Here is a 60,948-nt window from a genome sequence, read left to right as displayed (position 1 = left end):
TGGACCTCTATTCTGTGTCTTGTTTTAAAGCTATTTTTAACTGTAACTCTTTTGAAAAAAGTAGAACTGTTTGAATGAACTGATTTACTGAAATGATTCAGATGTAAGTTACATACAGGACTGTTTAGGACAAACAGATTCTATAGAATGAAGTGAACTTCTTTATAGACACATATTTGTTATAGTTTATTATTTGCATAATTTCCTATCAGTGTTTCGCAGAACTGTGCAATGTTCAGAAATACAGCTTGAAGTAAATGTCACAAAAAGTCTGAAAAGTCAAAAAGCCCGGTGGTGTCTCTAGCATTGACTGTGATGTTCTCGCTGCTCATGATCTACAAACTTCATCCAGCTTCTGATCATGAAAAAACTTCCTCTCTCTCCACCTCAGCCTCCCAAAATCACATGTTAGTGAAATACTGGACTAGACTTTAGAAGCTGCATCGCTGCAACACAGAGATGACAGATGAGCAGACATCTTGTGTGATGTGAGCAGCAGTGATTCATGTAGTCAGAGAGTTGTGTAGTGAAGACAAGACTCAATCTGGACTTTGAGACCATTCCCTAAACTTTAATGATGGAAAAGTGTCCTGATGCAACTTATGAATGGAAATGTTTGGTTTCTGCTAATAGATCATTTAATTTTCTGCATTGAAATGTAATGATCTACAGACAAGAGTGACTGAGATGATTCACATCCATCAGCAGCTGCAGTATCTCTCAGCTGTATCAGTGCAGTCACTGTGACTCTGACTGACGGAGGTTTTTGTACGACTCTTTATCACTGTGTGAACACCCAGCTACCACTAATAGAGTGTAAACTCTGACAGTAATAATCTCCTGTATCTTCAGTCTGGACTCCACTGATGGTCAGAGTGAAATCACTGTTAGATCCACTGCCACTGAATCTAGATGGAGTTCCAGTGAAACGGGTTGATGCAAGATATATGAGGAGTTTAGGAGCTTCTCCAGGTTTCTGTAAATACCAGGCCATACGTGACCCATAACTATCACTGTAGACATTACTGCTGGTTTTACAGTTTATTCTGACTTCTTGTCCTGGTTGAGCTGCTGTTTTTGATGGACTCTGAGTTACAGTGATCTGTCCTCTACTCTCTGAAAGAAAGGAACAAAGGATAATAATATGATGTATATTTCACATTTTAAAATAATGAATTATCTCTATGAAAGTTTTACCACAAACCTTGAGCAAACAGTGTGAGAGTCCAGATGAGGATGATGATGTTGTTCATTGTTGTTGTTGTGTCTTGTGTGATGATGAAGATTGTGTTCTGTTCTGCTCTCAGTCATGAAGTGTTAAACTCACAGCACTATAAACTCTCTCAGAGCACTGAAGCATGTGCTGATGATGCAAAGAAGTGGGCAGGATTCACAACAGATCGAGCTGCTACAACTAATACTGTAATATTTTACTCTCTTTGTATCTCTTTTATCTCATGTACACTGCATAATGGAAGACGAACGCTGTGCGAACAGCCAGTGTGCATTTTTTGATAAATTGTAGCATTTATAGAGATGAGTTTAGTATGTTCAGAATAATGATGTATCATCCAATCTATCATTAGAGCAAATAAACTAAAACTGTTGAATACCAAATTTATTTTGTATCTTTTTTCATGAATGTATAATCATCAAAATTATTTCATATGAGTTTAAAATGAAGCTGCATTTCCCCCCCTAGCATCATAATGACTGAGCTGTATACGAAATATAATTATAAAAAAGCACCATCATAAAAGAGGTGAAAGGTCACCTCAGATCAGCTTTGAGGGCAGAAATAAGTGTACTGTTTCAATACTATTTGGTAATAAATTGGCCCACTTTCTAGAATATAAAAGTATACTTTTACGTATACTTTGAGTATAACAGTAGCAAACTTTGAGTAAACAACCAGTATATCTCTATGTTTGTAGTTTGTACTGCAATTATACTAAAAGTGAACTTATATTCATACTGATAGTTTACTAATTAAATACTCTGCACACTTTGAAGTATAGTCTCAGTAAACTACTAGTCTAGTAGATTTATACTGCAAGTATACTCATAAGTTTTCTTTAAGTGAACTTTACATCATACTTTAAGTATACTACTACTGTATGTCCCTATTAAGGTTTTAATGTGTATAAATTTTGATATATGAATATCTGAACATACAAAACATCAAAAGAAAGAACAGAGTATCTGATGGTAAACAAAAACATTTAATTCTAGCTTCATGCATTTTTTAAACACTTTAATGTGGGTAAGTTTCATAAAAAATAAAGAAATAACATTTTGAACAAAAAGTTGTAAAAAGATTGATAATCAAATCGTAGATGCAGTCGATCAACACCCCAAAGCTTGACTGTGATTATTACTGTTTCTGTACAGAAGATGTGTAATAGCACCCTCTACCATATAACAATGAAAACATAGATTCTAGGAGCACAAGTATAGATCAAATATATTGATAACTTTTTTTAAAGTATAGGTCAAGTATACTTAAATGTCATTTTAAGTGTATTTCTGAGAAGTAGATAATTCCCATAAAAAGCATACTTTCCTATTTTTTGTTTAAAAGAATATATATATATATATATATTGTGGTGAGCCAGCTAACGAGGGATTAGCGTCGCCCGGGAAACAGCGCTCACACTGCAATCACTGGGGAGAGCATGGTGATCAAAGACACCTGAACCTCATCAGCAGAACAGCTTTTAAGGAGAGGAAAAGGAGAGGTAGTTGAGCTTCGACTCCAGAACTAGACTAACACTGTGTTCTGGCTCTCTTTCAGATTCAGGTGTCTGAGGAACAGCACGTCACGCCGCACCTACTGATACTTTGTGCTGCACAACCAAGACTCCTACACCAGAGCACGCCAGCACTGCACAGTCTACTTTCACCCACTGCTCAATAAATTGCCCCTCTGGGGACTTCACTGCATTACTGTCGTCCGTGTGATCACTCTCCCCGCCACAATATATATATATATATATATATATATATATATATATATATATAGATAATCAATAAGAAAACAGTATTAATTTTTTTTCCCTAAAATAACTAATATCAAAATAAAATAAAAAATACCAGTAAACTGCTTACAAATATCAAATGTTCAGAATGTGTAGTCTTCTAGTTCATAAGAAAATACATGGGCATAAAATATAATTGTTCCAAAATGTGTAACTATCCAAAATGTATAGCACTTTTCATGATACATATCATTTCAAACCAGCTTTACAGAAAATAAAATGAAGATTCATGTGTTTTCAGAGGTGACTGTGTCAAAGTAATGTACATATATCAGGAATGTTTTCAGATAATACAAATCATACAGTATACATCACATATTTCTAGTTTTGTTCTCATCCCCTGCTGTCAGTCAGTGTGGTCATATAAATGATAAATGAATTAAAGTTAAGTATCTTTCAAACCCGAACTAAGCAAGTCAGAAGGCGGCAGTGACAGGAAAACTAAACTCCATCAGATGACTGAAGTGAAGAAAAAAAAGATAAAACCTTGGGAGAAACCAGACTTGATTTGGGAACCAGTTCTTCTCTGGCCTATGCAAACACACATGGTCTCATAGTTGCTGCATGAGAAAATCACATATTTTCCTACTATATAGTAGGAAGGAAGCAGTAGGTGAATAATAAGTATGTCAAATTCCTTAGTATTCATAATAGAGTAGCTGAGAATTACCTGCGTAGATATTCAGACATACGTATACTTAAATTGCATCCAAATTTGCCTACTTACTATATACAGTAGAAGGAGAAAACAGTACCTGAAGAGAGCAGTATGTTCAAAACCTCAGTATTCATAAAAGAGTAGATGAGAAACCCCTACTGCTTCAGCCCAGATTCTGATGTGAGCATCGATGGACACTTTTCTATCCCAGGAGGCCACAGGAGAGGATACGTCATCACCGACATGATGGAGAACAGTTACGAGGGTGTTTTCAAATGTGAGTATTAGAAACCAAAAACACCGTTCCTTGTGTTAAAATCACATTTGTTGAGCTTCATTATATAGTATATCTGTGATCGTGCTATAAAAACACGTTTTATTATGTATAGCAAACAGCAGAGCTCCATTAAGCACACATACATCGTCAAAGTGAATTTACATAAACCATATACATGTCAAGTCAAGTCAAGTCATCTTTATTTATATAGCGCTTTAAACAAAATACATTGCGTCAAACAACTGAACAACCTTCATTAGGAAAACAGCGTGTCAATAATGCAAAATGATAGTTAAAGGCAGTTCATCATTGAATTCAGTTTTGTCATCTCTGTTCAGTTTAAATATTGTCTGTGCATTTATTTGTAATCAAGTCAACAATATCGCTGTAGATGAAGTGACCCCAACTAAGAAAGCCAGAGGCGACAGCGGCAAGGAACCGAAACTCCATCGGTGACAGAATGGAGAAAAAAACCTTGGGAGAAACCAGGCTCAGTTGGGGGGCCAGTTCTCCTCTGACCAGACGAAACCAGTAGTTCAATTCCAGGCTGCAGCAAAGTCAGATTGTGCAGAAGAATCATCTGTTTCCTGTGGTCTTGTCCTGGTGCTCCTCTGAGACAAGGTCTTTACAGGGGATCTGTATCTGGGGCTCTAGTTGTCCTGGTCTCCGCTGTCTTTCAGGGCAGTAGAGGTCCTTTCTAGGTGCTGATCCACCATCTGGTCTGGATACGTACTGGATCCGGGTGACTGCAGTGACCTCCTGATCTGGACACAGACTGGATCCGGGTGACTGCAGTGACCTCCTGATCTGGACACAGACTGGATCCGGGTGACTGCAGTGACCTCGGAACAAGAGAGAAACAGACAAATATTAGCGTAGATGCCATTCTTCTAATGATGTAGCAAGTACATCGGGTGTTATGGGAAGTGTTTCCGGTTCCGGTTTACCTAATTAATGCAGCCTAAAAATCCTTTAACGGATTTGGATATTAAAAGCATATTAGTATGTTATGTGTAAGCCAGGTTATAGAGATGGGTCTTTAATCTAGATTTAAACTGCAAGAGTGTGAATCTTAATGATATACATCATTAAGATGCGTACTAAATGTCTTTTTAACATCAATTTTTGATAAGTATTGCAGATGAGCACAACTAACAGACATGAAATAGACATTGAGTGATTAAATGATTTATGTGTGCTATTCTGTAGAATTATTTGTTGTCAACACTGCTTATATTAAATAGAGGAGTGCTTGATGCACGGGGTTCTGTAAGGCTCTCTGATTGGCTGATGGGGCAGAGGGACAGCCTCAATGTCCTTTTTCCATTCATGACCAGATTCCAGTCTGCAGCAATGAGGTACATGATGGACAGCAAATACAGGCGAAGGTGTTCACAGAGGTCAGCTTCATCAGAATAAAACCAGAGAATTGACAGCTGTCAGATGGCAGCAGGATGTCGGGTTCACCGACTGTAAATATGTGATAGTTTATTTGAACAATGAATTTTTATAAAGCTTGTTTACTTAAAGTTTTTTTTTTTTTTTTTATTGTGATGGTTACTTTTATTCATTCATTTACTCATTTTATCCATGTTTCCCATCATTGTCTGTAAATAAAATATAATTATTATATTAATTTATTCATTAATACATTAAATATACTACTAAAATGTATAATTTTCACTAAGAAAATATGTAATGTAGTTAAGTTTTGGTCAGTATTTAATATTATTATTATTGTTGGGGTGGGCTAGCAATCCAGTACATTCTGGGGTATTTGTTACGGATCACTCAAACAGAGGAGTAACAGATGAGTAAGATGTTTATTTAAAGACACAAGCAGAGGAGCAGGTAGTGAGGAGTGGATGAGGGATTGGGATCCGTGCCGGGATGGAGGTGAACGCACACACACGCACCGTGAGGTTCTTGGAGGAGTCTTCGGGAGCAATCCTTAGAGAGAAGAAGAAGGAGGAGGAGGAGGAGTAGACTTCGGAGAATATCCTTGGAGAGAAGGTAAAGAGGAGTTAGTCCTAATAGTTAGCGCAGATGAGTAATCTTGTCGTGACCGTGACCGGACAATGACTGTGTGCGTGTGTGTGGCTTTTATGGTGCTGTGGTGGATGACTGGTGATGAGGATCAGGTGGTGATGGTTCAGTACTCAGGTGAGGGTGTGCGCTGTGATTGTGTGGAGGTGGAACCTGGCATGTTTGTAACAGTATTTATTTACTTTTTTTTTTGAATAAAATCTTTTCCAAAGGTGAGATCTTCGAGGAGCTGCCTGACGTCTTGATTGTGAAGACATTGCAAATATTGAAAATGCTATACTAGGTAAGAAAACCGTACTAGTGTACTACTACAACTACTAGACAGTTGAGATAGACTAATGCTATGAGACTAATGCACATAGACATTAGTAGACTAATGCTATGAGATGTTAGTGCACATGTCACTCTTTTTTTATTATTATTGCAGAACTTATAATTACATAAAAGATCAGGGAAAGATTATGTGGACAAAAAAAAAAAAAAAAAAAATCATGGGTTTGCATAATGGAACTAGATTATATAGAAGCACAATGACAAGTTTAAATATTATGAGTAATTCATCATAATGGATCCAAAAAAAAAATGCCTTTGCAATATAAGCCTGAGGGATGAAACTATATATATATATATATATAAGGGAGGAAACCACAAAGGAGATTTAAGGCCCATTTGTTTGTGGATTGAAAATTTTTCACATACAATAAAGAAATTAACACATATTCAAGAGATGACAATTTTGGGATTTTGTAATAAAAGTGAATATCTTTAAGGATAAACTTGTGGATGACATTAGTAGGGTTAAAACCATGAAAACTTAAATTGACCCAAAATACATTGGTTATACCAATATCAGAAAATACATAGAGAGCTTTTTCAAATTTCTTCAATATCAAGATATTTACAGATAGATGGAAATGAACCAGTCGCTCACATCTTCTGCTTTTAAGTTGTTGCGATTGTTATTACGTCGTAGGTCACATGATAACGTCAAAATAGCGGATGATGTCTGGACTGTATTCATAGTTAATGCATTCAGGCTATAGAGTATGCACTCTTTTAGCGCTTGCTAAGTAAACACTTTTTAAGTACCTACTCAGTGGGTTTGTAGTTTCAAACGCAGCCTCTGTGATACACGACTGACACATTTTGAAAAAACAAATCATTATTTAATTATATTTTAGCATAAGCACACATTGATAGACAGGTAGTGAACATAATCTAGCTAAAATTTATAATTAACGGAGCCTCATTACTGGTTTGGCCTGTCAGGTCTTGATGTATTTCTCCACAGATTCACTGAAGGAAGGTAAATCATGACCTGCACACACTTCTTCTGACCTTCTGAAATTCAACAGATCATACTCTGTTATAAACTCTCATGTCAAGACATTTTCAGTGACTTCTTCCTCATTATGTGAAAACTTTCTTAAGCTCTTTTTAGACAAAGAAGCCCAGTTATCTACTCTCCCTTATGAAACAAAAATAAGGGAATATGCTGAAAATGTAATGCAGTATGTCACATAATACATTTCTACATATGGGAAACTAGCACTTATATTTTTCAATATGCTGCAATATATGCATTGGCCATGTTTTACTATATATTGATACAAATAAAAATATTTAGAAATGAGGACAAATTATTAATATTATTACAGTAATATCAATATTATTACAGATAATATTTATTTATATGATCTCAGTCCCATATCAGTAGAACAGACCAAAAATAAAGATCTCAAATCTGGGGAATATACTGTTCTGCTCATGTGAGTCAAGCCTCTGATAAGGTCTTCAACAGATGTTGTTTTTCCACCCCAGGGTAAATATGGCTTTTAGTCATCTCAACTCCCAGCAAAAGTTTTGTGAAGTTTTTATTATCTTGAATTTATGAGGAATTTGTTTTGTTCTGACGTGATTATTTAAAGAGAATTGGCGAAACATCTGCAAATACAACTTCCCACACACCTGCTGTGTGTCTCTCTATTTGCCAGGTATATAACTCTTTGAAATTATTTGGTGCTGTTTTTCTATTTCTGTGCTGATCATTTGTGTAACAAATTTAAATGTATTATTTTTTAATTGATGTATTCTCTTTATTGATCGATTGAAAATTATTCTTCATGATTGATTTTTTTTTTTTTATTGTTCTAAGCAAAATAGACATTAATTCTTGATTTATTTTAGGCTCTGCTGAAATCACTATAACCAGTAGATCATGTGGAGGCTGATGTTTCCTCAAATCTGTGTCAGGAGAGAACAGACTAAAGATCTTTTTTATTCTGTCTATCACTGATTCAGCAAGTTGTATTGAAGTGACTTAACAAACTACACTTTTTGTTCTGAGCGACATAATTGATATTTGTGATAAGTTCTTAATTAGAAATAGTCTAAATTTAATGATAACTTGAAAACTGCAGTCAGATTAAACAAAGCTAGACTAAAATTGAAACTTAATCCTGATAAATTTTAAGCACACTTTGCAGGAACACAAGTAAAAGATCTGCACACATTATTTTTTCACCCTCGCCATTGGATTTCTTCGTCGGGGTGTTCCTTATATACTGAATATTTCATTACGTATAATATATTGTCACAATTTTTTTAAATATATGAAAGGCAGCAGTTCCTTATGTATTATTCAATATATTGTAATATAGTAACACAATATATTATTCTCAATATTTTCAATATACCATTAAACATTTAATATATTGATCATTCATATATAAGGAAATTTTCTTTGCATATGGGAATATATTGATTCATAAATATGTGGAAATATATTTTGTTTCATAAGAGCTGTGCTGGAGCTCACTCAATGAAGTGAATTTGAGTTTGCTACAGTTTCATGTTAGATATTCCTCTCTTATGTTTTCTTTTGTTTACACTCAGTTTTAAAGTGAAATTGAGTGACTGCAGCCCAGATCAAGTTTAAAGTATATTGAAATGAGCTGATATACAAACTACAAAATCACTAAATACACTTTAATGAAATTACCAAAAGCTAATATGAGTTTAAAAAACACTTTTACTGAAGCAACAATCACATTTAACCTTGCTTCTGTGTCAAATGCCATTATCCAATGTGGTTTAATCAGCCGTTTTTCTATAGGGTCTAATATGATTTCATGCTGGGCTGTTGAGGTTTAATGGGTTCTGAAGTGGTCTAATGTTCAGAGTTGAGTTATGTTGAGTTTTTGAAGACCTTCCTGACTTTTTGCTGTCTGTGTGACAAGAAAACCTTTAAACTTAAAGAAGTTACACATTCAATCGGGGCTTCATCAAGTCAACGTCAAAGTTTATCACAATAAACTCCACCATCTGTTTTTATTGTGTTATTAGTGTTTGTTATCTTTTCAGCATTGCGTTTATTTATGTTTATATGAGCAGCTGCAGTATCTCTCAGCTGTATCAGTGCAGTCACTGTGACTCTGACTGATGGAGGTTTTTGTACGACTCTTTATCACTGTGTTAACACCCAGCTACCACTAATAGAGTGAAAACTCTGACAGTAATAATCTCCTGTATCTTCGGTCTGGACTCCACTGATGGTCAGAGTGAAATCACTGTTAGATCCACTGCCACTGAATCTAGATGGAGTTCCAGTGTTACGGGTTGTTGCAAAATATATGAGGAGTTTAGGAGCTTCTCCAGGTTTCTGTAAATACCAGGCCATACGTGACCCATAATAACTATCACTGTAGACATTACTGCTGGTTTTACAGTTTATTCTGACTTCTTGTCCTGGTTGAGCTGCTGTTATTGATGGACTCTGAGTTACAGTGATCTGTCCTCTACTCTCTGAAAGAAAGAAAGAAAGAATAAAAAATATATACATATATATATATATATATATATATATATATATATATATATATATATATATATATATATATATATATATATGTGTGTGTGTGTGTGTTATGAAATTGTTTATGATTAATACTTTACACATCAAAGAATTAAAGAATAAATAACAAAATGAAATAATACACATTTTACTTCACAAACCTTGAGCAAACAGTGTGAGAGTCCAGATGAGGATGATGATGTTGTTCATTGTTGTTGTTGTGTCTTGTGTGATGATGAAGATTGTGTTCTGTTCTGCTCTCAGTCATGAAGTGTTAAACTCACAGCACTATAAACTCTCTCAGAGCACTGAAGCATGTGCTGATGATGCAAAGAAGTGGGCAGGATTCACAACAGCTTAAGCTGCTACAACTAATACTGTAATATTTTTCTTTCACAATAATATATTTGAATCATTTACTCATAATTCCATTGATTAATGTAAATGTAATATAAAATATTAATTTTGTTCATGTGTAGTTGCACTGGCTGGTGTGACACTATTCTTAGTCTTTATATTGTCATGCAACATTTTCAGTTTCTAGTGTCACTGTAATAACATATTCATCTGTTCTAGTCATTCATGATTCATTTATTTATTAAGTGAAAGTATCTGATAATAGATGTGTTATCAAGAATAAGTCAATAGTATTCAGTTGTATTTAGACCAAAAGAGTAAAAGTCCATTATGGTCTTTTTAATGTTGAAGTGTTGTCTTTTTTTTTTCTACTCGTATAAATATCAGGACTCATAATTGTGTAAAATTAGACTTTTTTTTATTTCTTTCTGTGAATCATAATTATCGAGCTTCATATGAATTTCAAAAGCATCATTATTAGAAACTCCATAGCATCATTCATGAAAGAAAAGTTCAAAGGCCATCAACTTAATTTCCGTAAAAAAGTGTTATTGGCACACAAGGAAAGAATGAATGAGAAATATTGGACATGAAGTCAAACTGAATCAGGACTACAGTGAATGAGAATAAACTCTTCAACTGATAATGAAAAGAAAGACATTGTGAGCAGCTGAGGTGTTCGTGCTCTCAGTGTGTTGAAGTGTTGTTTCTCTCTCTCTGCTGGAGTTTGTGTTCACTCGAGTGGAATAGAGGTTTTTGTTCGAGTGTTTCATTTGATTGTATCACTGTGGTACACATTCGGTGGAGGAACTAAACTTGTGCTCGGTAAGTCTGGCTCTTTTAAATCTCCGGTAAAAACATACAAATTAAATTTTATAAAATGTTTTTAAAATTAAAACAACAAAATCTGTATTTGCTGGTAATAATAATAATAATAATAATAATAATAAAATAGTTTGACACTAAATATTTTATTTAAAATATTCTCACGTGACACTCAGAAGAACTGAATTACTCACTTTTGTCTCATCGTGACTTTTATCAGTTTATCAAGTTTTTCTTTCATTTAATTTCTATAATGCGTCCACATATACATCATCTTTTATTGTAGATATCATCTACAAAAGAGATCTGGCATTAAAATATAAATGTAGCTTCATTCTGTAGATCAGTCAATGATTCTGAATCTCTTTTGTTTATAATTTATTGCATATTTATTCATTTATTTATTGTCACACAATCTCTATTTGAAAACGAGTTACACTTTGAGTTAAATATCTCATATAACAAAAAAATGTAAAGAATATTTAGAGTTATATAAAAAAGTCCTGGAATTAAAGCTGGTAAATATCTTATTATGTTTCGTTATATTTGTAAGGCTTTATGGGAATGTATGTAGCAATAGTTTGTATAGCAGCTCATTTAATATGTTGATTTGGTTGTTTTCTAATCAGCAATATACTTTTCACTTGATCTGAGCTGCAGTCATAAAATGTAAGCTTGAAATCGAGTGAAAATTTTAGACATATATTACAAAAGAAAATGAGATGAAAATCTAACAATTTAAAAATTATGTCACGATGCAAAAACTACAGAAATGAAAGCAGTCAGTATCTTTGTAAGTTTGTTTAATTTCTGAGGTTTGATTTAGATGTATATAGTGATTGTGTAGTTTGTATATTGTGTATATATCAGCTGTAGTGATGATGAATAAGATGAATGATGAGATTGTTGTGATTTTTACTGCATCTCACACGTCTGCTGCTGAAAGTCCTGCTGAAATGATGTAAATGCTGCAGGGCAGAAGAGTGCTGGAGCTGCAGTGTGTTTTCTCTGTGTTTGTGAATGTGTTGTGTTTGTCTCCTGCAGCTGGTCCCACAGTGAAGCCCTCAGTGTCTCTGCTGCCGCCCTCTTCTCTGCAGATCTCTGGAGACTCAGCCGCACTGCTCTGTCTGCTCAGCTCTTACTCTCCACAGGGGGCGCTGGTGAGCTGGACACTGGACGGCTCAGAGGTCACCGAGGGGGTTGTGACCAGCGCAGAGAGCGAGCAGGACGGCCGCTACAGCCGCAGTAGTGTCCTGACCCTCAGCAAAGCACGCTGGGAAGAGGGAGAGCTGTACGTCTGCAGAGTAACACATGATGGAGCTCCTCATGAGGCCTCGTTCCACAAGAGTCGCTGTTAGTCGCTCGCAGTGCTGATGTTTCTCCAGTGAGCGCTGCTCTCTCCTGAAGATGAGTGTATCTGAGTGTCCTGTGTCAGGCAGGATTCACATGAGTCTAGTGCTGCAGCTGTAGTCATTTACAACTCAATACTGAAAGAGAGCTCTAGTGTCAAAGCACTGGCTGATCTTTCAATCTGCTGTGTTTGCTGCAACATTCAATAAAGCTTCTCAACAAACTCCATTTGTGTCTGACAACATCATTCAACTAACAGATGAAGATGCATGTAGTGTTTGTCCAGGTGTTTTTCAGAAGCTCGATCAGTAGCAGTAAATCTAGTCAAATAAAGCTCTTGGGGTTTGAACATGGTCTCTGGAGACAGAGCTGCTCTATTCTGAGAGGATCACAATCACTCCACACTCACAATGTAAATGAGATTTTCAGTCCACACTCCCAGTGTCTCTGTTTGATTGGTTACATGATCTGAACTGAAACAGACCAGTTTCACTTCTGCTGTAGTCAAGCAGCACACAGACAGACTCACCATGAGAGGGTGAAAATATATAAACACTTTTATACAAGTAATAATAACCATACATCAAGAATGAATCATTTTGACTGCAACTATGTAAGATTGTAAATCTTTCTGTGGTTCAAATGGAAAGCATCACGTCCAGACAAGAGAAGTGACTGAATGCAGTCTGTTCAGTTTGATTGACTGTATTAATATATTACACATGAAACATGATGATTATATTAAAACACTGACTCATTCTCTTCAGAAATAAAAGATTAATGTTGATTGTGATGATACTGTGTTATTAGTGTTTGTGTTGATCAGTGTTGTGTGTGATTGTGTTCATTAGCAGCTGCAGTGTCTCTCAGCTGTATCAGTGCAGTCACTGTGACTCTGACTGACGGAGGTTTTTGTACAACTCTTTATCACTGTGTGAACACATATTTACTGTTTGGATAGTGAAAACTCTGACAGTAATAATCTCCTGTATCTTCAGTCTGGACTCCACTGATGGTCAGAGTGAAATCACTGTTAGATCCACTGCCACTGAATCTAGATGGAGTTCCAGTGTAACGGGTTGTTGCAAGATATATGAGGAGTTTAGGAGCTTCTCCAGGTTTCTGTAAATACCAGCTCATCCATAAGCCATTACTATCACTGTACACATTACTGCTGGTTTTACAGTTTATTCTGACTTCTTGTCCTGGTTGAGCTGCTGTTATTGATGGACTCTGAGTTACAGTGTACTGTCCTCTACTCTCTGAAAGAAAGAACAAGAATAACATTAAGAAACAACTGTAAATTATCAATATTTTACACTTCAAAGAACATATAATCATAATTAAAACTGTATTACACAAACCTTGAGCAAACAGTGCGAGAGTCCAGATGAGGATGATGATGTTGTTCATTGTTGTTGTTGTGTCTTGTGTGATGATGAAGATTGTGTTCTGTTCTGCTCTCAGTCATGAAGTGTTAAACTCACAGCACTATAAACTCTCTCATGCAAAGTGTCTCTATGTAAATGATCTTCACACACAGAACAGACAGCTGTCAGTCTCAGACCTCAGATTGATTTCTTCATGCATGTTCATGTTCTACAAAACATTAGAAACTTAGTGCTTTCTTTAATACTTAGTGATGAATGTAAACTACAGAAATCAGACACTTTCTACAATGAATGATTATTTTACTGGGACGATAATAAACCTAATTATATTAAATATCACTAACATGCAGTGGCGGCCCTAATGTGTGGCTGTTCACACTACACAACTGAGAATGCATGTCACATGACCATTCTTGCAGGTACAACGATGTGCAAGATGTTATTGTTTACACGGTCGTCAGGGATACGCAGAGAGAATATGGGCAGCATTTTTGTCCGTTTTAGTGATGGGTCGTTCTTGAACGATCTGTTCATTTTGAATAAATCTTTGATAATGATGAGTTGTCTGAGCGAGGGATTCGATTTATTTCGAGTTGACCGTGGATGCGCAACATCCAATGGGATCTATAGAAATTATTAGTTCATCTCTCGAGTCTTACAAACTTTCTGTATGATGGGGGAAATCACTTTGATAATTCCTAAATATAACACAACGTTACAAGATACTGATTCGGGAATCTGTCACATGACAAAAGAGCAAACGACTTTAACCCGTAGACTCGAGAGGTGAACTAATCAATTCTCTTTCTGTGAAGACTGCATATCCTCTGGTCTATGGAGCTGTCACGTGATGAACGAACGACTCAAGCCTGAAGACTCGAGATGTGTTTCTTATAATTATGTCTTGGTTGCGTTATAATTTATATGACACAATCAATGTTTGAGTAAAAAGATGTGTTGGGGAATTTGGATATAATGATCTGAACTTCTCATCACTAGTATATTTAAGGTCAAAAACACCAGAGTAGTGTGAACAACAGGCGTAACCATGACAAAAGTTATGTGTTTTAAAAAGAAAACACTAGTGTAAATGTATCAGTCTGAAGTTCAGGATGGAGAGGAGTCACACAGAGTAGCGATTCTTTAAAAAATACACTGTAAAAAATGATCTGATGATGTCATTAAATCAAACATAAAAAATGTGTTTTGAAATTTCAACTCAATTGTTTGAGTTTTCAATCTTCCAATATAGGTTCATAAGTTACTTCAATGAATCACAAATTCCAGGTGCTTGAATGAACTTGCCATTTTAAACTGAGTGGGAGTGTTGCAGATTGAGTGGAGGACAGCTCTTTGCGCATGTGCGGGGAACTAACGTACCAATGAAGCCAGGCCTCGAGACGAACAAGTTTACGCGCCAGCAAGCAATCAATCAAACTTAAGTCGGCCAGGTGCCTTATTTTTTCGTCAGACAAGACAAGTCGGGATTGCGTGAACAAGTTCGCTATTGGTAAGTGTTCGTGTTTTGTAGATTTTAATGTGCGCTGTCGTTACCTTTTGATATGTGCAACAACTGTGATGTCATTTAAACGAGGCACATTTCAGCGACTGTTAACGTTAGCTAGAACACGTTTGCTAGCAGTTCAGTTTTTTAGTTCAGTCAGAGACGGTTGATAAAGCTTTATCTGAGACAATACCAGTTTTCATTGTAACGTTAGAAAACACAATTTCTGATAGACCGTATGTCAAGGCCAAATACAATAACGTTACCATTCAAAAGTTTGGGTTCAGTCAGATTTTTTATATTTTTAAAAGAAATATCTCCTCACCAAGGCTGCGTTTATTTGATTAAAAATACAAACCAGGTGCTTGAATGAACTTGCCATTTTAAATTGAGTGGAGTACAAGTCTTTGGCGTGTTGCAGATTGTGCGGGGAACGACCAACGAAGCCAGGCCTCGAGACGAACAAGATTACGCGCCAGCAAGCAATCAGTCGGCCGGGTGCCTAATTTTTCCGTCAGACAAGACGAGTCGGTTTGGCGTGCACAAGTTCGCTATTGGTAAGTGTTCGTGTTTTGTAGATTTTAAGAATGTGCGTGATTAAGCCAACAACGTGATTAACGTTAGCCATCGTTACCCTTTGATATGTGCAACAACTGTGATGTCATTTAAACGAGGCACATTTCAGCGACCATTAACGTCAGCTAGAACACGTTTGCTAGCAGTTCAGTCAGAGACGGTTGATAAAGCTTTATCTGAGACGATACCAGTTTTCATTGTAGAAAACACCATTTCTGATAGACCATATGTCAAGGCCCAATACCGTTCAAAAGTTTGGGTTCAGTCAGATTTTTTGTTTTTAAAAGTAATAACGTTATCTCCTGCTCACAAAGGCTGCATTTATTTGATTAAAAATACAAACAAAAACAGTAATATTGTGAAATTATTCCAATTTAAAACAGCTGTTTTCTATTTTAATATATTTTAAACTGTAATTTATTTCTGTGATGCTCCGCTGTATTTTCAGCATCATTCCTCCAGTCTTCAGTGTCACATGATCTTCAGAAATCAGAATAATATGATGATTTACTGCTCAAGAAACATTTCTGATTATTATCAATGTTTAAAACAGTTGTGTGTTTGATGAATTGAAAGTTCAAAAGAACAGCATTTATCTGAAATCTAAAGCTTTTGTAACATTAAACACTACTGTTTAAAAGTTTTGGGTCAGTAAGAATGTTTATTTTATTTTTGGGGGAAATAAAATAAAGCAATACTTCTATTAATTTAGTTAAACTGATCAAAAGTTACAGTAAAGTCATTTTATAATGTTAGAAAATATTCTTTTTTAAATAAATGCTGTTCTTTCTACTCAAAGAATTTTGAGAAAAAAAAATGTACACAACTGTTTTCAACATTGATAATAATCAGAAATGTTTCTTGAGCATCAAATCCTCATTAGAATGATTTCTGAAGATCATGTGACAATGAAAACTGGAGGAATGATGCTAAAAATTCAGCTTTGATCACAGGAGTTAATTACAGTTTAAAATTAAAATAGAAAACAGCTGTTTTAAATTGGAATAATATTTCACAATATTACTTTCTTTTTTTCTTTTTTGTATTTTTAATCAAATAAATGTAGCCTTGGTGAGCAGAAGATACTACTTTTAAAAACATTAAAATTCTTACTGACCCCTAACTTTTGAACAGTAGTGTATGTTAATGGCCAGGGCTGCAAAATAATTTTGGAGAACCACGGAGGCTGTTGTTCTTGATGGGGTACGCTTGAGTGCGAGCCGAGTAACGTTAGCTGCCTGTCGATCATGGCGGCGATAATAACCCAGCAGGCACCGGACGTCAATATAACGTCATACTGACATTGGATCCCAACGTTGGTCAGACGTTGAAATTTGGTTGAAAATGAAAATCGGGTTGACGACAAAATCCAATGTCAGACTGACGTCAATCTCCGACGTTGGTCAGACGTTGCATTTTGGATGGAAATGAAAATCTAGTTGACGTCAGAACCCAACATCAGACTGACGTCAATCTCCAACGTTGGTCAGACGTTGCATTTTGGATGAAAATGAAAATCTGGTTGACGTCAGAACCAAACGTCAGACTAACGTCCATCTCCAACGTTGGCAATAAATTGCATTTTGGTTGAAATTGAAAATCTGGTTGACGTCATAACCAAACGTCAGATTGACGTCAATCTCCAACGTTGGCAATACGTTGCGTTTTGGTTGAAATTGAAAATCTGGTTGACGTCATAACCAAACGTCATACTGATGTCAATCTCCAACGTTGGCAATACGTTGTATTTTGGTTGAAATTGAAAATCTGGTTGACGTCATAACCAAACGTCAGGTGGATGTCAATCTCCAACGTTGGCAATACGTTGAATTTTGGTTGAAATTGAAAATCTGGTTGACGTCATAACCAAACGTCAGATTGACGTCAATCTCCAACGTTGGCAATACATTGCATTTTGGTTGAAATTGAAAATCTGGTTGACGTCATAACCAAACGTCATACTGACGTCAATCTCCAACGTTGGCAATACGTTGAATTTTGGTTGAAATTGAAAATCTGGTTGACGTCATAACCAAACGTCATACTGACGTCAATCTCCAACGTTGGCAATACGTTGCATTTTAGTTGAAATTGAAAATCTGGTTGACGTCATAACCAAACGTCAGATTGACGTCAATCTCCAACGTTGGCAATACGTTGCATTTTAGTTGAAATTGAAAATCTGGTTGACGTCATAACCAAACGTCAGATTGACGTCAATCTCCAACGTTGGCAATACGTTGAATTTTGGTTGAAATTGAAAATCTGGTTGACGTCATAACCAAACGTCAGATTGACGTCAATCTCCAACGTTGGCAATACGTTGAATTTTGGTTGAAATTGAAAATCTGGTTGACGTCATAACCAAACGTCAGATTGACGTCAATCTCCAACGTTGGCAATACGTTGCATTTTAGTTGAAATTGAAAATCTGGTTGACGTCATAACCAAACGTCAGATTGACGTCAATCTCCAAACGTTGGCAATACGTTGCATTTTGGTTGAAATTGAAAATCTGGTTGACGTCATAACCAAACGTCAGATTGACGTCAATCTCCAACGTTGGCAATACGTTGCATTTTGGTTGAAATTGAAAATCTGGTTGACGTCATAACCAAACGTCATACTGACGTCAGTATCCAAACGTTGGCAATACGTTGCATTTTGGTTGAAATTGAAAATCTGGCTGACGTCATAACCAAACGTCAGATTGACGTCAATCTCCAACGTTGGCAATACGTTGCATTTTGGTTGAAATTGAAAATCTGGTTGACGTCATAACCAAACGTCAGATTGACGTCAATCTCCAACGTTGGCAATACGTTGAATTTTTGTTGAAATTGAAAATCTGGTTGACGTCATAACCAAACATCAGATTGACGTCAAATCTCCAACTTTGGCAATACGTTGAATTTTGGTTGAAATTGAAAATCTGGTTGACGTCATAACCAAACGTCATACTGACGTCAATCTCCAACATTGGCAATACCTCGCATTTTGATTGAAATTGAAAATCTGATTAAAGTCAGTACCCAACGTCAAACTGATGTCAATCTCCACCGTTGGTAAGACGTTGCATTTTGGTGGAAAATGTCAATTTGGTTAACGTCAATCTGCTACGTCTGACATATGTTGCATTTTGGTTGAAAATTTAAATTGGATCGATGTCAGAACCCAGCGTCAGACTGACATCAATCTCCCACATCTGAGACATTGCGCTTTGATAGAAAATAAAATTAAAATCAGTATCTGTCAAAAACCAAGAACAAATTGTCAAGCTGGCAAATTCCAACTTTAAATATATGGTTAGTATGATTTTTATTGGCATGACATCAAACCTTTAATTTTGTTGTAAAATAAAAATCAACACAGAAAACAAAAAACAAAAAAACAAGACACTGCAAAAATAAGATCAGAGAGAGATCAAGATCCAGTGTGAGACAACACCAAATTATTAAATTTTAAGACATTAGCAAAAATAATAGTTTAACTAAATCTGAAAATGGAATTTACAAATATTTGGTGGTTTTATCAGAAAAAATGACAAAGAGATGAACTGGATTATAACAGATAGGATTTATTTATTTGTTTTATTAACATAATTGGAACAGAACATTTTCAAAAAAAATTTTTTTAACAGAAACCTTATTGGAACTGAATATTTTTCAAAACATATTAACATCAGTTTTATTCACAGCTTTTTTTCCTGCCACCTCCACCCACCCTGTCTGGGGCATATTTTAAACAAAAGGCGATGGCTGCTGCAATATATGCCTCTGTCTCCTTGGATGTTTTCTGGACACTCTCTGTAAGAAATATTTTAAAATGAAAATTTATAAGAAATATAGGATATGATGCACTACAGTAAACATTGAATTTCAAACAGAAAGGTAGGCTGGCAACAGGAATGACCTACCAACTAACAAAAAGTGTATATATGAACTTTTGTGTGATTTCAGGGCGACAAATGAGTAACTCTGAAAATTAGTTTTGACAAGCCCGCAGAGTTACCACAGTTTCACAAGAAAACAATAAAAACAGTACGCTAAAACAGTGCAGTGTCGATCACAGCTGATTACAATATGTGGTTACTGGTTTTTACTAAACCACCAAAATAGAAACTAAACAACCCTGAATTTCACAGTGATGCGACACTAATATTTTCAGTATATATTTATTTATTTTTACCTGAGACAACAGTGTAAAGATTGAGCTTGGTAAAAGCAAGCTTCCCCTTGCCCCCCTTCATATTGAAACGGGCCATGACCTCATTTGTCATCAACCTGCGGATACAAGAGCCCAAACAATTAATTATACATGAGACATTATGAGGCAGTTGTTATTATTTGTGTTAGGTTCATCAAATCTAGTATACTGCAGGTATCACATAGGTCCTCCGTTTGGTGCTAGATCAAAAGTCATGGGCTCACCAAAACTGGCAGGTTTTTACCTTATTGCAGAACAAGCAACCTAAATCACGTTCTGTATTAAATCAATAATCCAAATTATTGCCTTTTAAAACTGGTAAGTTATTTTTTTAATTAACTTGAGCTTAAAATCATTTAATTTGTATCAGCTTTGCATATTTGACAAATGTGCTCAAAATTGCAGATTAGGAAAACAAGTAGGGAAAAAATAAATGTTATGGGTGTTGCTATTTAACCTGGTAGAGAGATGGTCATGGTGGGTAGGTTTAATAGATTCGACAAATAATCAAATTTGAATCAACACCAATGGATAATATGGATGGATTATTTAATAAATGTTTATCTGAGCAGATGATCATCTCACATAAAGTATTGTAGTTTATTTTACACTTGCAGCATGCAGAACAGTATCCTGACAAGTAGAGGTGAGCGGTATGACCAAAATTCTTTTTCACAGTATGAGTAATTCTATTTCATGGTAACAATATACATCACAGTATAGTTATTAAGTAACTTTTTTTAAAATTTTTACATAATGTGGAGATAAGTTAATTGGAAATTTATCTGAGAAATAACCCCAAAATAAAATGTAATGCAATTATAGTGTTACATGAGAAAATCACCAAACATACATTACAAAAAGTAGTTATATATGTTATAGTTTGATTACCATCATTCTTCAATATATATATATATATATATATATATATATATATATATATATATATATATATATATATATATATATATATATATATTATATATATATAAAATTGATGTGCGGGTCAATGTATAAACAACCCGAGAAGAAAATATTGTACCCGACCCACATTTTTTACAAGTAGTAAATGCATTGCCCCTTTATAATAATGTAATTACTTAAATAGGCTATAGCCTACAGGATAATAAGTGTTATAACCACACACATAAAGCTTTCCACAAAGAACCGGTAATGATTATTAATGTGTCTAAATTAGCAAGGAGACATTTCATTGTTTAGTAATAAACTGGTGTTTTCTGTGTCGCTGCTAAGATGAAGTTGACGTTGCGGACTCGATATGAACGCCAGAGAGAAATGCACATTTCATATGGATTACATAACCAGAGAGTAGCCTATTTATTTTTGTCTGAATATTTTCATTTAAAGAAATTAGACATTTCAAGCTTTCTGTTATATATTTAATAGGCCTACTGTCACTTTCAGACCTGCACGCATCTAATATACAGGCATTTATATATTTTTAACCTTGTGTGTTTTGATGGCATTAGCGCAAAAGATAACTTAGTTCAATGATCAGATGCTGTTTGACAGGCTTTAGCACTCATGTTTCGGGTGTGTGCAGCGCTTAGAAAAAAAAAAAACTAGAGTGTGAATGAAACATTTAAAAGCACATGCAAATAATGAGAGATTAACTCTACCGCTGTGTTAACACTCCTGTGAATGCATGTGGCGTTGTACAGTATATGACGGAGGCTCCATAACTGCAGCTGATAAAATGTGCACTTTAGCGCAATACTATGATATTTCTTCAAAAGCAGAACTTGGAGAAATTTTTATCATCCACGATAAAAAATCATCATATAGCACACCCCTAATAGATAGATCGATAGAAAGAAAGAAAAAAAAACTGTCAAGCAATGTTTCCTCCATAACACTTGATAAAAGATAGTTAACTTCAGCTTGTCTGATAATATCAAGTGGCAGATGTAATAAGACATGATTCTGCTGAGGACTGCTAATATAACAACTTACTTCTCCATGACCCTCTTGACATTGTCCTTCAGGTGTATCCCTCCAACTTTGGACAAGCTATCAGTCTGAAATCATAGGTAAAGTATTTGTTTAACCACAAAAAATGTTAACAGTGTTCAGTACTGTATGTGTTAACACATCACATTATAAAAATTATGGTATGCAGATAATGTCATGGTTTCCTTCTGTGGCAAAACAAGGAACAAGGAGATGAGGGTCAAACTCAAAGAGAGTCTTTTATCTTCTCAAATGGGGTAACACAAGCAGAATTGCCAACTGCTTTCAATTGAAAGTAGCTAAAACTGGTAGCTAAATGTCACTAGATGACATCATAATGGCAAATTCACTGATCTATATAAATATGAATATAGATTAGTGGGCAAGATAAAAACTAAACAAGGTTATTAATCAAACACCGGTGGAACTGAATTAACCAAATGGAGACTTAACAGGAACAGGAAAACCCAATATGTGTATAAGGGAGCACGAGGGAGAACAAAGATAGAAAACAAACACAGACAGTCCTAAGGCATGACAAATATGAATAGGTATTATCTTACCAGTCTCAGCTTCTCATCCAAGCAGTTGAGGGATTTATCAAGGACATTAAGTTCCTCAACAGTTGAGGACTGGGCAGGAATCGTTGAGACAGTATGCATTTCTGCACCACCCACACTGTTCTTTAATGAGCGGATGTCTTCGCGGATTTCTACAAGCATCTCCATTACTTTTCTCTGGAATTCTAAGGCACAGAAGCCAATAAAAATCATAATAAGAAACATTATCAATGCACAATTTCACCACTACAATAAAAACAATCTACAAATTTAGTTCACCTTTTCCTTTAAGTCTGAAATACAATAATTATCTGGATGTGACATAGGTGTCTGTGCTGATGGCCTAAAAAGGCTAGTTTACTGTGATAATTTTATTCCATACTCGGTGAACAAATCTAAGCATTCAGCAAATAAGCCTACTAACAACAGAATTAGTACCTTATACATCTGGCATGTTGCATGAGGGCTGGGCACTGTATCGAATATTGGCATTAATATTGGAATCATTTTTATTATGTATATATAAACCGCAGACAGTTGACAGACTTGTGTTCTTAGCTAAAAAACTTGTCAAAAAATTATAATCAAATCTTATCCCAGTTTAGATAGTTAGTTGTATAGTTTAAATTGTGAATTGCATGCACTAAAAAATGTTGACAGAATGTACTTTCTGTACTTGTTTTGCACTACTTCGGTTGACAATAACAAGATATTTTTTGAGGGAGTGGGGTGAAGGAGATTTCCCCCAAAACAAATTGTGCTTTTCCACTGCATAGTACAACTCAGCTCGGCTTGTGTTTCCACGCAGTCATTATGGTTTGCCGCCTCTACTGCCCTGACTCCTGAAAAACGTTTTCATTCCGTGTTGTTCTATCAACCTCTAGGTGGATCTGCTCCTTTGCTTTCAAAGAGAGGACAGTCTGTACTTCCTCAACAGACCATGAAATAGCATTTTTTGGTTGTTTAAAAAAAGGTGTGCTCATACAAAACATTTGCGTTCGATCTGGCTGGCAAATCAGTGATCAGCAGAGTTAAAATGGTCATGTTTTGGTAAAGGTATGGAAAACCCCCCAAAATGGAACCGTACCATGCAGTGGAAAAGCACCAAAAGAGTCTATTTCAGCTTGGCTATTTTAAGAGTTGAAATTCTCAGGAGCCATGATGGAAACAATTCATTAAGTGGTATCTACTAGGGCCCTATGAAATCTATGATGTGGATAATGAAACATTAAGCTGAAAACCTTGTTTTCACCTGTATTTAGCGTTGACCGATTGTGATCTGATGTGTTGATTCAAATCCTGTCCCAGAGACCGATGTATGCACATTAGTGATGCGCAGGTCATCTCATAGCCCACGGACCCTGCGGGTCGGGTCGGGGCAGTTAAAGAAATTGGCACTTTATTTGTGGGGCGGTTTGGGTCGGGCCATTAAAAACAAAACAAAAACAAAAAATATATATATGTTGCGTGCAATTCCTTATAGCCTATTTTGAATATATATTTTCATATTTTATTCGTTTTTTTTATAAAGTTACAATACGAAGCTCTACGTAGCAACGTAACATGTGATGTTCCCGATGTGAGGGTGGGTGGGGCGGTTGCTTAATTGCCAAACATTTCTAATGTGCGATCATACTAAGACGTTTGTCTGTGAGATCTGCGTGAACTCTCATGCAAAGAAATGTTAATTCTGTTCTCAACACACACAAAACAAAGTACCGGTAAGAATACCGTTAAAGTACCGGACCATTAAGCAGTATCAGTAAGAGTAGTAATACCGTTAAAACCTTAACGATACCCATCCCTACGTAAAATATGGTAATTAAGGAAAAAAAATAAAACATATTTCAAAGGGCCAAAATTGACCATCAACATTTTTGTCTAGCAGCAGAAGAGCAGCACCATGCCTGTATACTAGCCGGTATAAACTGAAAAAGTATTTGATCAAAATGTCCTTTACTGATTTTAATTTTGAAATGGATCATAATCGTACACTTGTGTAATGTCTTACACTTCTTGTCAGAGGAGTAACTAAAATGTGTTTACTGAAAATTAAATTGTACCTCTTACATTATCATATCGACAACATGCCCTTAAGTAAATATAATACTTACTTGCTTCTTGCATTGGGTATGGGGAGCGTTTTCCATCTTGTTTGGAGCTGCTGGACTGTTGATCAACAGGTGACCCAGATTGCCTGCTTTCTTGTGATGAATTAGTTTTCACAGGTGCTGCAAGAATCAGAAAGTTTACATGTTAAGACAAATGATTCAGGTAAATTTCAGGTAAAATTATTTGGATTAATAATTTATCTAAACGATTAATAATAATTATTTATTATGAGTTTCTTCAAGTCTTTACTTCAACAAGAATTATGGTGGTGTTCTTTTTTAAAATTAAGTAAATATAGACCCGCAAACAACAACGTCTTGGAGAACACACAGCTTTTTCTCATCAATGGGTGAGAAAAGCTGATGGGTCAAAATTACTCAATACACGATATTTCACTATGGGTAAGAACCTATCACTTTCAGACAAAATATTAACTTAGGACTTAAATAAGGACCTGAAGATGGTCTAAGATTTGACTAAGGTTGGAAGTAAGAGGATTTCCAACCCTGTGCTTTTGAAGTCTGTTTTTCAAGTGGCAATGGAGAGCCAGAGCTTGATCCCCTGGACGAAACAGAAGATGTTGAGCTTGCATTGGACACCTTCCTTGGAGCAACAGGAAGTTCTAGCTCTGTTGACAAAATATTTTAATGCTTATTTAATGTAATGTAATACACTTTTAAAGCAAAGATAATGCATAAGAAAGATAAAAAGCTAATCTTTTTTTACTTCTTTTTTTTTTTTTTTTTGCTGCCCCCCGTACTCTATTGACAAGTAGTTTCCCTGTTACATGTATTAAAAAAAATATATATACTAACCTTCATTAGTGTTTGGAAGCTGACGATTTCCTAGGTTATCTTCTTCTTCGAATTGTGGATCAGTGTCACAACTAGGATCTGATTCAAAAGACAGATATAAACAGAAAATGTGTTCAAGCAAGAAAAAAACAAACATTTTAAATGATTGTGACTGCTAACATGGTGTGTGATAGGAAGGAAAGTTGCTGGAATTGTATAGTTATGTAAGCATCCTTTCTCCTGCTAAATTTCCATTATCCCTTACTTTCCTACCAGAAAGAACATTGGAGGAAGCGAGTGGTGGAAAAGTATTAAAGTTAATAACAGAATAAAGAGAGAAAATAAAGCAGAAATACTCCACTCAGATATGCAGGGACATGTGGAGCACTTTAAATTAAACTGATAATTTTAAATAGACAAATTGAAACCATATCAGCTTTTGCAAGAGTTGTAAACAAGAGATCTGAACTTTACATGCTTATGACCATCTTTCCACTTTAAGTATACAAGGACCACAAAAGATGTGGTAAATTATTTTGAGGCGCACAACGGTATACTATATATATTCACATCACTGCCTTTCATTTACATTAACTGCAATGTAAACCTACAGAGCCTGAACATTTGAGATTAAGGATCATGGGGATCATTCTCAGTCTCCAACTTTCAGGCTTTCAAGCAGAAAAAAAATCAACCAGCAATACAGCATAATCTTTATTTCAAATGAAGATGAAAATGAAATGAAAAGACTGATAACTGCAAAGTAAAAGGCATACCTGTCAAACAGTCTTCAAATTTCTTCGATATTTTTCTTCTTTTTACTTCCAGTGATCCTTCTTCAGCTTCTGTACTACTTGTGAGTTCACAGTTGTCACACTCTTTAAAGTAATCTATAAATCAAAAATAATAGGAAAGAATGGCAAAGCAAAAATGTTGTCAATGTATAACATTCATATGGCAGGTCAATTATCAACATGTACATAATAGATGTAACATGTAAAATTACCTACCAGATCTCATCTTCTCTTTCACAAGTGGAAACTTTCTCCAGCTATCAGATGGTGGCCGTCGTTCCTTCAAATATTTTGTTGCATTTGCAACATTTGGCCAGTACAATAACATGTTGTTTGGGTCCACCCAGGTGTCCGGCACCGTCCCTTCCTCTTGCCTTTTCTTCTCTTGCCACACTGCCCTTACCCAAGCCATCCTGAAACAAATAATACTGACATCAATTAAAAATGAATTAAAAAATAAATATAGATAAATATATAGAAAAAATATAATTAATTAATTAAAAATGAAAAATTAATTAATATCAAAATTAATGTCAAGTTATAATATCAAGGCACCTGTAAAGTAAAACAGTAACTTTATACATTTTAAATAACAGCTATATAAATTAGGGATGTGCACAAGAAGTCAAACCTTTCTGTTATTTATCACAGTTGAAACAAATGTTATATATTTCACAATAATTTTATTGCATAAGGAAAACTAATGTAAATTCAAAATTCATTTTATACAATGATTATTAATTCACACTATATAGTAATTACCCTTTTTTAGTCTTTTCGCTCCATGCTGTGCAATAAAGGCATAAGTACATAGCCTGTTTTGAAGGGTAGACAAGCCACTTTACGGTGAATTTCATCAACATCAAGAAGCCTGCGACGTTTCTGGACTCTCTCCAAGTTTCTAACATATACAATGTTAATAAGCTTGGAGTCACAAGGCGCAGTAAAAAAGCTTTCCATGTTTTTTTGGGAAATGACATCACATAACAAATTGCCATCATCACGTTTTTCTTTAACAAAGGCAAAGTCTTCATTGTGCAAGAGGAAGCAACCATTTCTCTTCTTTTCCGATACAAAATGCCAGCTTTTGTTTGACACCTTGCTTCTGTGGCTTTCTGCCCTCTCTTGTTCAGAAAGTCTCTTCGCGACTTGACTGATGGGATTTTTGGCATTTCTCACTAGTTTCTTCAGAATTTGCAGATGATTTTCAAAAGGAAATGCAGATATGTCATTGAGAGAACACATGAAATGTCTAGAGTCATCTGACAGATGTTTCAAGTTATGAACATTATACACCAAAAAAAGTGGTGTGTAAATGTGCTTAGATTTTTCTACAAAATAATCTAAAAGTTCTTTAGCATAGTCCATGTAAGCAGAACGCTTTGTGTCACAGGTGTCCAGAAGGATTGATACAGCTACTGTTAGGCAGAGAAAGTGTTCATAAACATTCCTGTGCAACACTTTTTTCAGAACTACAGGTCCAGTGTACAGAAGGAATTGCCGTAGCTCTGTGGCTTTCCACCGATCTAAATCTGTTAAGGGTCTTGGTTGGCGAGCAAATTCACTAGGTAGCTTCCCAGATAAAGACACAAGAAGAGTTGAAATCTCTCCCAATTCTCTATGTGACAGTCTACATTCAGGTGGTCCTTTTCTCAGAAAGCATAGCAGTCTTCTTACAACTCCAAGACATACCAAATGCATATAGTCAAGAGGAAAACCTGTTACACATCTTATTCCCACATTAAGTAAAGGGGATACTCCAACATGATGATTAACATAAAGTCCATTAGAGAAATCTCTATCAGTTCTTAATGGGTAGTCTCCCAGGAGCAAGACTCATTTGTTCTTATACTCTCCCTTAATTGTGCATCTTTCACAACAATCATATCCAGTGTGTCCTTTTATACATTTTAAGAATGCTCGAGCTGGAGCATCACATACAAAGGCTTTGATGTGCACATGGATTTCTTGGCCATTCAAAGTGATATGCTTTCTCTGTAGTTCTCTGTATTCAGCTAAAAAGTCTTCAAGATAATCATCAACAGAGTTAGGTTTATGTTCACCACAAAAAATGGCAACTATGAATGGTTCAAAGTCGCTGAAACGACAGATGATTGGCCATAACTGGGAATTAGATGACTTGAAAAGAGGAATTCCATCTATGTTCACTAACAGGTCCACAGAGTTTGATATTTCCAAATACTTGATGTTCCGATCAAGAATTTTGACAACAGAGCATTCAATGCCAAAGTAGGCATACTGTCCACCACACCTGTCTTCTATCTGGATTTGACGAGGTGTTTTCAATAATGTCCTAGAATCCTTTGGTACTTCTAAACCTTCATCCTTCAAAATACCAAGCAATTCATTAATTTGGCTCCTTCCACATTTACTTCTTGTAGCCCAGGAAGCAAGCTTTTCTTGAAAGGTTACTTCATCTTCTTTTGCAGATTCTACACCTTGTTCAGAATCAGTTGACACATAATCTTTGTATCCAAAATCTGAATCTGTATCACCAAGCTCATCTGATTCCTGTAAAGTACTGTTTTCCTCTGCTGCAAAATTTTCACTACCTTTTATATCACACTGATTTGGATTATCCAAATTGTCATGGATATCATCTTCGCTAGTACATTCCAGTGCAATTTTAGCAGCTTCTGAGCGAATTTTTCTCCAACGTTTGAGATAAGACATGCAATGTTCTGCACAAAAAGATGAGCCCAATGTCAAATGTCACCAGGCTACATTATATGTTAATTTAATTCATTTCTGCTAGCTAACAACTGCAAAGTGCAAAATGATAGGATAACAGAAGAGCATGCTAGAAAACCCACTATGAGTGATAAGGTTACAGAAGAATCAGATTAACTACCTTCAGTCTAGTAATATTTTAATCTAATTAATGTTATATGAAAACAGTGTAACAAAAAAAAACATACCTTACAACAATATGGCTTCTTCAGAACATGGCAAGGAGATAAATGCAAAACAAAGCAAAAACAAAACAAATGTTATAACCTCATATTTCATAGCTCAACAACATCTGAAATGACACAATATTAAATACTAATAATAGATCTCAGCGATGAACTTGAACCCTAAATATGAAACTAGAACTAAGCTGTTTTTGCTTTAAATGAATAATAAAAAATAAGGATCCTCTTTACATTCTGTGTAGAAATCTGACAGCTATAACGGAGATCGCTTAAAAATGAATCCAATATTTGATTGGAAGTGGATGTCTTGGATTAAACGATTTATACAGCAGAATATTACATCTGCATAACTAACGCGCTTGAAAAAAAAAATAGAAAGAAAAAAGAATCAAATCGAACGAATTTCATGATTAAAAGACGAAAGACAATGTTAAACAAATATAATAATAAAAAACATACTTTTTAAGTTTAAACTTTATTTGAACTGGGGCTAACGTTAGATGGCTTTAATGGCTTAATGTTCATTTTTATTTCTGGAATATTTTCTAATTAATTGGCTTTACCTTTACAGCTAAACACGTCGATGTATTATTTCAATAATGTTGATGTATTACATGTAATATCATTAGGGTGTAATAAACACTTTTACATCATTCATAATCAAATTTCCAGATATACTCACCACAGTCGAAGCTGGCTAAGTGTGCGCTCACTGCAGGCCTTGTGATAAACTTATTCTCCCCTTAAAAAGACCGCCAAGAGTCGCAAAATGGCGCAATAGCGCGGTATCAACGCATTTGCATGATGGTTAGGGCATGGGGTCATGGGGGTTTGCAATTAAAAAAAAAAAAAATGTAACATTTCATTAATTTAAATTTGAATATGTGGTTATCCACAAAATCCATACACTGCAAATTTAAAACATCACATATATATATATATATATATATATATATATATATATATATATATATATATATATATATATATATATGTGATGGTGTTTCAAATCATATATATATATATATATTTCTAATTATTATTTTTTTTTGTACTTTAAATAAAATAATAAACAAATCCCAGTCAGAAGCAACAATCAATCTGGTCAGCGCTATTATATATATATATATATATATATATATATATATATATATATATATATATATAAAACAGACCAAATTAAAGAGCAAAATAATTAGTTATACATTACAAAACTGTACAATAAACAGTAGCAATGTCTGCATTGTGTTCATGCACTTACTTTACTTTCCAACACAAATATCAACAAGTTTATGTTGTTATAAGCAATAGACTAATCAATAATAACTGTTTTGATCATCTTGTTTTAACTGGTTTGGGAAGTGTTTGAATTGCATTATATTGTAAACAAGATTGCATATCAATTAATAATAAACATTGGTCATGAATGGGTCATGGGTCAAAATAAAGTCATAAAACTTATTTGCATAGTACCTTTTAAATATTCTGTTGAAAATAAGTAACATTGCACTTACATGTTAACTAATTTTCATTACAGTATGTCTGCTTAATTTCTAACTCTTTATTATGATGGTTTCCAAAAAGATTTTTTACTGACTAAGTAACTTAACACTCTGAGAGCCGGTATGCAACATTACTACAATGAATAAACTGCGGTATTTTTGAATTTCTGGGCCTATTTCTGCTAGAGATCCTGGACATCTTGTTTAGATACATGACATCATGGATTCTAGCAAATACCAACAGATAAAAAATCAGTAAGTGACTGTTAGAAATCTTATAATGGGCCATGTTTGGATCTTTCAACCGTACAATAATCCAAACACAAACCTCAAAAACAACACAAGAATGGGTCACTGAGCTCAAAACCAAGCTTCTGCTATAACCATTCCAGTCCTCTGACCTGAACCCTATAGAAAATGAGAAAAGTGAACTGAAGAGAAGAAGCACCAACATGGAGATGGGAATCTAAAGGTTCTGGAATGATTCTGGATGAGGAATGGTCTCTGATCTCTTGTCAGGTGTTCTCTAACCTCATCAGGCATTATAGGAAAAAAAATTAGACCTGTTAATCTGGCAATGGAGGTTTCAAAAAGTATTGAATAAAAGGGTGCCAGTAATTGTGGCCAATGTGTATTAGAGAAAAACATTTATTTCATAATGATATTTCCCCCCGTTTTAAATTCTTATTATCCAATGAAAGGATACATTTTTTGTTAATTTTTTAAATAAAAGTTCAAAAGGATTAACAATGCAGATGAATTTTCACAGCCTTCTTTGATCATATACCAAGGGTGCTGATATTTTTGGCCATGTCTATAGGTGCAACAATGCAATAACATACATTTCAAAAGGGACCATCAAATAAAGTGAAACCACTTTATTAAATAATAAAAAAACTAACTTTTTAATGGAAACAGTGTACATATATTTGAGTGTTCCTTACAGCTGTGCACAGACAGCACCAACGGTGACAATCACCTTGCTTATATAATGCTACCAAATGGAAAATTACAAACACATTGTAGGGTATAGAGTAAGGCTAAATAAAAATAAACATTTCAGTTTACCGTCAAAACTGCCAAGTGCCAACAATACAGTTGGAAATGTATGTATGCATTTCATTCCTGATAGTTGAGCTCTGATGTCATCTGACCTTTTTTTTTTTTGTCACTTTCAATGTCATTGCTAGTGAAAAAAATAATATTGTAATATTCACTTATCACTAAAGCACCCTCTGTTTCATTTTAGATGACCTAATCTTTATGCTGCCTCAATCAGGATTTGATCCACAATCATTTTTGTGAAGTTCCTTTGTGCTAAATGCTGCCTCAAAAATTATTACTTGAAAGGTGAGGCTGTCCACAATTACAAATGTAATATTTATACAACAACCTCATTATAAATCTTAATGGATTTGATTTGATGAACAAACACCTTTCAAAAACAAACAAAAACTTCCATATAACCTTATGAACAAAAGTACACTGTAAATTGACATTGGTTACGTCCACCCTCCTAAATTTGTAAATTGTTGTTGGCTTGAGACGATGACCTGAAGGTTTTTTTTTTTGTTTTTTTGTTATTTTGTTTTTTACTTTACTTGATGACTAAATGTTAGTGTTGCCTACAGATGTTGGCTTAAGTAGGAATTTCAGTTGGTTAGTACTACATCCTAAAACCAACACGAGATGATTTTAGAATTTGACATTGTTTGGACAAAGACACATTGGGTTTTGGTTGCCATACCTGACCACTAAACATCAGTTTTTGATGTCAGTGTGACATTGGCTTGAGACGTTGGCTCGACGTTGGATTTTGGTTAGTTAATGCCACAACCTAAAACTAACTACAGATCAACGTCAAATAATGTTTTAATTTGACGTTGTTTGGACGTTGCAATTATGACGTCTAGAAAATGTTGGATTTTGGTTGCCATACCTGACGACTTAAGATCAGTTTTTGATGTCAGTGTGACATTGGCTTGAGACGTTGGCTCGACGTTGGATTTTGGTTAGTTAATGTCACAACCTACAACTAACTACAGATCCACGTCAAATGATGTTTTAACTTGACGTTGTTTGGACGTTGCCATTATGACATCTAGAAAACGTTGGATTTTGGTTGCCATACCTGACGACTTAAAATCAGTATTTGATGTCAGTGTAACATTGGCTTGAGACGTTGGCTAGACGTTGGATTTTGGTTAGTTAATGCCACAACCTAAAACTAACTACAGATCAACGTCAAATGATGTTTTAATTTGACGTTGTTTGGACGTTGCCATTATGACGTCTAGAAAACATTGGATTATGGTTGCCATACCTGACCACTAAACATCAGTTTTTGATGTCAGTGTGACATTGGCTTGAGACGTTGGCTCGACGTTGGATTTTGGTTAGTTAATGTCACAACCTACAACTAACTACAGATCCACGTCAAATGATGTTTTAACTTGACGTTGTTTGGACGTTGCCATTATGACGTCTAGAAAACGTTGGATTTTGGTTGCCATACCTGACGACTTAAAATCAGTATTTGATGTCAGTGTGACATTGGCTTGAGACGTTGGCTAGACGTTGGATTTTGGTTAGTTAATGCCACAACCTAAAACTAACTACAGATCAACGTCAAATTATGTTTTAATTTGACGTTGTTTGGACGTTGCCATTATGACATCTAGAAAACATTGGATTTTGGTTGCCATACCTGATGACTAAACATCAGTTTTTGATGTCAGTGTGACATTGGCTTGAGACGTTGGCTCGACGTTGAATTTTGGTTAGTTAATGCCACAACCTAAAACTAACTACAAATCAACGTCAAATGATGTTTTAATTTGACGTTGTTTGGACGTTGCCATTATGACGTCTAGAAAACGTTGGATTATGGTTGCCATACCTGACGACTAAACATCAGTATTTGATGTCAATGTGACGTTGGCTTGAGACGTTGGCTCGACGTTGGGTTTAGGTTAGTTAATGCCACAACCTAAAAAAAACTACAGATCAACGTCAAATTATGTTTTAATTTGACGTTGTTTGGACGTTGCCATTATGACGTCTAGATAACGTTGGATTTTGGTTGCCATACCTGACATCTTAATATCAGTATTTGATGTCAGTGTGACGTTGGCTTGAGAAGTTGGCTCGACGTTGGATTTTGGTTAGTTAATGCCACAACCTAAAACTAACTACAGATCAACGTCAAATGATGTTTTAATTTGACGTTGTTTCGACGTTGCCGTTATGACGTCTAGAAAACGTTGGCTTTTGGTTGCCATACCTGACGACTTAAGATCAGTATTTGATGTCAGTGTGACATTGGCTAGAGACGTTGGCTCGACGTTGGATTTTGGTTAGTTAATGCCACAACCTAAAACTAACTACAGATCAACGTCAAATGATGTTTTAATTTGACGTTGTTTGGACGTTGCCATTATGACGTCTAGAAAACGTTGGATTATGGTTGCCATACCTGACCACTAAACATCAGTTTTTGATGTCAGTGTGACATTGGCTTGAGACGTTGGCTCGACGTTGCATTTTGGTTAGATAATGCCACAACCTAAAACTAACTACAGATCAACGTCAAATGATGTTTTAATTTGACGTTGCTTGGACGTTGCAATTATGACGTCTAGAAAATGTTGGATTGTGGTTGCCATACCTGACGACTTAATATCAGTATTTGATGTCAGTGTGCCGTTGGCTTGAGACGTTGGCTCGACGTTGGATTTTGGTTAGTTAATGCCACAACCTAAAATTAACTACAGATCAACGTCAAATGATGTTTTAATTTGACGTTGTTTGGACGATGCCATTATGACGTCTAGAAAACGTTGGATTATGATTGCCATACCTGACGACTAAACATCAGTTTTTGATGTCAGTGTGACATTGGCTTGAGACGTTGGCTCGACGTTGGATTTTGGTTAGTTAATGCCACCAACCAAAACTAACTACAGATCAACGTCAAATGATGTTTTAATTTGACGTTGTTTGGACGTTGCCATTATGACGTCTAAATAACGTTGGATTATGGTTGCCATACCTGACGACTAAACATCAGTTTTTGATGTCAGTGTGACATTGGCTTGAGACGTTGGCTCGACGTTGGATTTTGGTTAGTTAATGCCACAACCAAAACTAACTACAGATCAACATCAAATGATGTTTTAATTTGACGTTGTGTGGACGTTGCCATTATGACGTATAGAAAACGTTGGATTTTAGTTGCCATATCTGACGACTAAATATCAGTATTTGATGTCAATCTGACGTTGGCTTGAGACACGGCACACTGATTTGATGTCAGTGTGCCGTTGGCTTGAGACGTTGGCTCGACGTTGGATTTTGGTTAGTTAATGCCACAACCTAAAACTAACTACAGATCAACGTCAAATGATGTTTTAATTTGACGTTGTTTGGACGATGCCATTATGACGTCTAGAAAACGTTGGATTATGGTTGCCATACCTGACGACTAAACATCAGTTTTTGATGTCAGTGTGACATTGGCTTGAGACGTTGGCTCGACGTTGGATTTTGGTTAGTTAATGCCACCAACCAAAACTAACTACAGATCAAAGTCAAATGATGTTTTAATTTGACGTTGTTTGGACGTTGCCATTATGACGTCTAGATAACGTTGGATTATGGTTGCCATACCTGACGACTAAACATCAGTTTTTGATGTCAGTGTGACATTGGCTTGAGACGTTGGATTTTGGTTAGTTAATGCCACAACCAAAACTAACTACAGATCAACATCAAATGATGTTTTAATTTGACGTTGTGTGGACGTTGCCATTATGACGTATAGAAAACGTTGGATTTTAGTTGCCATATCTGACGACTAAATATCAGTATTTGATGTCAATCTGACGTTGGCTTGAGACATTGTCTTGATGTTGGATTTTGGTTAGTTAATGCCACAACCTAAAACTAACTACAGATCAACGTCAAATGATGTTTTAATTTGACGTTGTTTGGACGTTGCAATTATGACGTCTAGAAAATTTTGGATTGTGGTTGCCATACCTGACGACTTAATATCAGTATTTGATGTCAGTGTGACGTTGGCTTGAGATGTTGGCTCGACGTTGGATTTAAGTTAGTTAATGCCACAACCTAAAACTAACTACAGATCAACGTCAAATGATGTTTTAATTTGACGTTGTTTGGACGTTGCCATTATGACGTCTAGAAAACGTTGGATATTGGTTGCCATACATGACGACTTAATATCAGTATTTGATGTCAGTCTGACGTTGGCTTGAGATGTTGGCTCGACGTTGGATTTTGGTTGGTTAATGTCACAACCTAAAAACAAACTAAAGATCAAAGTCAAATGACGTTAGAATTTGACGTTGTTTGGACATTAACATTATGACTTTTGTTGCCATACCTGGCGACTAAATATCAGTATTTGATGTCAATCTGACGTTGGCTTGAGACGTTGTCTTGACGCTGGATTTTGGTTGGTTAATGCCACAACTTAAAACTAACTACAGATCAACGTCAAATGATGTTTTAATTTGACGTTGTGTGGACGTTGCCATTATGACGTCTAGAAAACGTTGGATTTTGGTTGCCATACCTGACGACTTAAAATCAGTATTTGATGTCAGTGTGACATTGGCTTGAGACGTTGGCTAGACGTTGGATTTTGGTTAGTTAATGCCACAATCTAAAACTAACTACAGATCAACGTCAAATGATGTTTTAATTTGACGTTGTTTGGACGTTGCCATTATGACGTCTAGAAAACATTGGATTTTGGTTGCCATACCTGACGACTAAACATCAGTTTTTGATGTCAGTGTGACATTGGCTTGAGACGTTGGCTCGACGTTGGATTTTGGTTAGTTAATGTCACAACCTACAACTAACTACAGATCCACGTCAAATGATGTTTTAATTTGACGTTGTTTGGACGTTGCCATTATGACGTCTAGAAACCGTTGGATTTTGGTTGCCATACCTGACGACTTAAAATCAGTATTTGATGTCAGTGTAACATTGGCTTGAGACGTTGGCTCGACGTTGGATTTTGGTTAGTTAATGCCACAACCTAAAACTAACTACAGATCAACGTCAAATTATGTTTTAATTTGACGTTGTTTGGACGTTGCCATTATGACGTCTAGATAACGTTGGATTTTGGTTGCCATACCTGACATCTTAATATCAGTATTTGATGTCAGTGTGACGTTGGCTTGAGACGTTGGCTAGACGTTGGATTTTGGTTAGTTAATGTCACAACCTAAAACTAACTACAGATCAATGTCAAATGATGTTTTAATTTGACGTTGTTTGGACGTTGCCATTATGACGTCTAGAAAACATTGGATTTTGGTTGCCATACCTGATGACTAAACATCAGTTTTTGATGTCAGTGTGACATTGGCTTGAGACGTTGGCTCGACGTTGGATTTTGGTTAGTTAATGCCACCAACCAAAACTAACTACAGATCAAAGTCAAATGATGTTTTAATTTGACGTTGTTTGGACGTTGCCATTATGACGTCTAGATAACGTTGGATTATGGTTGCCATACCTGACGACTAAACATCAGTTTTTGATGTCAGTGTGACATTGGCTTGAGACGTTGGATTTTGGTTAGTTAATGCCACAACCAAAACTAACTACAGATCAACATCAAATGATGTTTTAATTTGACGTTGTGTGGACGTTGCCATTATGACGTATAGAAAACGTTGGATTTTAGTTGCCATATCTGACGACTAAATATCAGTATTTGATGTCAATCTGACGTTGGCTTGAGACATTGTCTTGATGTTGGATTTTGGTTAGTTAATGCCACAACCTAAAACTAACTACAGATCAACGTCAAATGATGTTTTAATTTGACGTTGTTTGGACGTTGCAATTATGACGTCTAGAAAATTTTGGATTGTGGTTGCCATACCTGACGACTTAATATCAGTATTTGATGTCAGTGTGACGTTGGCTTGAGATGTTGGCTCGACGTTGGATTTAAGTTAGTTAATGCCACAACCTAAAACTAACTACAGATCAACGTCAAATGATGTTTTAATTTGACGTTGTTTGGACGTTGCCATTATGACGTCTAGAAAACGTTGGATATTGGTTGCCATACATGACGACTTAATATCAGTATTTGATGTCAGTCTGACGTTGGCTTGAGATGTTGGCTCGACGTTGGATTTTGGTTGGTTAATGTCACAACCTAAAAACAAACTAAAGATCAAAGTCAAATGACGTTAGAATTTGACGTTGTTTGGACATTAACATTATGACTTTTGTTGCCATACCTGGCGACTAAATATCAGTATTTGATGTCAATCTGACGTTGGCTTGAGACGTTGTCTTGACGCTGGATTTTGGTTGGTTAATGCCACAACTTAAAACTAACTACAGATCAACGTCAAATGATGTTTTAATTTGACGTTGTGTGGACGTTGCCATTATGACGTCTAGAAAACGTTGGATTTTGGTTGCCATACCTGACGACTTAAAATCAGTATTTGATGTCAGTGTGACATTGGCTTGAGACGTTGGATTTTGGTTAGTTAATGCCACAATCTAAAACTAACTACAGATCAACGTCAAATGATGTTTTAATTTGACGTTGTTTGGACGTTGCCATTATGACGTCTAGAAAACATTGGATTTTGGTTGCCATACCTGACGACTAAACATCAGTTTTTGATGTCAGTGTGACATTGGCTTGAGACGTTGGCTCGACGTTGGATTTTGGTTAGTTAATGTCACAACCTACAACTAACTACAGATCCACGTCAAATGATGTTTTAATTTGACGTTGTTTGGACGTTGCCATTATGACGTCTAGAAAACGTTGGATTTTGGTTGCCATACCTGACGACTTAAAATCAGTATTTGATGTCAGTGTAACATTGGCTTGAGACGTTGGCTCGACGTTGGATTTTGGTTAGTTAATGCCACAACCTAAAACTAACTACAGATCAACGTCAAATTATGTTTTAATTTGACGTTGTTTGGACGTTGCCATTATGACGTCTAGATAACGTTGGATTTTGGTTGCCATACCTGACATCTTAATATCAGTATTTGATGTCAGTGTGACGTTGGCTTGAGACGTTGGCTAGACGTTGGATTTTGGTTAGTTAATGTCACAACCTAAAACTAACTACAGATCAATGTCAAATGATGTTTTAATTTGACGTTGTTTGGACGTTGCCATTATGACGTCTAGAAAACATTGGATTTTGGTTGCCATACCTGATGACTAAACATCAGTTTTTGATGTCAGTGTGACATTGGCTTCAGACGTTGGCTCGACGTTGGATTTTGGTTAGTTAATGCCACAATCTAAAACTAACTACAAATCAACGTCGAATTATGTTTTAATTTGACGTTGTTTGGACGTTGCCATTATGACGTCTAGAAAATGTTGGATTATGGTTGCCATACCTGACGACTAAACATCAGTATTTGATGTCAATTTGACGTTGGCTTGAGACGTTGGCTCGACGTTGGGTTTAGGTTAGTTAATGCCACAACCTAAAAAAAACTACAGATCAACGTCAAATTATGTTTTAATTTGACGTTGTTTGGACGTTGCCATTATGACGTCTAGATAACGTTGGATTTTGGTTGCCATACCTGACATCTTAATATCAGTATTTGATGTCAGTGTGACGTTGGCTTGAGACGTTGGCTCGACATTGGATTTTGGTTAGTTAATGCCACAACCTAAAACTAACTACAGATCAACGTCAAATGATGTTTTAATCTGACGTTGTTTCGACGTTGCCGTTATGACGTCTAGAAAACGTTGGATTTTGGTTGCCATACCTGACGACTTAAGATCAGTATTTGATGTCAGTGTGACATTGGCTTGAGACGTTGGCTCGACGTTGGATTTTGGTTAGTTAATGCCACAACCTAAAACTAACTACAGATCAACTTCAAATGATGTTTTAATTTGACGTTGTTTGGACGTTGCCATTATGACGTCTAGAAAACGTTGGATTATGGTTGCCATACCTGACCACTAAACATCAGTTTTTGATGTCAGTGTGACATTGGCTTGAGACGTTGGCTCGACGTTGGATTTTGGTTAGTTAATGCCACAACCAAAACTAACTACAGATCAACGTCAAATTATGTTTTTATTTGACGTTGTTTGGACGTTGCCATTAGGACGTCTAGAAAACGTTGGATTTTGGTTGCCATACCTGACGACTTAATATCAGTATTTGATGTCAATGTGACGTTGGCTTGAGACGTTGGCTCGACGTTGGATTTTGGTTAGTTAATGCCACAACCTAAAACTAACTACAGATCAACGTCAAATGATGTTTTAATTTGACGTTGTTTGGACGTTGCCATTATGACGTCTAGAAAACGTTGGATTATGGTTGCCATACCTGACGACTAAACATCAGTTTTTGATGTCAGTGTGACATTGGCTTGAGACGTTGGCTCGACGTTGGATTTTGGTTAGTTAATGCCACAACCAAAACTAACTACACATCAACGTCAAATGATGTTTTAATTTGACGTTGTTTGGACGTTGCCATTATGACGTCTAGAAAACGTTGGATTTTGGTTGCCATACCTGACGACTAAATATCAGTATTCGATGTCAATGTGACGTTGGCTTGAGACGTTGGCTAGACGTTGGATTTTGGTTATTTTATAACACAACCTAAAAACAACCTAATATCATCGTCAGATGATGTTGGTCTTGGACGTCAATTTAACGTTGTCATTAGACGTTGGCTTGACATTGAATTTTGGTTACCTGACGTTGCGACCTAAATCTAATCTAATATTAACGTCATATGACGTTGTGTGCCTGCTGGGAACAAACTAACTTGGTGCTAGATTATTAGCAGCTGCTCGGTTGCTGCAAGCTCATTGTTTCTGATTACAGAACATCGGTCACGTAACCTAGAACTAAAGAGCAGTCCAAAAATTCATACATCCAATTTGCTAGTTAGACTTAACTAGAAATGTGCTCTTGTTAATTTTTACAATTCACATCACTTAGCAGCTAAAACTTTTCTTCTATTTTGTGTGTTTTAGGTGTTTTATGATTTACCAGGCTCAACTACTCATTTGATGAAGTGGACTTGTAAATTTTGCAAATTTACCTCGTACATTGAAAAGACTATAGTGAATCATTACAAGGACAAGCATGGACGTGGAAGAACAGGTTTTAGTTGTATTTACCCGAATTGTCTTACCGTCTTTCAATCCCATGTGGAACTTTTAAAACATTTGACGGACCACAAACAAGGAACCAGTCCCGTTGCTAAACTTCGTTGTGAACTTTGTACTTTTTCAGCGCCAAGCAATATCAAACATTATTTTCTTCATTTAAAGGGACATTTGCTAAAAAGAGAGACTGTGAATTGCCCATTTGTGGGGTGCTGTTTTACATCTAGAGTAGCCTCAACTTTTTCTGCTCACAGAAGCCGATATCATCAGTCTTTTACATTCAATAATTTCAAACCTGAACTTATTATTCATTGTCAAAGTCAAGCTTCTGTAAACGATGAACAGGATAACTTTGATTTAGAGTCACCAGTTGTTTCAGTGACTGAACCTGACTCTCAGCCTACACAGAAGTCAGTTGAGCACAGAATTGCATCCCTTTTCCTTCGACTGCAAGCCGTCCTTCATGTGTCAAAGTCTGCGATTCAAGAAATTGTGGATGATTTGTTTGATATTGGAAAATGTGCTGGACAAATAACTAGGGAGTCAACTAAGAATGTTTTGGAGAAGCATAATTGCACGTCTGAGGAATGTTTGACATCCTTGACGGAACTATTTCAAAGTGCTAACCCCCTTAATTTACTTTCAAGAGAAGGATCTTTAGGCACAGATTACAAAAGACAGTTATATTACAAAAAGAACTTTAGTGTCATTGAACCTGTCGAATATCTTTTGAACAGACAAGAAAAGTTTCATACTGTTATCTATATCCTTATTCTAAAGTTACTTTCAGAGCTTCTTAAAAAAGAAGAGGTACTGCAAGCACTGGGGAAAAATAAACCTGTTGAACAGTCTGGCTACTACAAGTCTTTTCTGGATGGTGAGTTCTATAAATCGAATGGAATCCTCTCAGGTCAAGAACTAAGTGTAGCTATTACTTTGTATATTGACGACTTTGAAATCTGCAATCCCTTGGGCACATCAAAAAAAAAAAAAAAACATAAAGTCTGTGGTGTGTATTGGGTTATTGGCAATTTACCCTCTAGATACAAGTCAGCATTGTCCTCAATCTACCTTGCTTTACTGTGCAAGGCTGAGCATGTAAGGATTTATGGTTATGATCGTGTTTTGAAGCCACTGATTGAAGATATTAAATGTCTTGAAACAGTAGGTGTGTTCGTAGAAAAACTAGGGTGTAATGTTAAAGGCACCATCTTGTTCGTTTCTGCTGACAACTTGACAGCACATTCCTTAGGTGGATTCCAAGAGTCTTTCAATGTTGAGAAGTTTTGTAGGTTTTGTCTAGCTAGTCGTCAAGACATACAAACGTGTGATGTTAGAACTGGGAACTTTGTTTTAAGGTCTCCAGAATCATTTGATGAAGCTGTAAGTGTCTTGAAGCAGAGGGACCTTGCATCTGTTGATGGTGTGAAATGAGACTGCCCTCTCAACAGCCTGAAAGGTTTTCACACATGCACAGGCTTTCCACCTGATTTTTTACATGATGTGCTGGAAGGGATTGTGCCTGTAGAACTAAGTCTTTGCCTTGCAGATTTGATTTCAAAGAAGTATTTCACATTAGAAGAGCTTAATAGTGAAATACAGAGCTTCCCTTTTAAATTCTCAGATAAGACAAATTGTCCTCAGAAAATTCCTTCAACTTTTCAAAAGAGTGGAACTGTAGGTGGTAACGGCCACGAAAATTGGAGTCTTGTGCGTTTCCTTACCCTTATCATCGGCCACCGTGTTCCAGAAGGGGATCAAACATGGGAAGTAATCCTTGAGCTGAAAGACTTGGTTGAGCTCTTAGCGACTCCAAATCACACTGAAGACTCCCTGTGTTATTTGCAGTCCAAAATATCGGATCATAGACAGTTACTACTGACAGTTTTCCCGGATTACAAATTGCGCCCCAAACATCACTTTATTGAACATTATCCTTGCCTTATTAAAAGCTATGGATCCTTAATAGAGTGTTGGACAATCAGGTTTGAGGCTAAGCATTCTTTCTTTAAGAAGGTAGTGCGCGATGCCAATAACTTTAAAAACATTCTGCTTACCCTTGCCTCAAGACACCAACTTATGCTGGCATATTATCTTGAAATGCCCAACATTTTCAAGCCTGAGATTGAGACAGCAAAAGTGACTGATGTGTGCCTTGGAGTCTTAGATGGTGGTCTTAGACTAGCAATCTTGAATAGATTCCGTGATGTTGACACAGTTGGACTGACCCCTAAAATCTTCTTAAATCGAACACAGTTTTCAAAGGGAATGATACTTTCTGTTGGAAGTACAAGTGGACTACCCAACTTCGGAAGGATTTTGGAAATATGCATTGTGCTGGCTGGTCATGTTTGTTTCTTCATTGAACCTTTTTCGACTTACTATGTGGAGCATTTGAGGAGTTACCATCTTGTGAAGAAAAGTCCTGCTGAGTGTCTCTTGGTGAAACCAGAGGATCTCAATGACTACATGCCACTTGTGTCATACCTTGTCCAGGGTCGCCTGTTAACCACTCCTAGAACATTCTTGCTGAATTAAGGCTGCTATAAGTTTGTGTTTTTCTACCCTGATGTAGAAGAATTAAACATCTTGCAATGTTTCCTAAATCTCTCTAGGAGCAACCCAGGTGTTGGGTGTCCTGCAAATTATAATTTAACAGCCTGATCCAAAAGAATTAACCCTCTTGAAGTGTTTTCCAAATCTTTTCAGTAGTAACCATTTGTTTGTATGTATATTAATTAAACCTTTTTTTTTTCTTCAATTTCAGGCCGAAGTGATCCACAATGCAGCTGCGAGTTATCCTCTCTGAGACGGATATCAGGTGCCTTTCCATCGAAATAACACCCACTAGTGTTGATGCACTGTGCCAGGTGTTGCGTGCAAACCTTGGCCTGAGAGGTGGATTTATTTTACAATTTGAGGACCCTGCGTTCATGGATCAGCTGACCAATTTGACCGACATCCGATCCCTTCCTGAGGAGAGAGTAACATTGAAAGGGTTGTTCACAGCTGATGCAGCTTGCTCTGATTCCACATTGGATACAGCCAGCCTTCCATCTCTCAGTAGTGGGGAATCTGACTCCCAGCACTGGCCTGAGCCCTTCCCGATTCCAGAGTTCTCACATGATGTTGAACTCAAGCTGCAAGAAGCAAATGGAAGATATGCAAAAGATGGATCTGTGCTGGTGATTCCCAAAGGTATGAAAACTGATATACTGGACACACTTGCAGACAGCATGTCAAAGATTAGTCCTTATCCTGAGAGGCAACACTATGAGAATGTTGCCAAAGCGCTTGTGGAGAAGCATCCCAGTCTAAAAGAGCCAAGTTCTGGAAATGGTTGGTACGGCTGGTTCTACAGCCTGAAGTTTAAGCTCAGAAACTATCGAAGTTAAGTGCAGCTGGATGCCCAGAGGTAAGGGTCAACAAAAGAAAAGGAGAAGAAGCCAAGGGGCCACGTTTGAAAAAGTCAAAGAAGGGCGAGGTCCACTACTGTCCAGATCCACCTGGAGGACTGAGTGATGAAGACATTGAAGAAAAGCGGAGGATGATGGAGGTACGTCATACACACACGTCATACCTGTCTAATATTACTGCATACATACCTGCCTATATTATATTATCTACCTAAACTTTGCTTTTGTGTCTGTGAAGCCTACTGTGTAATTTGTGCTTGTGCAATCCAATTCAGGTGGAAGTGCTGAAAAAAGATGCAGATTACCACCAGATAGAACAGCTGATGTCAGCCACGTTCTCCAAGCGCAGAAAGGAGATCGTAGGGATCAACCTCTCATTCGGGATGTCATAGCTAGATGGCTGGCCATGTTCTGTGAGAGACAGGTATAACAATAGACAACACTCAGCCTAAGATTAATCACTTAATCCAATGAATGGATATCAATGTATGAGCTTCCCTCCAGGAAGTACTAGAGAGATGTCTGATACTGTACTGTGGGCCGTTAAGAAATATATATTTTTTTTTTTAGTCCGAATTGTGATGTGAATGTGCATACAGATAAGTGAGAGAATTGTGTTTAGTATTACTGAGTGGATGAAAGCCTTTGACAACATACAACCTTGGCTTACTAAATTGTGACTCTATGCTTTGAAAATCTTTTCTCTAATTTCTTTCTTTTTTTTTTGTCTCGTCTCAGGTTCGGGCAGAATTCAAAAGAATTGTAAGCACAGACCTTCTCGAGTCTTTCCTCGAGGGACTTGATGACCTGGCACTAGGGCTGTAGTACTCGAGTCTGGTCTTGGACTCGAGTCCGGACTCGAGACATTTTTCTGTCGTCTCGGACTTGTCTCGGACTCGTTGAATTTGCACTCAGACTTGTCTCTTACTTGGCCATTGGACTCGCCAAGTCTTCTAGTTGGTCTAAACCGAGTCCAGCAAAAAAATAAAATAAAAAATGTCTCCTTCAAAACAAAACCACATTTGCATGATGTCGCAACTGAAAAAGTGTGGAAAAGGCTAGGAGCGCCGCTCTCCTTATTTCCAAAGCACTCTGTAGCCTGCGCTCGCGCTCCAGTGGCGTCTGCTGTTGCTGGGCAACCATGACCCGCTCTCCAAGATGACGCAGAAGTTTCAGCAAAGAATAAATGGAATTCCAGCACTAAACACCCCTTTCAGTAGCTCTGCTAATAGATTCATTTAAAAAATGGCTATCCTTGTACAGCTATGATCATCTGTTTCTCCATCTTAAGCACTATTCGGACGGGACTAGTTTTCTAAACTACGTTTGAGTTTCGATTCTTACTACCTGACGTCTGTGATTTTCATGTACCAATTCGGACGGGACTAACATCTCCGTGTTTATTACAGAGGTGGGAGGGTCCGATTTGTGCATCTGGGCGTCACAGAGATCACGCGCTTTGTGTGCGTGCATTACATTCATTCAGAATGATTGCCTTAGTATTATTACACAATAAATACTAAATGGCTAGTATAACAAAACCATGTTAATATGTGGTTCCTTTAGATTAACTTGTTTTCCTTTTTTTTTAATTAAATGTAATTAAAACATTATGTAACTGAGTACATAAATGAGCGTGAGTAATCTTACCTGATGCTGATATTACAGTAGCCGGTATTAACAGTTTACGTGATCTTGCTCTTGATTTTATTATTATTTTATTATTATTTATTTGCCGCTAAGCAAATATATCAAACATCCGCGCGGTAAGAGCATCGATCTACGGTAATTCACGTTGGCCAAAACACACAAGGAAACGCGTTGTGAAATAAAATATCACCGGCAATCACAGACATTCGCATTCGGACGGGATTAGTTTTTTCAGAGGATCACTGAGTTTGCTGAAAAACGGTAGGTAATTTGCTCTGGAATTATCACAGAGGTTGTGTGAGAAAAACACAGACGTGGCAGATTCGGATGGGATTAAAATCACCAAGTACGTCTGTGAAACGCAGATTTCTCTAACGACCCCCTGTAAAACTAGTCCCGTCCGAATAGGGCTTTAGCTTTCAGTATTGTTCCGGGAAAGGATGTGCATGACCAGTGGTGCACTTACTGCGAGCTGAAAAGTTTAGATGTTTCTAATTTAATTTTCTACCTGTTAGATTGTGTTTTATTTACGTCTACACCTAGATAGCCTTTTTTTTTATCAATAAACGCGTATTAATGTATAGCCTTATGCAACAATTACATATGTAAATTTTAAAAACTTTATATATGACATATTTACATTTTCATGTAACAGCCAGTATTTGTATCTGTAACAATCACAAAATTTTTCCTATCTGCATTCGGATACAACATCGTACAGTTACTTGATAAGACTGTTATGACTTTTTATATATTTTTTCGTAGTTATCACTGAACAAGTATGTAGTGTTAAACTGAAACAATTATTAATTTCTAAAATAATATTTATCATGCAAGCAGAGAGATGTCATGACAAACGTTTAGTGATCATTTGAACACGACTGAATCCAGAGGCGTAGGTTTGATTTTGAGATTGGTGGGGACATTCCCGGAAGCTGAGGATTCAGGAAATGAATAGTATAACAAATAATGACAAGGAGGCAGTTTGGCTGACTTATTAACTTTACTCCGCTTATAGTGTAATGCAATAATTAATTATGTAATGTTACAGGTAACAAATGACAAGGAGGCAGTTTAACATACTTATTAACTTTACTCCGCTTATAGTGTAATGCAATAATTAATTATGTAATGTTACAGGTAACAAATAATGACAAGAAAGCCGTTTAACATACTTATTAACTTTACTCTGCTTATAGTGTAATGCAATAACTAATTCTGTAATGTTACAGGTAACAAATAATGACAAGAAAGCCGTTTAACAGACTTATTAACTTTACTCTGCTTATAGTGTAATGCAATAACTAATTCTGTAATGTTACAGGTAACAAATAATGACAAGGAGGCAGTTTGACAGAGACTTAACTTCACTTAACTTTGTGTCTACTGTCTTGTTCCGAATCCTTACTATTTGAAGTAGCCAAACACATGTCTACGTCTGTCATTAACAGAAATGAACTGTTGGCATATTTGTTTTACATCAACTTTGTCCAGTTTGTCCTGGTGGACATGGCACACAGCAATACTGTTAAGTCTCACTTGTGCCATTGTTGATCTGAGCCATGTTTTCAGTCTCCTAAGAGCACTGAAACTTCTTTCAGCCTCAGCTGATGAGACTGGGATGACTAAAAGCAGCCTGACAAGGGTTTCAACTTGATCAAACAAGCCTCTCACTTCAATAGCCATTCCTCTCATGATATTAGCCACTTCAGTACTTGATTTGAAAGTATTTTTAGTCCGAAACATGGCTAATTGGACTTTTAGATTATCCCTATTCAGTTCTGGATAGTGATCAACAATGTCATTTACTTTTCCAGTCAGTAGAATTTCCTCTAGCTTCTGCAAGACATCTAAATCTGGTTGGTTGAAGAACCTGTCCTGAAGCTGGGCATCAACACAATCTATCATTTTATAGAACTCTGTTCTATAATGCTCCTCAGCTGACTTGGGAGTGTGCTGGCTCGCCCCACCAGTGTAACGTTTTGGTGGCTGTATTTGGTGAGGAATCTGAATAGACTCCATCCCAAGGGAGTCAACCATTGCCACTGCTTTCTGAAACACCTCCTGAAAGCTGTCCTCATTTCTTTTTCCTTTTAGAGTAGATCTGACACAGTCTATTGACCTTCTCATTCCTGCAATTGTTTCTGTCCGTTTTTGCAGGGACTTGTTCAGACACTCTAACTCAACAATCACTTCTAACGCCAAAAAAAGTCCAAGCACAGTTTTACCCTTTTCAAATCTCTCTCGTAGTCCATTTGCCCTCACACCTGTGTTAGACCCATTTGATGCCATCTCCTCCAAGCTAGATAAAACACTCTCATACTGAGACAGCACTGCTCTGATAGCTTTTCCTCGGACTGTCCACCTGGTTGGGCACAGAGGTCTGAGTGATATCGACTGTCTTTCTGAACCTGCTGCTACAGCTGAAAATAAGGCCTTAAATTTCCCAGACTGGTGGCTTAATGTCCCTAGCTCATGGACCCACTGCAAGGCATCACGTATCACGGGACTGGCTAGGCAAGCGGACTGTGTGATCAAGTTAAGACAGTGTGACCCACAATGCACATGCAAAGCCAATGGCTGCTGTCTTTTAAGTTCTGCTTGTGCTCCTGAATGTCTTCCTGACATATTGGCTGCACCATCATATGTCTGACCCCTTAGACAACTCATAGGAATATTTAGCCTCAAGAGGACATCCGCAGCCACCCTAGCAATTTCTACTCCAGTTGTCCCTGGAACTTCATATAAACCAACAAAAACCTCTTGTGGTATCAGGTCATGGTCCACATATCTAAAACAGATAGATTCTTGCTCTACTCCTGAGACATCTTGAGTGCCATCTATGATGAGTGAGTACTGCAAAACTGGTAGAGACTGGATAGAGACTGCAATACTTCTGACAATACAATTTCCTAACAATTGCAAAATCTCATTTTGCACTGGAGGAGAGGTATAGTCATGACAACGGGATAGCCAACTAGAGAGACTAGCATCATCTTTGGCTTTAAATTTCAAAAGCTGAAATAGATTCCCATCTTGGGTCTCATGGCCTCGCAGTGCCAGACCCTGCCTAGCTAGGTACTGTACTGAACTTACAATATTTTGCAGGCAGTGCCTAGCATTATCTTATTGCTTTGCCCAGGCACTTGAGAGTTGTGAATCTACTGGGTTTGCTTCTTGAGCACTAACTGTGACTGCATGATGATGCGATTTGCTATTCTGGTGGCATTCAAAGCTAACAAGAGCATTCTTCCAGTTACTAAATCCCTTAGAGGAAAACGCAGGGTCTGCTTTTTTGGACAGTGTATTTTTCTTTATTGTGTATGTTTTCACACAGTAAAAACAGAGAATTCCCTTCACAGTGGGGCTATAGTGAAGCCATGGATACTGCTTGTACCAATTTTCCTGAAAATGGAGGACCCTATTTGACAGCTTTTGAACTGCAATGTTCTTGGGGTGAGGTTGGTTTGGCTTGATGTCAAAGTCCAGAATATCTCCAGTTCTACACTGTTCTTCATTGTTGTCACTCTGTTCTTCGATGTCGTCACTTTCACAGTTACTCTGTCTATTGCTGTCTACAGATGGATCAGCATCCTTAAAAATACACCACAGTACACAATTAACCACTCTGTATCAACTACCGCATATGAAAAATACATCTACACTATGATAAGGCTAGTAACCACTTTATGCCCATATTATTAAAACCATGTATGATGAGTGATTAATAAACCTCTAAATATACCAGTGCAATATCAATGTAATACAAAACAAATATCTACATTTACTCTTATGATAACATTGTTACCAGCCTAGCCCTCACCTGTGACCCTGCCTCTCCACTTGCCTCTCTTCCTGAGCTACTACCTAGCAGGACTGTTTCTGTCACCTGATAAAATGAAACAATGCATACAAATGAACAATGCAACAACTTGTGCCTGATCAAAGCGCTCATTTCAAACACACATTGACGAACTATATAGCAGATCATCTGCCTAACAATTGTCTCAATAATAAATCTCACTATACTAACATGTCAACATCATGTCAAAACTTGACCTCACCTGTGACCCTGCCTCTCCACTTGCCTCTCTTCCTGAGCAACTACCTAGCAGGACTGTTTCTGTCACCTCAGCTGGCAAAACAACACATTGACAGAATTAACAGGGAGAGAAATCTTAGAAAAAAAATGTTTTACAATTGCCGATGACTCTACCCTTTAGCAATTGAGAAAATATTTTAAATGACTTACTTGTATTTGTTTTAAAGTAGCTCCTAATATCTAACTTTCTTTTTTTAGCTGCCATCCTGACTCAGCACATCAAAAAAAAAGCCTAATTGACAAACACATTTGTTTCACTATATTAGTAAGCTCAGGACATTGCAGACTTCCACTTTTTTATCAAGTTCAAAATTCATATTTTACACAACCCTTACAGAAACTTGTGCAAAACACTAGACTTAAATAGAAACATGATTTGACAGATTTATAAATCTTTTTTAAATAGCAAATATAAAATAGTTGTCATGATCTTTTAGTGTAAGTGCCCATCACAAAGTGTACACACACACACACGCACACATTTTTTGTACTGTACAAACTGTGTAAAAAAAAGTCTACACGAACCCTACCCATCACAGAAAACTTTTTTGCATTTTCAAAAACATCAGTTAGATAATTTATAAGCTGTTTTCCTCATGTGAATAAAAAAATCCTTGTCCCCATAAGGATTTCAAATATTGCCATCGTTGTGGGGCATTTTACCCCCACAAGGGTTTATCAGGACATACAGAGACAGAGACAGACAGACACACACACACACACACACACACACACAGAACACCCAACCCCACACACACACACAGTTTGGGTTGGCTACTTATCCCGCGATTGTCATACATTGAAAAAAAACTGCACTGTCCCAGAATCAATATTTGACGCGATTTGTCCCGTATTTTGGTTCACATAGCTGTTGTTTTCTTTCTCCCTCACTTACCGCATCTAGGTTTCGGAGGAATTTTGCCGCTTCTCACAACCGAATTAAGCTACAGCCTCTCACAAGTTAGAAAGAAAAAGCACAGCCAATCGGATTAGCGATGTGGGTTCGCGAGGCGGGACTTCTACGAGATCACCAATTGTTGTGTACCAGGAATTGCGCTTTTTTCACAGAACGCTCTTGTAAGAGTGGTTTTATATATAAATATATTTTAATTTATATATAAAATTTGTTTTATATAAATATATATATTAAAAAAATCTAAATTATTGCAAGGGACAAATCAGTGGTCATTGGATATTGGTAGGGACACGTCCCTAGCGTCCCTACTAAATTCTACGCCCCTGACTGAATCCATTCAATGCACACATTCTCATTACGCAGAACACTTTGAGCGTGTCTTAATGTTAATGAACTTCACTAAACAGATGTGTGTGTTCCGCGCAAACCAGCAAAAGGTAAATATGCAAACATGTAGGACAAGTAGACAATGTATCCGTATCGAAGCTGATTATTAGCCTACTCTTGAGAGAGAACTGATTTGGTTTTTGAGAGACTGAGACGCGCAGCGCAGCTGTTTGATTGGTGAGCGCGCTGTGCTTATTCCATTCATTCGTATCATGGTAGCCTAAGCTTTCAATATTTGCCTTTTAAATATATACAAATAATATAACGTGTAGCTATGATGTATTATTATAGGTAAAATTACTCTTGCAACGCTCTGATTTCTGAGAGATGCGCAGAGAGGCGACAACAATGCGGTGTTTGATTTGCGCTCTTTTCACTCATAAAGTTTACATTCATTCACTTCTGGCGCTGATCCCCTGGCTCACCTGTTATCTAGCAAACACCAGACTGTGTCAGCTTCAGCGAGTATTCAGTAAGAATTATTCCTTGTCCGTTATTCGTTTTTTTAGCCATTATCCGTGCCATTCCGAATAAGGTATTCGGCTTCAGGCACAACCCTAATTATTACATTACATATTTTATTTTTACATGCAACATAGATAAGGTCATATAGTAACAGCTCCACGCAATATTGTAATTCTAAAATTCACGTTGTACTTGCAAACACTTTGTATGCATTATGGTTAATGCATGCTGGAGTAGTCGATTGTTTCCGACAGAGCTCGACTAGTCTATGCAAGCACTAGCACAGTATGACAAAAATTTCGCTGTATTTATGTGCGCATGCCCAGTAGAGCCAAACGTATCCATTCTAGCCTTGCTGCGCGCATTTGTCATATCCCCAGCTTTGTGTGTGTCTGTGCACTGTGCCAAGGCATCTGTCATATACATTTTTGACCACAGATATAATGTCAACAAAAAATAAAGTACATAAAAATTATCTGACCTTACAGTCCCAAACTTTGTTTGTTTATCCAAGTTTAGCTCCCAGGGTCGGACTGGGGGTAAAACCAGTACTCATAAGGCCCCAAATGAAGAGAGGGATATTTTACCTGGATATTTTCATGGGTGGGGGCCATGGGGGCCCATCAGGACTGCCTTGAACCTAATCAAGCTCTTACTAAACACACTAATCTTCCAGGTGTGTTAAGGCCAGTTGGAGCTAAACTTTTCAGGACATTGGCCATCCAGGATGTAGTTTGGAGACCCCTGTCCTACAGAGTTGTTACTTTGCACATGCTTTTGATCATTACAAATAATAATGTAAAATGATTTTCTTAGAATAGGAGATATGCTTTCTTTCGCATCACAAACATTATCAGTAGTTAAGTATGTGGTCTTGAAGAGGACCCTTTTTTCTTTCATTTGGACTCGGTCTTGGACTTGGACTCGAAACTTTTGAACTTGGACTTGACTTGGACTCGAACCTCTTTGGACTCGGTCTTGACTCGGTCTCGACTAGTCCTGGACTTGGACTTGACTTGGACTCGACAAAGCCGGACTTGACTACAGCTCTAACGTATACTGTATTAAAGTTTCAAATATTTGAAAACAACCAGCTGCAGTTTGAAGTTTTAGTGTGTGTTTTGTGTTCAGCACAGCTTTTAGTATAAGTCAGCTGGATCTCTGAGATTAATGTTAAAAGGTTTTTTAAATGTTTACCTTTAAAACCTGTTCAATATTTCAGTGTTGTGTAAGGAAAAAAAGCTAATGCTTTTAAAGGAATGTATTTTCTATTGGGTGAATATGAATAGTGGTCAGTACAGCTTTGGGTGACCTAATATGACAAGCAGAGGGGTTGTGCACGCGCATAGAAGGTGAGATGTTTCCTGCAGTGATCATCAGTCAACTTAACCTCATTAGGTCACACAACAATAACCATGCTAAACAGCTTAGATGACAGGGTTTTTTTTGGGTGGGGGGGGGGGTACTGAATATAGATATCTATACTGCTGTATGTTTCTAATGGTCTATCTAGCCTACATTCAGCATGACCAACTTTTTGGTTGACAACAGGCGGTGCAGACAACTTCAGGAAATACACACACCTTCTATACGCACACAGTGATAAAAACTTGTGGAGTCTGCTTAGGATACCCCCTCATGGTGTAATCTCACGCACAACCTTTCTATTTATCTTAGCCTCATTATGTGACCCACACCCAACTGAAGTTTGGTACCAAAGATAGTATTGATTGCAAGTTTGAGATTGCATTATTGAAGTGTTTGTATAGCTTCTATTGGATTAACATTGGTTTTAATAAAAAAAAGTTTTGTACTCCATTTGTCTGTTTTTATACTTGAGTTAAAACAAGACATTCTTTAAGATCATCTTAACTTGATACCCTAATTCAAAGACATTACTTAATTGAAATTACTAAGTTGAACCCACTAATGGGGATAAGTTAACAGAATGCTCATTAATGAGTTCACTTTATTTTGAACTTGCATAGCACAGTTGAAACAACAATAATTGTATAGTCATGTTGTAACATCAACCACCCATTCATCCAGCCGCCAGAGGGCGCCATCTCCTCATTACTGACTGTGCTCTTCTTCTTCCTCCACTTCCTGTAGCTTCCTGTTTAAATCCAGCTCAGTTGTACAACAGATTGCGAAGTATTGCCAGCTAACCCCTGTCTCTACCAAGCGTTTTCTCATTGCCACATTGATTGCCTCGTGTATGTTCTTTGCCGGTTCTTGACCTTGTTTGTTGGATTACGATTTGGGATTTGTTTGCTGTACGGACTGCTTGCTGTGATATTGACCTTGCTTGTTATTTGACCACGATTATCTGCCTTATCCTTGTGTGTGGTTTTCTCCACAATAAACATCTCCGCAAATGGATTCAAATACTCAACCGAGTCAGTCATCCTTACAGAATACTTCGCCTGACCAGAATCCAGCGGAGATTTCACAACTTCAGGCCGCCTTTGCTTATCAAAATGAGAGGATTACGGAGTTCCAAGCTCAACTTTCATCTCTCGACTCGACCTGAGGCGGTAAGATTTTCTTTACCAGATAAATTTGATGGCACAGCGGAAAGGTGCAAGGGGTTTCTTCGTCAATGTTCCATTTATTTTGAGAACCAGCCTGAGGCCTTTCTACGTGATACCACTAAATGTTCATTTATGATGTCACTGTTTACTGGCAAAGCTCTCGAATGGGCATCTGCTGTGTGGGATCAAGATGATATGATACGGACCTCATTCGATTATTTTTCGAAGCAGATTACTGAGGTTTTTCAGTACCCAGCTGGAGGGAGAGATGTATCTATGCAGTTGTTGGATTTGTGTCAAGGAAATCGTACTGCTGCAGAATACGCAGTAGATTTTCGCACCATAGCAGCGCAAAGTGGCTGGAATGAGGCCGCGCTTAAACCAATCTTTAAGCGAGGTCTTCACCCCAAATTACAATCAGAGATTGCTTGTAAGGACATGTATATGGATTTACAGCAACTTATAACCACCACGATCCGTATTGATAATCTGATACGTAACCATCCCACCTGTCCCCTAACAACTTCAATGTCTGCCACAACTGCTAGTGGCCTGGAACCTGTTGAACCCATGCAAATCGGCCTTACCAAAATCTCAATGGAGGAACGTGAACGACGGCGTGTACAGAGACTATGTTTTTACTGTGGGCAACCAGGTCATCAATGCCGTCACTGCCCCAACAAGCCCACACCATCTAAAGTGAGTATACATTCAGGTAATCTATTCACCAAGTGCTTGACTCTCGTTATGACCATCACTTATGCAAGTTACGTACAATGTGTTTCAGCATTATTGACTCAGGATCGGCACTGAACCTAATTCACCATGAATTGGTGGCTAAACTCAACATCCCTGTGATCCCTTGCATACCACCGATTCACATCACCGCCATCAACACTCAACCCATTGGCAAAGGTATCACTCATCAAACCATCCCTATTACAGTCAAGATTGGTGTGTTCCACTCTGAAACCCTCTCATTTTATGTTACAACTACACCCCAGCATCCAATAATACTAGGAAATCCCTGGCTAACCTTTCACGACCCACAGATTTCTTGGGGTTCCAGAGAACTTACCAAATGGTCACCGTATTGCCACAGTCATTGTCTACAAGGTCATATACCACTTCCATGTCTAACCACAAGTGATGAAAGTCCAATAACTAACGAAGCAGTTAAGATTCCCCCAGAGTACATTGAATTCCAGGAAGTCTTCGGCAAAGCCAAAGCTGCTACGTTACCTCCACACCGCCATTGGGACTGTGCCATAGACCTATTACCTAACACAGCACCTCCTAAAAGCAAGGTATATCCATTAACTATACCAGAAACGCAGGCCATGGAACAATACATTGAAGAAGCTCTGGAGTCAGGCTTTATCCGCCCATCCACATCACCAGCAGCATCTGGATTTTTTTTTGTGGAAAAAAAGGATGGTGGCCTACGCCCCTGTTTCGATTATCGTGGTCTAAACTCCATCACTATCAAGAACAGGTACCCACTCCCATTAGTTCCCTCAGCCTTAGAACAATTACGTGAAGCCAAGATTTTTACTAAGCTTGATCTACGAAGTGCCTATAATTTAATCAGGATCAGAGAAGGTGATGAATGGAAGACAGCATTTATCACCACCAGGGGGCACTATGAATACTTGGTAATGCCGTACGGCCTATCCAATTCACCATCTGTGTTTCAATCATTTATCAATGAGATCTTTTGGGACATTCTAAATGACCACATTATCGCCTACATTGATGACATTCTAATATATTCGAAGACACGTGAGCAACATATCCAACATGTGAAAGATGTTCTGTCTCGATTACTGGCAAACCACTTATATGTTAAGACTGAGAAATGTGAATTTCATGTCTCACATACCACTTTTTTAGGCTACAAGATCAGTCATCATGGAGTGGAGATGGACGCAAGGAAGGTTGAGGCAGTTACAGAGTGGCCACGTCCCACTACGGTAAAGGAAATACAGAGATTCTTAGGATTTGCTAACTTTTACAGGAGATTCATCAGAGACTACAGTACCATTGCAGCACCACTCACTGCTTTGCTTAAGGGGAAACCAAGGAAACTATCATGGACAACGCTTGCCCAGACCGCATTTGATACCCTGAAGACAAGCTTTACCACTGCTCCAATTCTGAAACACCCAAACCCTGACCTACCATTCATAGTAGAAGTAGATGCTTCTGACGTCGGCATCGGAGCAGTTCTATCCCAGAGACAAGGAAACCCTGGTAAAGTTTTTCCATGTGCTTTCTTTTCCAGAAAACTAACCACAGCAGAGAAAAACTATGATGTAGGAAACAAGGAACTACTTTCCATCAAGGAAGCACTGTCTGAGTGGAGACACTGGTTGGAGGGAGCACGTCATCCATTTCAGGTGATTACAGATCACAAAAATTTGGAGTATATCGAGTGCTAAACGTCTGAACCCGAGGCAGGCTCGGTGGTCATTATTCTTCACAAGATTTCATTTCACAGTAACATATCGCCCAGGAAGCAAGAATGGTAAACCCGACGCGTTGTCACGAATATATGAGTCAGAGGAAACTTCTTGCTGCCAAGGACCAATTCTACCCCCATCAGTCATTTTGGCACCTATTCGTTGGGATATAATGGAGGAAATTCAAAGAAAACAACTAACAGAACCCATACCATCAGGTTGCCCCCCTAACCGCCAATACGTTCCAGGATCTCTTCGGCAGCGCATCATGCAATGGGTCCATACATCTCTGAGCTCCGGACATCCTGGCACTCAGCGGACAGAGGAACTGGTACGCAATTCATTTTGGTGGCTTATTTAACAAAGGATGTCTCTTTGTATGTCAAATCTTGCAGCATGTGTGCACAGTCAAAAACACCACGAAAACTTCCAGCTGGTCTCTTGGAACCCTTGCCTATCCCTCGGCGGCCCTGGTCTCATCTGGCAGTGGATTTCGTCACAGATCTACCCAGCTCTAATGGCTGCACCACCATACTGGTAATTGTTGATAGATTTAAGTCCTGTCATCTGGTTCCACTAAAAGCATTACCCACAGCTATGGAGACAGCACAAGCTTTATTTCAACATGTTTTTTGAATTTATGGCATACCAGAGGATATTGTTTCTGACAGAGGCCCACAATTCACGTCCCGAGTATGGCAAGCCTTCTGCAAACAATTAGACATTAATGTCAGTTTGACATCAGGTTATCACCCTCAAGCAAATGGACAGGTGGAGAGAGTAAACCAAGAAATTGGGCGATATCTTAGATCATACTGTAGTCAAGAACAGGAACGTTGGAATGAATTCCTACCCTGGGCAGAATATGCAAGAAACTCCCTTACTCACTCATCTACAGGACTCACCCCCTTCAAGTGTGTTTTAGGATATCAACCCCCCATGTTCCCTTGGTCGGGTGAACCTTCAGAAGTTCCGGCAGTGGATGACTGGGTCAGAAGAAGCAAAAGAGTCTGGGACAGCGCTCATGTGAGGCTACAGAGGGCAATCAGAGCCCAGAAAACCCAAGCAGATCGTAGGAGAAGTCCCCACCCAAACTATCAGCCGGGTCAGAGGGTATGGTTATCGACTCGAGATCTACGGTTACGGCTACCCTGCAAAAAGCTCAGTCCACGGTATGTAGGCCCATTTCGGATAATAAAGCAAATTAATCCAGTAACATACAGGTTAGAGCTCCCAGCTCATTATCGCATTTCTCCTTCATTTCATGTATCTCTGTTAAAACCCGCTCATCCTGCTTCCGGTCCTGCCTCCGAGGAGAGGGAGCCCCCCCCCACCACTGGATGTTGATGGAGCTCTGGCTTACCTGGTCAAGGATATCATAGATTCCAGACGTCGGGGGGGGGGCAGGCTACAATACCTAGTGGACTGGGAGGGCTACGGCCCAGAAGAAAGATCTTGGGTGGCCGCCAAGGACATATTAGACCCATCATTGACCCGGGATTTCCATCATGCACATCCGGATCGTCCAGCACCTCGACCAAGGGGACGTCCACGAAGAACACCTGGAGGTGTTCCTAGGGGGGAGGAATCTGTAACATCAACCACCCATTCATCCAGCCGCCAGAGGGCGCCATCTCCTCATTACTGACTGTGCTCTTCTTCTTCCTCCACTTCCTGTAGCTTCCTGTTTAAATCCAGCTCAGTTGTACAACAGATTGCAAAGTATTGCCAGCTAACCCCTGTCTCTACCAAGCGTTTTCTCATTGCCACATTGATTGCCTCGTGTATGTTCATTGCTGGTTCTTGACCTTGTTTGTTGGATTACGATTTGGGATTTGTTTGCTGTACGGACTGCTTGCTGTGATATTGACCTTGCTTGTTATTTGACCACGATTATCTGCCTTATCCTTGTGTGTGGTTTTCTCCACAATAAACATCTCCGCAAATGGATTCAAATACTCAGCCGAGTCAGTCATCCTTACACATGTTGACTTGCAGAAGGCAATTCACAGCTTAAGAAGACTCAAAATAATGAGTTAAAACAATTCATTAATCCATTTTGTTTTTAATTGAAATTGAGGCAGCTGCTTAACTTATGATTTTAAGTAGAACCAAGTAGATATTTTTTACAATGTAGTGGGAAATAGGAAAGAGTTTTATGAATTGTCACCACTTTTTCTACTGTAATATATTTATATATATTAGAATTTCTGCATTCCAGCCATTTGGTATTGACAGTGACTAACACTTGATGGTGAAAAATTTGTAAAAAGATATGTTTAAAAGTAATAATAAAATTACTACTTACAAAAGAAAAAAAAAATCCCTACTTTCTCTCTTTTCTATGTGTGTTCATAATTGTATTAATTTATACGCTTAAGTACCATATTTGGCAGTTGGCATTAGAAGTTATATTATAAAAGCAGCAGTGGCTTATGGGAAGTTTAATACCACAGATTAATATTATTATTATTTTATTTTTAATATATGCCTTTTTCAAAGCTCATATAACATATATAAAATATTTTCAAAATATATAAATCTATCTATATGTGTGTGTGCGCGTGTGTGTGTGTGTGTGTGTGTGTGTGTATGTGTGAAATGATATGAAATGTCCTTAGGTGTTTTGCATGCATATATAATAAAAATAATCCAACATTGTTTATAAAAATGTAAAGATAAAAATAGATAATCACAACATTCACCAATATATGCTTTGTGAAAAGTATGTCACTGGAATGAATTAATTCCTGAGTTTAAACATGATGAGTGCTTTACTTCAGAAACATAAAGGGATGTTTGTGGCTGTTCTGTAGTTTGATGGTTTTGTTCACATTGTGCTTGAATTTATAATGCACTGAGAATTATAAAGATTGATGCATTTAGGGAAATGTTTTTTGTGCATGGATAGTTTTATAAATCGTTTATTGGGGCATTACAGAAATCTACACATTTTTATAAATGAGGCCCCAGAACTCAAGCTCATATTTAATAGTCAAATGTCACTCAGTGGACCGTTAAACACCTGCAGATGAAGGAAATAATGAAACTAGACTGTGTAGTCAAATTATGAACCTCACATGACTCTGTGTAGTTTTACTGTATCATGAAGCTCCTGTGAGGACGCTGAACATCTGCTGATGGAGCTGCTCTGTTCTGAGAGGAAATCGATTATGAGTCAGTGAGTCTGTTATAATAATGTACTTGTTTAGTACTGATGATTTACCTGCTGAACAAAAACTCCAGTCAAATATAGACACCAAAATATTATAAAGACAAGGCCATTTTTTTATTGTTAACATTGTGGAGGCAAGTTTTGATGAACAAGCAACACACATTTGATTTTTCTTCTCGACAATGTAAGTGATATACATTATGATTATATTAGGTATATTGTCACTCAATGTGAAGTATTGTTTGTTTCACACTGTACATGCTTGGATTTATGATTATTTTACACAGTCCATGCATGTTGTTTGTTTCTCTGCCTGTTTGCCTTGTGTTTGACCCTTGTTTTCACTACTCTCTTCTTGTTTTAATACATTTCTGCACATAGATTCAGACCGTCACTCCCTCACAATTATATCATACACATAAATAAATTGTCTCTGAAATGTTTGATACATTTTGTGATTTAGTTTTTAGTTGTTCTCCTATCAGCAGCTGCAGTATCTCTCAGCTGTATCAGTGCAGTCACTGTGACTCTGACTGACGGAGGTTTTTGTACGACTCTTTATATTTACTGTTGATGTAGTGGAAACTCAGACAGTAATAATCTTCTGTATCTTCAGCCTGGACTCCACTGATGGTCAGAGTGAAATCAGTTCCATGATCAGCTCCTTCATCAGAATAAAACCAGAGAATTGACACAGCTGTCAGATGGCAGGAGGATGTCGGGTTCAGCGTTCATAAATATGTGATAGTTTCTTTGAACGGTGAATTTGAATAAAGCTTGTTGTTCAGTTGTAAAGTATTTAATTATTGTGATGGTTACTTTTATTCAATCATATTGTGCACAAGTGTTGAGGTGGGCTAGCAATCCAGTTCATTCTGGGGTAATTTTTTTTTTTTT

General features: G+C 37.2%; 2 protein-coding genes, 1 long non-coding RNA gene and 2 gene segments (V, D, J or C); 1 reads left to right on the top strand and 4 right to left on the bottom strand.

Annotated features, from left to right (window-relative positions):
* Nucleotides 1–591: 591 nt before the first annotated feature.
* LOC113067226 (immunoglobulin kappa variable 3-15-like) lies at nt 592–1,277 on the bottom strand. The segment is given in 2 exon segments: nt 592–1,116; nt 1,205–1,277. Coding segments are annotated over 2 exon segments (384 nt in total).
* Nucleotides 1,278–10,958: 9,681 nt separating this feature from the next.
* LOC113067225 (uncharacterized) lies at nt 10,959–12,630 on the top strand. The gene is made up of 2 exons (XR_003279290.1): nt 10,959–11,054; nt 12,099–12,630. It is a non-coding gene; the product is annotated as an uncharacterized LOC113067225 (long non-coding RNA).
* A 701-nt stretch (nt 12,631–13,331) lies between these two features.
* On the bottom strand, nt 13,332–13,848 carry LOC113067224 (immunoglobulin kappa variable 3-15-like). The segment is given in 2 exon segments: nt 13,332–13,666; nt 13,769–13,848. Coding segments are annotated over 2 exon segments (384 nt in total).
* A 5,609-nt stretch (nt 13,849–19,457) lies between these two features.
* On the bottom strand, nt 19,458–29,977 carry LOC113066474 (uncharacterized). The gene is made up of 10 exons (XM_026238354.1): nt 29,931–29,977; nt 26,529–26,725; nt 26,295–26,408; nt 25,540–25,617; nt 25,230–25,352; nt 24,727–24,843; nt 22,616–22,797; nt 22,056–22,120; nt 20,064–20,158; nt 19,458–19,681 (listed from the first exon to the last, which is right to left on the bottom strand). Exons 2-10 carry the CDS (start codon nt 26,722–26,724, stop codon nt 19,563–19,565), a joined length of 1,089 nt encoding a protein of 362 aa, XP_026094139.1. The 5' UTR covers nt 26,725; nt 29,931–29,977; the 3' UTR covers nt 19,458–19,562.
* A 19,159-nt stretch (nt 29,978–49,136) lies between these two features.
* Nucleotides 49,137–50,498, bottom strand: LOC113066419 (uncharacterized). Its single transcript, XM_026238317.1, has 4 exons — nt 50,263–50,498; nt 50,075–50,145; nt 49,834–49,899; nt 49,137–49,604 (listed from the first exon to the last, which is right to left on the bottom strand). Exons 1-4 carry the CDS (start codon nt 50,315–50,317, stop codon nt 49,137–49,139), a joined length of 660 nt encoding a protein of 219 aa, XP_026094102.1. The 5' UTR covers nt 50,318–50,498.
* Nucleotides 50,499–60,948: the final 10,450 nt, after the last annotated feature.

Source organism: Carassius auratus, chromosome 50 (assembly GCF_003368295.1).
Source record: "Carassius auratus strain Wakin chromosome 50, ASM336829v1, whole genome shotgun sequence".
Classification (NCBI taxonomy): Eukaryota; Metazoa; Chordata; class Actinopteri; order Cypriniformes; family Cyprinidae; genus Carassius; species Carassius auratus.
The sequence above is the reverse complement of the archived record's forward strand: the minus strand, read 5'-3'. Positions and strand labels throughout refer to the sequence as shown.

Coding starts and splice junctions, on each gene's coding strand:
- LOC113066474 (XM_026238354.1), bottom strand. CDS start 26,724: ATGGCTTGGGTAAGGGCAGTGTGGCAAGAGAAGAAAAGGCAAGAGGAA. Junction 25,353..25,539: donor GCTTCCAAACACTAATGAAG/GTTAGTATATAT, acceptor TTTTGTCAACAG/AGCTAGAACTTCCTGTTGCT. Junction 22,798..24,726: donor ATACCCAATGCAAGAAGCAA/GTAAGTATTATA, acceptor TCTGTGCCTTAG/AATTCCAGAGAAAAGTAATG.
- LOC113066419 (XM_026238317.1), bottom strand. CDS start 50,317: ATGGCAGCTAAAAAAAGAAAGTTAGATATTAGGAGCTACTTTAAAACA. Junction 49,900..50,074: donor GTGGAGAGGCAGGGTCACAG/GTGAGGTCAAGT, acceptor TCATTTTATCAG/GTGACAGAAACAGTCCTGCT. Junction 49,605..49,833: donor GTGGAGAGGCAGGGTCACAG/GTGAGGGCTAGG, acceptor TGTATTTTTAAG/GATGCTGATCCATCTGTAGA.